The sequence below is a fragment of the Panthera leo genome, chromosome D3 (genome assembly GCF_018350215.1).
Source record: "Panthera leo isolate Ple1 chromosome D3, P.leo_Ple1_pat1.1, whole genome shotgun sequence".
Lineage (NCBI taxonomy): Eukaryota > Metazoa > Chordata > Mammalia > Carnivora > Felidae > Panthera > Panthera leo.
This window is the reverse complement of record NC_056690.1, coordinates 70202971-70274100: the sequence shown is the minus strand read 5'-3', so window position 1 is coordinate 70274100 and position 71130 is coordinate 70202971. Positions and strand designations below refer to the sequence as shown.

Here is a 71130-nt window from a genome sequence, read left to right as displayed (position 1 = left end):
TTACTTCCCTTCATAGTTGATGTCCCCCCAGTCCCTCCCCACCCCCCACCCTGGACTGGCTAGGAACAAAACAGCAGGAAAGGAAGAGGTGTGAGGTTCCCTTAACAGTGCTCGTTGTGTCTTTCACTTTCCTTTCTCTTCTCCCTACATCCAGCAGAAGGGAGCTGAGAGCCAAGGGTGAGGAGACAGGTGTGGGGCGTAGTTGCAGGAAGGTCAAGGATGCTCTGGGCAGGTGAGTGCACGGTGGGGGCAAGGTGCTCCCAGTGGAAATCTAGAGTGACCGCTCTGTGGGGCTGCTTTGTCCTGGGGTGGTTTGCTGAAAACTTTCCCTTCTCAGTTGTGAAGGAGATCAGAATGTGCCTCCCACAAAATATACCACTTGGGCATAAAGATTATTTTGAGCTGGAGGCAATTTGAGAATCAAAAGATGCAGAAAGAAACCTTCTTGGAGCTTCCCTTATCTGGCTAAAAGCAATAAAATCTGGGAAAGAAGTCTGCGATAAATTCCTTCTTCAGGCCAGGCCTACTCCCAGAGGAGAACTGAATATAATCTACCCAAATCCTTCCTTCAGGGTGTTTTAAGGCCCTGAAGGAACGGAAGTTCACTCATAATTGTAAAGAAAAATACAATCACAAACTTTATCTCTTGAGTGTCCTCCTAAAAACCCATTTAGTTTTTCCTAAACCCCATAAAAGCCTTTTCTTCCCCACTCTTTCTCCTACTAAGTTAGGTGCATAATCTTCTAACTTCAATGATTTAATGTACCAGCTACTTCTTTTGTTGGTTCCCAGGTGTATACGAATAAACCTTTTGTTCCCATCAATCTGTCTTTCATCAGTTTAATTCACTGACCCCAGATACAGAACCTAAGTGGGGAGAGGAAGTTTTTCCTCCCCAATAGTTGCACATCAGATGTGGAGAATATCCAGCAGCTTGGATACTGGTCCCTGATGTCAGATGTTTGGTCTGCAGTGGGAGTCCTTTCCTGGGCCCCCACCTTGTAGAGGCAACCAACTCACTTTCTATGGACTCCTGCAGACGATTTTGACTTAGAAAAACACAATTTTTCTCTGCTTGTTATCTCAGCACACCCCCCCCCCCATGAATATATTTAGCCTTCATCTTAAGAGGTTTACAGAGGTCAATTTTATACATATATGTGTGTATATATTTACATATATATATACACACACATATATATATGTATATGTATATACATATATATATACACATTTTTTTTAACTTTCTGCTTTATAATCTTTACACACGACAACCCACACTCATACACATTATTTTTCACAGCATCCCTGAACTGGAAGGGCAGCTATTAAAATTTGAGGTCTCCTACAAGCAAGAGTTTGTCATCAAATTCCAGTCTGATTGTTTTTAGTTCATCACTTGCTTCGTTCCCATTAAACGCCTGTTGTGCTACAAGTCACATAAGCACAGTTAAAAAAAAAAAAACTTTCCAGGGGAGGTGATGAGCTGGCCCACCGTAGTGGAGTGGGTGGTGGCCCTGGGGATGGTAAGACGCTGGAGCAGTGGGCATTCTCTGGAAATCTGTCCTCTGTTGCCATTGCTCTGGCCTTTGGTTCAAGAACGATACCATTCCATTGCAAATCGGGGCCAGAACTGTTTCATGAGATTACTCCGGGACTATTTACCTAACAAATTCCCTTAAATGGAAATCCCTTTAGCACACCTGACTTCTCAAACATCCCTGGGGTAGTCCTCTTTGGTCCTTTATCTTTTTGGTGACCTGTTACTACAGGCAGTGGAAGCTCTGGCACTCTTGGGCAATGTGGCCACATCGGGGCACCAGCCAGGATTTTCAGGTAGGGCTGAGACCCATTTGACAGAAGATAGGGCTGAATCCACACTTGAGGATAGAGAATTCTGAGCGTGATTCTGATCTGTCGGCTCAGCCTGCTCAGAAATCCACCCTCCTAGAAGAGCCCATTCCTGGGATTCCAGGCCATGAATACTGATGGCCTGTCATCCTGCTGGTTTGTGCAAACAAAAGGTCTCCCCTAGGCGGGACTGAAACCAGCGTGAGAATAAGTGATAGGGAGACGCGAAGTGATGGATTTTGGCCAGCGGCCCCCAGAGAGGGCTGTGAAACGAGAAAGGAAAACAGAAATTACACAAAGCAACCTGGAGGTTTTCCTGGCGAGCAGCCAGAAGTGTTAGCAGTGAGAGTTCTCCACTAGGAAGGGCTCTGGGCATGGAGGCCAGAATGGGGCTCTGCCTTTCAGGAGCAGGCAGGGAGGAGGCAGGAGCGTTGGGCAGAACAGCTGGTGGGCTGCGGGATAACTGCCGTCACAGCCAGGCTGGGGTTCATAAAACTTTAATAGCTGCTTCGCAGAGCCTAATCCCATTACCCTAGCAGGCTTTCCCCCCGCCCTCTTTTAAGTCAATAGACTTTCTGCAAGAAAGAAGCCAAGGAGGGACCTGTTTCTCCATTGCCCTAGAGAGGGGGGTCTGCGCCTGCTCAGAGGCTCCGGGGTGGGCCCTGCAGGCAGTGGCTCCGCCTCAGGGCACCAAGCCCCGCCCCTTCCCTCCGCCTGAGGGGCGGGGCCTCGAAGCAGAAAGAGGCAGAAAAGTAGAGTGGCTGTAGTTACAACATTTTTGAGTGCCTCTGGCGGGCACAGGAAGGGACTGTGATCCGGCTTCACTCTACCTTTCCTGCAGCCACCACTGCCCCAGCAGCTGCCGCTTGGACATTTGGCCCCAATGGCCTCCACGGTAAACATGGTCGTTCAGAGCCTGAGCTGAAGGGGGAGGACATGGAAGGTGTCATGGGTGGCGAAGATGGCTTCTTTGGTGCTTACGTAGGTGCCTCTTGGTGACCACAGGAACTATTGGAGAAGCAGTTGATGAAGGCTAGAAGTCCTGCATTATCAGGCTAGAGAAGAGACCGAGGAATGGCTACAAGGCCAGCCCAGCTCTCTGGCTACAGGGCCTGGGAAGTGTGGTGATATAATTTTGAGATAGAGAAATCAACTCAGGCTTTACTACCAAGGAAAGATCCACTGCAGGCCTTCAGATTAGTAACCAGGCCAACCCAGGGAGGCAGTATCTTAACTGTGAAGGCTCCTAGTGCAGAAAAGTGCAGGTCAAGCTCTGGAGGCCCACAGTTCCTGGGGTTTCCAATCTGAATGCATCTCCTTCCCCATTTTCACCCACCCATATTCTCTGCCTCCTGTGAGGTTCTACTGGCTCTCCCTCTCCAACCAGAGATTTTAGATTCTCTGTCCAGAAAAATAAAAACTTTCCCCTATGGGCTCTTCCCCACCTCTCCCTACAGAAATCCCCCCTTTTCCCTCAGGCCAGTTCAACCTTCTTCCCTTAGTGGTCAAGGATTCTTCCACCTGGTTTTCATCTCTCTTTGAAGAGAGGTTCTCACAGGGGAGGTAAAACGTTACCTCTACCCATTTAGGTTTCCAGCTGGGACTCTAAAGAAAAGACACCTATTAATAAGAGAGAAGAGTTTATTAACATGTACAGCGCACATCATGCGGGAGAAACCTAAATTAAAGAGTAGTTCAAAGTTGTGGCATAGAACTCCTAGCATCTTCAACGAAGAACAATACATCTATAAAGAAATGACAGAACAAAAGAAAGGGATTTCAGGCTTCCAAGGGCAGTGGATTGTGGGAAAGGTAAACATATAGGAGAGAACTAATGGAGTACAATTTGTTTGCAGATTCCTCTGGTGTCTTCTCTGGGCTGATAAGAGTCTGTCTGCAGTAAAAGGAAAGTGTATACCCTTAGGCAAAGAGGAGGAAAAGTAGAGAGAACTTTCCTATATTTGCTGCTGCTTCTTTGCCTTCCATTCAAAGTGGCATATTTTGGGGTGGCGTAATTCTGCTACCCTACATTCTATTGTATTGCATACTTAAACTTTTACTGGCCATCTCAGCCAGACTGGTCTGACCTCTGACCCTTTTTTCAGGCTTTGCTCTCTGTCTAGGTAAGCTGGTGAAGGATCTCTTGCTAGGGCAATGTGTTGTTTTTTTCAGGTAATGTGGTTGCAGGTGATAATGAAATGCAGTAATGGGAGCGATGTCGGTGCTCTGGGACAGACTTGAGTAGGAGTGTGGGAGGAGACGTCTCTTCTGTGGAGCTTTGTTCACTCCACTTGGGGGGCACCTGCCTCTCTCATGAGAGGTCTAGCCCTGGCTGCCTTTTTATCTGACCCAGTCCCCTTAGGTTTTAAGGGGTGAAGTTTGGGTCCTACAGTCCTCCATTTATGCAGACCTTTGTAATTATGAGTTATCATGAGCGCGTTCCATCCCTTTCGCCTTAATTCTGCAAGCCGGAAGCTGAGCCCCCTCAAAGTGAAGAGGCTTGCCCTTCATTAAATCAGTGGCCATTCTTGGCATAGCATCTTCCACTTTTAGATTCAGACTGGAATTTCTTCTGCAAGCACAAGGCAGACTCGTCTCATTGTCAAGTCTAATAAATAAATCACAGCTCGAGCCACGGGACCCAAATGTAAAATGCGATGTCTGGCACCACTGGAGATAAAATAAATTACCTGTAATCTGGTAATCAGGTCATCTTGATTCTCCACTCTGTTCTGGTGACTTCAGTGATTGATTTTGCTAAACTCAGATGAAGCAGAAGGACATTCAGGTTCAGGGCTTCGAGTTGAAACCAAAGTGGTTGAGCCAACAGATGAGATGATAAAACCCTTTGCAAAAGGAGACAAAGAGAAGAGCCATGATTCTTGGCTTCCCAAGGGCTTATGTGGAGTACTTCCTGAGGCTTAATTCTGTTTCTCAACTTCAGATTTTGAGAGACATTATTGTATCTGTGTAGCTAACACTACTTTTTTGTTTAGGGAAGTTTAAGTGGCTTTGCAAACAATCTTTGATTTTATTTGAAAGTGAACTGCCCCACAAAGATTGCATGGGGCCTGGAGTTCTAGTGTGAGGGCCATGCCTTTAGTTTGAGAAGATGGAGATCTGACTGAAGTGAAATATTATTATAAAAGGATTAAGACCATAATCAGCCCATGGCATTCTAGCCCATGGTGTGCTGTCCTATAGAATGTGGAGGAAAAACAGAAGTAGAATGCAGGGCACCTGTGGAACTGAAACACTTTATGTTAGACACATTCAAAAAGTTTGTTTATTTTGAGAGAGAGAGGGAGAGAGCACTCAAGCAACTGGGGAGCTGGTAGACAGAGAGGGAAGAGAGAGAGAATCCCAAGCAGGCTCTGCACTGTCATCTCAGAGCCTGATGCAGGGCTTGAACTCATGAACCATGAGATCAAGAGTCAGACGCTTAACTGACTGAGCCACCCAGGTGTCCTCTTTTTACATTTAAAAAGTAAAAAGAGGGGTGCCTGGGTGGCTCAGTTGGTTAAGCACCCAACTCTTGGTTTCAGCTCAGGTCATGATCTTGCAGTTCGTGGATCCGAGCCCTGTGTTGGGCTCTACTCTGACAATGCAGAGTCTGCTTGGAATTCTCTCTCTCTCCCTCTCTCTGCTCCTCCCCTGCTCATGCTCTCTCCCTAAATAAATAAATAAACTTAAATTTTTTTTAATTAAAAAGAGACAGGTAAAGTCAGTTCTAATATATTTTATTTAATACAAGATATCAAAAATATTATAATTTTAATATGCAGTCAGTATAAAAATATAAGTAGGATATTTTCCATTCCTTTTTTGGGGTCCTAAGTCTCTGAAATCTGGTGTGTATTTGACACTTACAGCACATATCAATTCCAACCAGTCACATCTCAAGTGTTTAGTAGCCACATGTGGTCAGAGGCTACCGGACTGGACAGGGCAGATTGGGAATGTCCACTAATCAGAACTTCAAAAGGGTAGGGCAGGTGCATTTGGATGGGAAGAGAAGCAGGTAGGAAAGGCCTCGGTGAAATAGTGGCTGAGAAAGGGATGCCTCTTTTTTTGTATATACTTTTTTTTAATGTTTACTTATTTTTGAGAGACAGAGCGAGTGGGGGAGGGGCAGAGAGAGAGGGAGACAGAATCTGAAGCAGACTCCAGGCTCTGAGCCATCAGCACAGAACCCAGTGTAGGGCTCCAACTCATGAACCGCGAGATCATGACCTGAGCCGAAGTCAGACACTCAGATGCCCATAAGCCATGTTTATTCTAAAGAAGGAGCAGCTTAGGGCAGGAGTACAGAATGAAGAGGGTGTTGTTCTGTGGGCTGGATCTGCAACACATCCTCGTGTTCTCTTCTTTCACCAGAGCTGCTCCTGCCCTGCACTTTGAAGGAGAAACACAGCTAGAAATCATGAGGAAATGGGGGTTGCAGGTGGGAGTTTCTCTGGGTGGATGTCTATCATCCCCAGTAAATGCGAAAGGTGGGAGATAGGAGAGGATATTGAAAGCCAGGGAGGAAGACTTGAAAAGCGGGGAATGTGGCTAAGTATCTAGCAAACATCCTAAAAAATAGGCTGCAGAGCTGGGATGGCTGGAGGACTGTAGGTTAAGGACACAATAAATAATGCAAGAGGATTTCCCCACATGGAGGGAGGGGTTGAGAGCCAACATACAGCTGTATGAGAGTCTACCAAAGAGCTCAGACACTCACTGTGGTTCGGAACTTTTGCTCAAATGCTCTCGGAAAAGCCAGGTTCTTAGCAAGAAAAGGCACAAGGCTATGCAGAAATATGCCCCTGGGGTCAGCCAGTGTGTTCACAAGTGTGTAAAAAGGTTTACCAACTGTAGGTGTTAGAGAACAGGACAGTCACACTTCACCAAGAGGCTACCGAGCTGTAGGAGCCCAGACTGCAATAGTTACAGGAACGAAGCAAAACACCATAGTGGAGGAATCAGGGACCTTCAAATAATCCTGATATTCATTGGGATGCCTTCTGCTGCAAGTAAAAATCTTGTAGCTGAAGACTAACTGGCTTATTCGTTAAGGATATTTATGTTTTCTTAACAAAAAGTCTGAATGTAGGCAGTTCTAGGACGGGTTCTGCAGCTTAATGACATGGTCATGGACTTAGGCTCTTTTGATCCCTCTTTGTCACGTCCGCTCTCTTAGACGTTTCATCCTTTGGCTTGCTGCCTCATGAGCTCAAGATGGCTGCTACAGTTCCAGCATGGCATACAAATTCAAAAGCAGGAAGCAGAGGGTAAAAGGTGTTCTCAACATGCCCTTTTAATCTAAGTGTTGAGAAGCTTCCCAGGAAACACCCCTTTATCTGTCATTGACCAGAACTGGGTCACATGTCTGTGGATCATTTCTAGGAAGGTTGGGAAAGTAAGGTTTGCAATCTCTAGGGAGGGAGATACACAAGGGAAAGGGTATTGGAAACAGTTTTTGGGTAGCTAACTATAGTGACACCTCAGGTCCTAAGACATCATGTTGTAGCAGGAAGAGCAGATTATGAGCCAGGAGCCACCAGCTTGCTATGTGACCTTGTCCATGTCACTTAGTCTGTCTGAACCTACAACCTTATCTCCAGGGTGAGGAACTGGATTCATTAGATGGTCTTTTTCTGCTATAACACTCCTGATTTTATTAAAACTCATTGAGAGTGTTGAGCTGTCCAGGGGTAATGCAATTAATTTAATGAGATCCATTTGGTAAAAAACAGCTGTGGCTCTTCTCCTTCCTATGGTCAGGGGACGTTTGTTGGCTGGATAAACTCTCCTGCTTGCAGATTTTGATGGAAGTTTAATTACACCAACATCTTGGTGTCCTTCTCTGAATGTCTGTTCCCAGTAAGAATGTCAGACCCTGTATGTGTGCTAAACCAAAGAGACTTCTCCCGGTCTTGACTGACCTTTGCCCTGCCCAGGTTGGGTCAGCCCTAGGCAGAGCTGCGAAGGAGATGAGGTAGCCCCTCTGAGGCCCCTGCACATCTTACCCTCCCCCCTGGCATTCATTACTCTCTTGAGTTTGGGTTCACCCAACTCGTCTAGATGTGAGCTTTGTCTACATCCTTCACATCACAAAACTACTCAGCTCCCTCCCGTTTCTCTAAGCTTTGCTTCAAGAGAGCCACTATAATGCTATGCCAGAGTATGAATGGATGCTGAGGGAATAAGTCTCCCCTACACACAGGTCAGGTATGGTGTTTAGTTTATGGCTCCCTTAGGCACGGCTGGGGCAGAGGAAAGTAGGTGAGTCTAAACCCTTCTCAGTTGTAAGGAACAGGGTCCACTCAGAGAAGATGCACACAGAGGGGCATTATTCTACCATCATGGGCAAGCCAATGGGAACCAGGGGCAGCAGGTGCAGTCAGGTTCTCACAAGGGATTGGGACGGGAGAAACCTGAGCAGCACCAGGGCAGTTCTGTCTCCTGCTTTATTCTTCTCCTTCTGTGGTTAAGAACACATGATTAAACTGGTCATCCCACAGTTCCAAAGTTGGCTTGTCCTCAGTTCAAGCAACATCGAAGACTGACAGGCATCTCTGGATCTTAAATCTAAATTCCCAGGAGGAAGAGTATGATTGGCTCAGCAGGAGTCAGGTGTGCTCCCTGGTCCGGCTACTATGGCGCCATAGAGGGGGTCAGGGAAGAAGGTCATCACAGCACAAACCTGCATGCAGGAAACTTCCCCTCCAAGTGGGGCCGTACTCCTCAGAGAAGGGAGGATGTGCACCGGGCGAATACTCCAAGGGCTGGTGTTTTGTTGTTAGCTTTTGTTCTTAATGAGCAAGTGGATTTTCCACATTGTTTGACGTAGAGTAGTGAAAACCCCAGAGAACACGTGACCTTGAAAGTGTTGTTCAGTGGATCCACCATTACTATGGGTATCATCTTGTTTGTTTCAGTTATCTATCAAACGCTTATATGTAGCATTTTCTACATGCCAAACACTGTAATGGTCTAAGTGGTTTACATATTTTAACTTACCTAGTCCTCATAAGGATTCTATGAGTTAGCTATTATTATTATTATCCCCATTTTACAGATGAGGAAACTGAGGCATAGAACAGTTAAGTGACTTGCCTCAAGTCACACAGCTAGTACGTGGGAGAGCTGGAATCCCAGCCCAAGTACCTGGCTCTGTTATCCCTGCTCTGAACTCTTATGTTACGCTGGCCTTGGCTACATTATGTAATTTCTCTGTGCCTCAGTTTCCTCATCGGTAAAATGGGTTTAAGGACATGTTTCCTCAGTTGTTGTGAGGACTAAAATGAGGTGGCACATGTAAAGCCCCAACCCCCTATATCAGTGTTCTCCAGAGACACAAAATCACTAAGATGTGTGTATACATTTACACAGAGAGATTTATCTTCAGGAAGTGACTCACGAAGTTATGGAGGCTGACAAACCTGAAATCTGCAGGGTGGGTCTGCAGGCTAGAGTCTCAGAGAAGGGCCAAGGTCATCTGCTGGCAGAATTCTTTCCAGCTCAGGGGAGGTCTGTCTTTTGTTCTATTCAGGCCTTCAACTCACTGGATGAGACCCATCTATATTATGAAGGCAATCTGCTTTACTCGAAGCCCATTGATTTAAATGCCGATCTCATCTGAAAACACTCTCACAGAAACATCTAGGATAGTGTTGGACCAAACATCTGGGCACCTTGGTTTAATCAGCTTGGAACCTGAAAGAAAACATCACATCCTCCAGTCATACCTGGGAGGAGCCCACATGTGAGGACTCTGATCTTTTCCTTCCTTCTCACGTCTGGAGCCCTCTGAAAACCATCTCCGAGGCTGGGGGTGGCTCAGCCTGCCTGCTGACGTCCTCAGTTCCCAGTTTTGCCTCTTGCTTCGTGGGGCCCTTCCTCAGGCAGCTGCACCACCAGAGAGACCTCCCTCAGCCGCAGAACTCTGGAGCCCTCGGCTCTGTGCTCCAGTACAGCTCACGGGAGCTGGTAATGACTTCCTAAAGCAGTCCATCACGCGTGTGGCACAATTACCCCGGTGGTAATAACCACGCTGACAGAAAGAATGGTTAGCTAGCTTGCAAACCCGGCAGCAGGCTTGGCTTTTGTAAGTAGACCACGATTTAACAAGAAAAGGCATCTCAGGTGTTAGATTGCCCAACACCTGCCTCAGCATGCCTGTTATTATTATTATTAGATTTTAATAACGCTGCATATTCTTAAGGTCTCCATTAGACCTAGCCGTGTTGCTTCAGCTTTGCTGTAACGTTCACGTAAAACAAACTCTGACACAACTTCAGAACTGCAGGAGCCACAAATACATTCAATGTCACAAATATATTCACCGTGTAGTAGAGGGGTAACTTCTTGGGTCCTTGTTTCTCAAACCTTGCACATTCCAAAGAAAGGGCTGTCTTCAGAAGGACTGGCCCTTGACCGGCTCCTGAGAGTGACTCCTGAGCCCTTGGAGTCTCCTGTGTAAGAAGAGTGTTTCTGTACAGCTGAGGCCCGGGGCACATTGTGTTGTTCGACCTGGGGTGGGGTGCTGGACCCTTAGTAGCTCACGTTGGTCACACGGTCCTACCCAAGTGAGCTGATCCTCAATAGAAATCCTGGGTGACAAGGCTCTGGTGGGACTCGCTGGTTGACAATATGTCACATGTGTTGTCACACATGGTTGCTGGGAGAATTAGCCTGTCCCCATGCAACTTCATTGGGAGGGAGCCCCTCAAATCTTGCAAACTCCACTCTTGTGGAGTTTGGCCACACACCTTCTCTCTTGGCTGATTTGATCTGTATCTTTTCTTTTCTTTTCTTTTTTTCTTTAAAAAGAATTTTTTTTTTTACATTTATTTATTTTTGAGAGACAGAGAGAGCACAAGTGGGGAGGGGCAGAGAGAGGAGGAGACAGAATCCAAAGCAGGCTCCAGGCGCTGAGCTGTCAGCACAGAGCCCGATGCGGGGCTTGAACTCACACACTGTGAAATCATGACCAGAGCCGAAGTTGGACGCTTAACCGACTGAGCCCCCCAGGTGCCCCTTGATCCGTATCTTTTCACTGTAATAAACGATAACTGTGAGTGTGACAGCTTTTCTGAGTCCTGTGAGTCCTTCTAGTGGATTATCGATCTGGAGGTTGGTCTTGGGGACCCTCCAATCCAGTTGTTTGAGGACTCTGTGGTGGGGAGCAGTGGTGAAGTATGGGGAATGTTGACAGCAGGAAATTAATAATGAAAGGGCTGGAAGTGGGCCACGGGGGGCTCGTTAGGTGGGCAACTAAGAAGGTCTCTTATTTCCACCTCAGACGTTTTACATACATGCCCCATTCATCCACCCAAACCACAAAAATCAGCGGGGTAGGTCTTCCTCCTATCTCTTAACCCCCATGGTGCCTAGCACACTGTCCTGCAATGCAGATGGCACCCTGGCCAGATCCCCTGCAACAGATGACGTGAGTGTACCCATTGTCCAGCTGCTGTGCGTTTTGGCGGCTAAGTGGCCACAGCCGCTCCTAGGAGAACTGCCTTTGGCTGAATGGGCTCTGCTCCTCCCCCCACCCCAATGGCCACCAGTGACTAGCTGACATGGGGGCACAAAGGTTGTCCACTTTTTCTCAAGGTGGGGTTAACTCCATGGTGCAATTCATGCTCCAGAGAGCTCTGTGGGGCTGGGTGAAAGTTGATCTCTACCTAGACCAGGTGTTTGCTGAGCATTCTTCCTCAGCCTTGATCTGCTTCCCATACTCCCCCTATTCCTAGGGCATCACCCCCCCCCCCCCCCACCAATCACTTGCTGAAGAATCCCTGTCTCAGGGGTTGATTTGAGGGAACCAAGTCAATTCAGTGATGGCCCAATCATCATGGCTGTTTGAACCCCCACAATCATACTTTGATAAAATGCCAACGGCACTAACCAACTCATCGTGGCTCACAATGTCCTTGTTTCTGTAAAGGAATTTCTCAGTCATTTAAAGCTCTATCTTAGGGGCGCCTGGGTGGCTTAGTCAGTTAGACGTCCAACTTCGGCTCACATCATGATCTCACAGTTCATGAGTTCGAGCCCTGTGTTGGGCTCTGTGCTGATAGCTCAGAGCCTGGAGCCTGCTTTGGATTCTGTCTCTTTCTCTGCCCCTCCCTTGCTTGCTCGATCTCTTTCTCTCTCTCAAAATAAACATTAAAAAATTTTTTTTAAAGCTCTTAGTTTTGGGCCCATGAATTAAAGTGGAGAAGATGTAAACCTTTTATGGTCCACTTGTTTGCAGCTCTGGGCGACAGAAGGGGAAACAATTGTTGAAAAGGAGGTTTGTGGGGCACCTGGGTGGCTCAGTCGGTTAAGTGTCCGACCTCGGCTCAGGTCATGATCTCATAGTTTGTGAGTTTGAACCCCACACCAGGCTCTGCACTGACAGTTTGGAACCTGCCTGGGATTCTCTCTCTCCCTCTTTCTATCTACCCCTCCCCCACTCGTTTTCTCTCTCTCTCTCTCTCTCCAAAAAAAAAAAAAAAAAAGGGTTGCTTTTAGCCACAAGCCTGTCATTCATACTCTTCCTCCTTCCCCCAGTGGTGGCCTATGCCTTTACTGACTCCCTTCCCTGCCCCCTCATTCCCCCAACGTTCTGTCAGCGTCTCCTGAGATCACTCCTCCCACCCTCCAATTCCTTGCACTTGACTTTTTTTTGTCTCAGGATTTGCTTCTGAAGGAAATGAAGCCAGTGCCGCATCCCCCTTTCCTTACTATACGGATCAGACCCCAAGCTAAGCAGCAGCTATCTGCAGGGGCAGAACATCATGTCCAACGTCAGTGTGCGGAGAACTGGAGAACCGTCTGGTGTGGAAAACTCAGTGTCAGAAGTGCTGTGCACACCATTGTAGGAGACAGGGTCAGACAATATGCAAATGAATGTTGACCAGTTGACCCTTGAGCACAGGTCTTAGAGGCACCGACCCCCCAACACAGTTGAAAATCTGCATATGACTATTGACTCCCCCAAAAGTTAACTACTGTCCAGAAGCCTCACCCATACCATAAAGTCGATGAACACATATTCTGTATTTTGTATGTATTATATACTGTATTCTTATAATAAAGTAAGCTAGAGAAAAGAAAATGTTATTAAGAAAACCATAAGAAAGAAACAATAGATATATAGTCCTGCACTGTAAAAAATCCATATATAAGCAGACCTGTGCAGCTGAAACCCGGGTTGTTCAAGGATAAACTGCAGTTGTCTGTTTTCCTCTTAGTTTTTCTTTCCTTTGGTGCTGTTTACTGTTGGGGCTTCTCAAACCCTACTTCCCACATTCTACCAGCACCTCAAATTGGGACTCAAGGCTCATGTACAATTTCAACCAGGACTCTGGCCCGGCCCCGTGTGCTCTCTTCACTCCCATCCACCCTGCAAGGAGATGGTTAGTGTCCACTGACGTTTTGGAGAGAATCCCATGACAGCCTCAATAGGGTTGCTCCTCTTGACTCAAATGCAGTTCAACAGTAGAAAGTTCTTTTGATGCAAGGGCCTTTCAGGGAAGTCAAAAATCAACAGAAATAAACAAATTCTAAAAATGCTCCCTGTTGTCAGGGTGCTTTGGTGGCTCAGTCGGTTGAGCATCTGACTTGGCTCAGGTCATGATTTCGTGGTTCCTGGGTTCGAGCCCCGCATTGGGCTCTGTGCTGACAGCTCAGAGCCAGGAGCCTGCTTCGGATTCTGTGTCTCCAGCTCTCTCTTGCCCCTCTCCCATTCGTGCTCTGTCTCCTCTCTCTCTCTGTCAAAAATAAATAAACATTAAAAAAAAAAAAAACCCTCTCTATTGTCTATTTTATAGTTGTTGAATAACAAATGAGGTCAGGGCTAATGTCTGACACGGGTATGATAAAGGGGTGAAATTCAGTTGGGGGATTCTCAGGCATCTACGAAATGTGGCTCGGGCAGGTATTTTTGGGTGTCGACTCCCCCAAATCTCATGATGTTGGCACCTTTGTGACTGGACAAAAGGCTCAGCCTTGGTCGGGAGATTGCAGCTGACTCTGAGATATGGTTTGAAATCTACAGTATGGACACCAGGCCTGAGCCAGGTGATTCTGGAATCACTTCCTTGACTACCAATCTGTATAGATTCTCTGCTCCCCTCCGCTCTGACTGCAACCCCTCAAAACCTTGGCCTCGGGGATGCAGGAAGAAGCCACCCGGGCTCCGGTGAATCAACCCACTGCCCAAGACAAGATGAGATGATATATAAATGAATGAGAGAATCCATAAATGAATACAGGAATCTGTGTTCCAATAAAACTTTATTTGGCCCGTCCTGATCAAGTTTAATAGATATTTTTAAAACATGAGTAGTTATAACAATTCCTCTATAATAACAATTATTATGAACTCCTGGTCAAGGTCAGCAGCTTGTTCCTTTACCAAAAAAAGTAAAGCCACTCTCTGAGGACAAATGGCACATGAGAAGTGGTGTATATTTCCTTTTCTTTCAAAAAAAAAAAAAAAACAGAAAGAAACCCAAACACTTCATATTTACATTTTTTCCATTTAAAAATTGGTCAGTGTGATTAATTCTGTTTTTAAATATAAGCTTCTAACGTGTTGCAGGTTTCAATGTACAACTCCTAGTTAGCTGATAGATTTAAGGTGCTGTTGAGGTGAGGGTGAGCACAGACCAAGGCCAATGCGGGGGAGTCTTCCAGACTGGCTAGACTTCCTGTGGGTAACTTTGGGGGGCGGGTTCCTGGGGGGGAGGCAGAATACCAGTGGTGGGAATGGCAGAGCATTCCAGGGAATGGACTAGGCTTCCTCAGAGGGCTCGCTGTGCCTGCACACCATCACCCCAGGCCCTGCGTGGGAGTACGCCTCCGGGTGGGCATCGTCCAAACTCATCCTGGCCTACGCTAGGAGCGGCCTGGTTGCTTTGAAGCCCTTCCTGTGTCTCGGGGTCTCTATGCTGGTGCCTGACTCCCGAGGACCTCCGCTGTTGGCACGTTGCCTTTCACGTCCTTTCTGGATTCCTTGTCCCCAAGGCCACTTGCTTTCCCTGCATTTCTTTAGGGCCTGCTCTTTGCCAAGGCTAAACGGATGATCAAAATCAAGGGCAGTATTAATGAAACATGATAGGTCCCAGGTGAAATCTTCTCTCCTAACACATTCGCTCGATGGCAGGCACCTCATCGCCTTGTTTCCTCCAAATGAGCAATTCATGCCAAGAACATGAGTTTCCAGGGTAGGCTGGGAGAGGAGTTCTGTATATGTCTGCCGGTGGGTTCGGGGTATGTGGGTGGATATGTGGCTGGAGGGATTCGTGGAACTTTCGTCTTCAAACTCACCTGTGAATGACAGCCTCTGGGACCTGGGGCTGTGACCTTGCATCCGTGCGTGTGTCAGGAAAGTGCATAGGGAGTTCTGGAGGAGGTATGAGCACAGGTATGGAAGATGAGTTCTCGTACCTACAGACCCCAAACTGGTCTGATCTGAAACAAGGTTTTCAGATCACGCAGGGGTGAGGCAAATACAGGGGCGTGGCAGATGGGAATATTTAAGTCCTCGAGGAACCAGAAAATATATGGTTGGTGACTAGGGTAAAACTGGCTCAGTTTCCAATTTTGGAATATAAGAAACATTGCTCTGAATGAACGATCGACTAGGTCAGATGGTAATGGGCAGGGAAGAAACATCTTGGACTAAGTTTTCTGATTGGAAAGCCAGAGGGAACCCCAGCCGAGGAAGACAGTGGCCTAGGCTTCAAGGCTTGAAGACTGGGCTTCAAGGCTTGCCCTGACACAGACTAGGCCCTAATCATAACCACATCACTGGGTGTCTCTGGGCCTCACTGTCCTTCGTCTGTTAGGCCAGATCATTTCAACACTATACCAGCAACATTTCTCGGAACCCAGCCAGGTGGTAGGGCTTGTCGACTGCCCTTTAAGACAACTTTCTTCCCCACACACCGCCACTTATAAAACGAAGGGCCCCCTCTTTGCTGGGAAAGTGATCAACCCCCAAACTAGGCTCCTGTTCAAACCTGCTCCCAGAGGTTAAAGGCTAGTTATTAAGGCAGTTTAAGAAATGGACATTCTTCTCCCTCCTCGGATCCTTCCTGTGTTCTGCTAACCCCAAGGCAGCAGAGAGGGTTGGAAGGGGCAGTAGAGGTGCCAGGGAGGCACCCCTTCCTGCCAAGCCCGGCTTCCCCGGGGGGGCCTCCTCTAGGGGGCCTGGAGCTCCTTTCCCCCTCACCACCTTTCTTTGGAGAAGGCCTCTGTCTGCACAAGATCGCCAGGGTGCTCAGAGATGCACCCACCATTGAGGTCACCCAGTTTATTGTCTGGCAGGTCCTCCGGGTTGGTGCAGAGCTTCAGGGCGCGGGAGATGAACACGTCCAGGTCGAACTGGGGGCTCCCGCCCCCGTCGATGGGCGCGGGGTGGCCCGGTGGAGAGGCAGACAGGCGGCGCTCGGGGCTGTCGGGGGGTGGGCTGGCGCGCTCGGGGCCGACCTGCGTGCTCTTGACCCACTGCGCGATCTCCAGGAAGAGGCTGGCCGGCTCGTCTTCGCGTGGCCCGGCGTCTGCGGCCACCGCGGCACTGGGGGGCGCCCCGGCCGCCTGCTTCCAGTGCGACAGGTCCAGAATGAGCTTGGGCTCCGAGTAGTGGTGCGGCTTGTTGTCGCGCCACAGCAGCTTATCCAGGTAGGACGGCGAGCCCACTTTGTAGTCGCAGGAGCGGCCGCAGTCGGCCTCGAAGGCGCGCTCCATGGACGAGTGCGAGCGCTCCAGAAAGCGCTCGGAGCTGCTCTGCGAGTCCTTGCGCGGATCCACCTGCACGTCCTCAGCCAGCGGCGCGGAGCCTGCGCGCGGGTCGCGCTGTACCTCGCTGGCGTCCTGACACCTGTCCGGCCTCCACTCCAGGTCCGATGACAGGCTCACAGGGTACCTGCAAAGGTTCAGACGGACAGAATGGTGATTGTCCAACCTCGGGTGAGTTGGCTTCCTGGAGGGAGCCAGCCCCCTCATCCCGGTCTGCCACCCACAGGCGGCCTTTCCATTTCTTCCCTGTCCCTCGAATCTTGTGACCCCCACCTCCCGAGGTAGGAGAGTGATGGGACAAGGTAATGGTGAGCCTCCCGGGCTCAGGTGGAGGGGCTGATTGTTTGGCTTAACCCTTGTATTCTTCGGTATACATTCAATACCCTACAGGTATTTCTGGAGCACCTTACCACCTGCCAGGCACTGGCATTGCCAGACACAGCAGTGAACAAAACAAGAAATTCCCCGTCCTCATGGAATCTATTTGCAAGTGCATCCACCTGTGCGGTGCTCCTCACATGCTCACAGATGCACACAGGTGCACACAGATCACCTGGGGACCTTATTAAATTGCAGCTCTTGATTCGGTAGCTCTGAGGCCGGGCCTGAGAGTCTGTGGTTCTAACAAGCTCCCAGGTGATGCTGATGCTGCTGGTCCAGGGACCACACTTTGAGTAGCAGGGCCCTCATGAGTGCTTCTCAGCCCTGGCTCAGATTAGAATCACCCCACACCCCCATTTCCGACTCAGTAAGTCTAGCGGGGGGCGGGGGGGGGGGGCGCATCAGCATGGTTTTAACATGTCTCCAGGTGATTCTGAGGTACAGCCAGGACTAAGAACTCTCGCCCCAGTGGATCTGGTTGGATGCCCCACAGCACCCTGCATCCGTGCAGTGCAGATGGGATCTGTGGAAAGATCATAGACACCCTCAGGAGAGGCCAAAGGTCTTGGAATTCTGCCTTCTGTCAGCTGCCCTGCAGCCACGGACAGCGAGCAAAGTCAGCTGGCCGAGAGCAAACGAAGGGCAGTGTGCAGGCCGGGCCCTCTCCTTCCCCTGCCAGGTACTCCATGCAGAACAATGTGGAGGGAGAGAGCGCAGAGGAGGCAGCGGCCAGCTGCTCACGGTACAGGATACCTAGTGCTCAAACCCAACGCACCAAGGATGGGCAGATTTGGCCGCGAAGGGGCAGACGCATGGCAGCAGTCCACACGATGTGGTTTGCGAGGCACAGGAAGGCTCCGGTACTGCCCGCCCGCCCTCCCAGCAACACCATTAGGGCAGGAGTCACTCCCAGAGGTGAACACAACACTGCCTCCTCGCACAAGGGGCCTGGAAATTGCAGAGATTTCTAGGAGGAAGAGCTTGTGAAGACCCTTATCCTTGGCTGCTACATGCCAGGGGCCAAACCTTGGTTCTCTGAAGCCTTCACGGCGGCTCTGTGGAGTTGGTATCATCACCCTGCCTTACAGATGAGGACGCTGGTGTTTAAAGGTTAAGCCATCTGCACAAAGCAGGAGGGCCTGCAGGAAGGAGTCTGCCATTGATTGGCGCCTCTCCTTCAGGCGGGTATTAGGGGCAAGTTAGGAGCAGAAGCGTGTCAGGTCTAGAAACAGTCCAAGTTGCTGGGCAGTGGCCAGAGAAACCCTGCAGCACAGCCATGAGAAGCATGGGATGCGTCCCTCTGGGCCCTCACAGGCTGTGGAGTGGAGGGGGAGGGGCTGAGGGACCACAGTCAGGGCGGGACTAGCATGGGGGGTAGCGGTCGGAAGAGTCTTCATTAATCTCTATTTGCTGGCAACTCTTGATAACAACAATCCACGACAACAAACCAACAAACCTGTCCCAAAATAGCAACATTGCCCTGGCCCTCCCTCGGTGCCTCCTTAACCTGAAACCGATCATCTGTCAAATGACTGAAAAGGAGAACTAGCTCATCTGTCACTTATGTAACTAGCTGTCACATTCCCACAGCAGCGGGGCTCCCACTTAGGGCCCCTCGGAGTCCTAGCTGCTAAGCAAGCCCTCGACTTCTATTTCTAAACCGAGCAGCTCTCGGCTCTCCCTCCCAGGATTACCAGATGGTGAGGCCCAAATGTTTAGCTGTCTGAGCCCACGTCAGAACAGGAAGGGACCTAACAAACCATAACATGCCTGCACAGAGATTGTTAAAAATGTGTGTGTTCTACCCTCCTCTGAATCACTCACTGGTAGTGACTTCCGGGCACACGACGTTGGGGAGGATTCTGAGGGCGAGCCCAATTTGGCAGGAAGGAGTCCTGTGATGGCTCAGCAGTGTTGACCCAGAGGCAGACCAAGGAGGCCCCACACGAGGTAGCTATTAGCTGTGTGGCAAGACGCTCAACTCTAACCTCTCTGGGCTGTCACTTCATCATATGTCAGTGGGCACTAATAATAATGGCATGTCCCTTCGTGGCATTTGTCAGGAGGTGCAAATGATGTGAGCCACGCGAAAGTGTTGTGTAGTAGTAAGTTTTCCATGGTCGCCCTGCCGTGCACTGGTGCAGCCTACTTTGCTAGGGCAGATTCCCATTCCGCTAGAAGTGAGCTCCAGTGATGGGTGCTCCTTAAATGCTTGCAGAACACTGTATGGAACCCTGTGTCCAGTATACCCAGGGTGGGGGGGAAGGGGTGGAGGCTGTATTGCACCAAGGAAGGTCCCCGACCCACACATGCTCATCTACTGGGAACACCTGGGGACAGGAGAGAAGGCAGGAGGCTAAGTTGGAGAAAGCACCCATGGGCTCTAGAGCTTGGGAGACAGAGGGAAAGGTCATGGCGCATCACGGGGGCCAAACAGAAATGGGAGTATGAGAGCGTAGATTCTAGACTTCAGGGCTGGAGGCCTCTGGAACTGCACCTGTCCCAGTTGGAGAGCTGGCTCTGGTTGGCGGCCATCAGCAGGATGTCGTCGATCTCATCTTCGATGCGGAAGGGGTGCTGTGAGGTGGGCTCGTCCTCGGGGCACGAGTATGGGCTCATGTAGGGATGCTGCAGCCCCATCTCTGCTGTTAGGCGATCCATGGGGTTAAAGGTCAGGATCTTCTCTAGAAAGTCAATGGCTGTGGGGAGCAAAACAGGACACGAAGGTCACTCATTGCCCTGCCCGCAGAGAATGTGACTCTTCTCTGACATTTGTTTTTGTACGTTCCCTTTTGTAAAAAGGTTTTTAGCCATTTTCTTTCTTGTGATCCTCACCACGATCCAGTGACAAATTCAGAGCAGAGACTGATTTTTGACTTCACAAATGAATCAACAGAGGCCCAGAGGGGTAAAGTGACTTCCTAAAGTCACTGCTGGTTAGAGAAGGCCTGGGGCGAGAACTCTGCCTTAGGGTGGATTTCTCCAGAGACAGGGGTGGGGATGTAGGTAGTTCAGTGGTAGTGATCCCGGAAGCCCTGGTAGGGGAGTGGGAAAGAAGCCCCGACAAGGTGTGCCCTTGAGCAGGTTCCTCCTGTGGTCACCTGGGGCTGGGTTCTGCTGTGGGAGGGATCCTCTAGGAGACAGCATGGGACACATTTCAGAGGTGGCTCCACTTGCGGTGTCGGGGGGACCTGCGGTATCTCTACGCCCACTCCCATGTGGTGGGGGTTGCATGCTGCTGGGGTGGACAGAGGAGCCTATGGCTCCCAGGTGCCAGCAGTGACAAGCCTCCACTGAGAAAGGTCACTGAGAAAGTGTGGCAGGTGGGACAGGACCAGGGCTCCTGAGTCCAGTCCTTCTACGACATATTGCCCCTGGAGGTTTGACAAACAAGGGCAGGCAGGCTTGATATTAAAAATATTTAGCCACCAGGCTGCAGCCCTTCTGGGGACTAGGGACTAGATCAAGGGGAGATCCTAGGCAGCTGGAACCTGGATAGGCAGGGACACTCAGAAGCCTTGGGGAGTGGCTCGTTGCCAACCAGCATGAAAGTACATCGAGATACCGGCAGCCAATGGGGGAGGGGGGGGTGGTGTGGGTGTGCACGGGCCAAGCATCAGCTCTGCACACAGGTACTGGTGTCCTTTCTCCCAAGGGGGGTGGGGCCAGCCATGTGCCCTGTGGGCTCTGCTCTGGGTTATCTCAGGGCAAGGTCTACCTCTCTGGAGGTTTGCATTACCTCTGGGTGCTGGAGGCCCCACTTAAATCATGACTTGGCTAATCGTGTTACCGCCCTCGCGGTAAGGGAGAAATGCAGCTGAGCTCAAGGACCTCAGCCAGCACCACGACCCTGCCCCTCACTCCAGCCCTGGGTCTCTTTGCAGGAAGATTCACCAATGATTCAGGAAATTGACGGATTCAGAAGGTCACTGGCTTCCCAGGAGGACACGGCACTTCTCTGTAACCCTAGACAGAAAGATCAGTAATGCAACAGTAACCCTGATCACCGCCAAGTGCTCTGGGGTTCAGGGGGTGCTTCTGGGTCGGGGCTGCCAGACCTGAGAGAGCATCACAGATTGCCAGGGCTGGGAAGAATCGGGCACCGCAGCGCACAGCCCCGCTCTGGTACTGCCTGGCTCCAGGCGGGGCAAGTCTCTCCCTCTTGGGGCCGCCTCCCTCTCTGGGCCCGACCTATTACTCTGGACCTTCTGACAAGGAGAGGAGAGAGTTGAAGCTCTAACCAGGGGCAGGCATCGTCACCATCGTCACTATTACTGATAAGCACCCAGCAAACCCTGAAGCTGGAAAGGGCCACTCCACGGACTCTACTAAGAATCAGTCTCCTCTTTCCTCTCCCTGATAGTCGTCTTCTAGCACGTGCCCACACACTTCTGGAAGCCCAAATATTAGAGCCTCCTTATATCTAACCCAAAGCTGCCCCCCTTTAACCTCCGCCCCTAAGCCTAGCTCTGCCCTCTGTGGTTCCCACGTGTTGGCATGTTCTCTCTTCCCCATGATTGGTTCCCTCACAATTCAAGGCAGCAGCAGCCGGGTCCTGTGCAAGCCCCCCTCCCTCCACCTGGCACACGCTGGCCCACATCTCCCAGCATCCCCTGCAGTTTGATGTGGTTGTGTGATGGGGGCCTTTGGGGGGGGTGGAAGTGATGTGTATACCCCACTTTCAGGCCACATGCATAAAGATCTCTTGCAAGAGCCTCTGCTCTCTCTTCCCCTGGCTTCGACCAAAAGTGGGTGTCCAGGGGGACCTTGAAAGCTGTGTGTTAAAGATGGCGACACCTTTCTGACAGCCTGGGTCCTGGGCAGAGCCCCAGGCTCCCCCACTCTGTCCGGACTTGAGATGAGCCATGCATACACTGCTAGCAGGATCACTTGGGAGGTTCCAGGTTTATCTGCCACAGTGTTAGTTTTGCCTCAGCGTAGAAACCCTACCCACCCACCCCCCTCCAACTCCTCTCCTCTGGACTCAATCTCCCCACATGTTTTGAAGGCATTTCTAATATGAGACTTCTGTACAATTTTATCACATTCCTGTGGCCCAGTAGACTCCAAACTGGACTTCCCAGAGCCCCAGGCGTTCTAGAAGGATTCTCAGGGGCAGCTCTGGAGACTGAGAGGCAGGTCAGCAGGACCCTGAGTTCCCCAATTCTGCTTCAGCCAGAGCTCTCCTTTTACTTGTTTTGATATTAGATTTCTTCACATTTGTCACTTATGATATATTTTTTTATTTAAAAAAATTTTTTTAATGTTTATTTTTTAGAGAGAGACAAAGTGAGCAGGGAAGGTACAGAGAGAGAGGAAGACACAGAATCTGAAGCAGGCTCCAGGCTCGGAGCTGTCAGCACAGAGCCTGATGCGGGGCTGATGTGGGGCTCGAACTCACAAACCATGAAATCGTGACCTGAGCTGAAGTCAGATGCTTAACTGCCTGAGCCACCCAGGCACCTCTATGACATAATTACTTCTTATAGTAATTGGAGCTCAAAACTGATGCCCTGATACAGTCTCAGGGACTGTCTCCCTTGTCCCGCGCCTGTGGCTAGATGGCTGTGTCAGATGCTGAGGGACAGAGTCACCTAGACTGTCCTTTGAGCCTCTGGGGGCTACAGCCAGAGAGATACCCCTGCTTCTTCCCAGGCCTGCGGGGCCTCAAATGTACAGGAGAGGGAGTGACTGGGGGTCACCAAGTGCTCTTCGGGGCAGGGGGGCCTGACGCCCTTTCTCTCACTGGTATTTCGTATCAGTGACATCTCCTCCTAAAGCCAGAGATCAGTTGGAGACCTCTTCACGGCCAGAGGCAGGCGAGAGAATTTTGTTTGGAGTTGAGTTTTGGCACGTTGGGAGGGTGGGGCCAGCCTAGCTTTAGTGAACACCTGTTTGGCTACGGGATCGAGTCCAAACTCCTAAACGTCTCAGTCCTTCTCACCTCTCCAGCTTTACTTCCTACCGCCGGGTCTGTGACTCGTCCAGCCGATGTGAGCTCTTACCACGTCCCCTGGTTCAGCTTCTCTGTCCCTCTCGGTGCGTGGTGGCTCCCTTCCTCTCCCCAAATACCCGGGGCTCCCGCCGGCCCCTTCGGATGTGTTCCTTAGTCTTTGTTCTCATCCCTGGCAGGTGTTCCTGGTCTTCCCAGCGAGACCACCTCTTGTGTCTCTGAACTTCCATCCCTAGCACTCTGGTGGCTTAATAAACGTCAGTGGATGCTGCTGATGACAGTGACAGTGAGGAGCTTTATCCCTCCAGGACCAGCTCTGATTTTGCCAGGACAAAGCCCACCACTCTGAGAGCCAAGTCCCCGAGGGGCTGCTATGTGTGTGGACATGGGGGACACGTCCCTGATCCAGAATTCCCGAGAGGTAAACGCACCTCTTGTCTTGTGGTGGGATTTCTACAGGGGCCTAGGACTCAAAGTAAATATACATGGGCTGAGTCTTAGTTTGTGGTGAATCAAATGATCCCTCTTCTCCTTTAATGAAGGGAAAACTGAGGCAGCTTATGATTGAATGGGGATCATGGCCAAGGACATTTCTGAAAGACATTGTTAGTGCTTTCCTGATGGTCTAATTTGTAATAAGGACACAAAGTGGCACAGAATAAATATCCATTTTATAGCCTCCACTGCAGCAAGGTAGGGCTGTGGGACTAAGTTCTGGCCAATGAAACAAGAGTGACGGTGAGGTGTACAAATTCTGGCCCATGACCTTAAGGGCAAGGGGACCCGTCCTCCTTCCCTACTTTCCTCCAGGTGGTAAGAGGGCAGAATAATAAGATAGAAGGCGCTTAGGCCCCTGGGTGACTTTGTATAGCAGGCTCAGCATGTTGGGCCTGGACTGTTTGCTTTTAGATTATTAAATAAGAGAGAAATAAACTTCGTAACTTCCTTTTACTTTTCTTTTCTTTAAATATTTAATTTTAAGTAATCTCTATACCCATGTGGGGCTCGAACTCACAACCGGGAGATCAAGAGTTACACACTCCACTGACTGAGCCAGCCAGATACCCCTTAACTTCGTTTTTCTTAAAAAAGAAATGAATCTCATTTAAATCATTAAGAATTTGGGTCTCTCTTACAATTGGCTGAACCTGTATCCTACCTAATAGAAGGGTCTCCTAAGGAAGCCTCTGGCAGGTATGAGGCCTGGTGATGATGTTAACATTTAAGTTGATGAGTAACTATCCTATGCCCAGGGCTTTACAAATTCCATTTTACTTACTCATCATGATGACCCTATGTGACGCATATCATTATACCCATTCTATAGTTAAGGAAACTGAGATGCAGAGAAGTTAAGAAACTTGCTCAAGGCCAAACAGCTACTCACTGATGGAATTGGGAATTGAGTCTGGGTCTGGGTCTCAAGCTCATAAAACTCACATTCTCTAAGAATGAAATCCTGCCATTTGCAACAATGTGGATGGAACTGGAGGGTATCATGCTAAGTGAAATAAGTCAGACAAAGACAGATATCCTATGTTTTCACTCATACGTGGAACTTGAGAAACTTAACAGAAGACCATGGGGGAAGAGAAGGGGAAAACATAGTTTCAAACAGAGAGGGAGGCAAATCATAAGAGATTCTTAAATACACAGAACACACTCAGGGTTGATGAGTGAGGGGAGGGGTGTGGGGGAGAGAGGAAATGGGTGGTGGGCACCTAAGGAGGGCACTTGCTGGGATGAGCACTGGGTGTATGTAAGCGATGAATCATGGGAATCTACACCCGAAGCCAAGAGCACACTGTATACACTGTATGTTAGTTAACTGGACAATAAATTATATTAAAATATAAAAATGAAGAAAAAAAATCTCACATTCTCTGCACCACATCATCAAGGGGGAAAAGGTAAAGGGAGAGGAAGCAGGGCAGGAAGGAAGGCAAGTGAAAAAGATGAGAAGGAAAAGGAAGCAAAAACAGGGGTAGACTATGGGAGGCCACTAACGACTGCCTTGAGGGGGGCCTGATGGCTGCACTCCAGGGGCCAGTGACGCTCAGCCTGGAAGTAGCTAGGGCAGATTCCTGCTGCAGTGGAGTGGCCTTGGCTCCTACGTCTAAGGACTTCGCTCCGTCCTTTTGGAAGGAGACCGCCCCCCCAGCCCCGCAGGGTGAAGCCAGAGCACGGCCTCCAGGGTGCTGGCCTGGCTGTCCCGCGGAGGTACCTTCGCTGTTCACTTCCGGCAGCAGCTTGCGCAGCGGCCGCTTCACCTCCCAGGTGCTGCTGACGAAGGAAGGCATCACCTTGAGCAGCTCGTCTTTGTCCTCCTCCCGGATCACGGGGATGGTCTCCAGGATGAGCTGCATCTGCTCCAGCTCGTGGGCCCCTGGGGAGCCAAATACCAGATGGTTACGAGGGAGCTGCTCAAGTGGCTGGGGTGAGAGAAGCCCCCAGGTGGTTCTAGGAGGCCTGGGAGGGGCAGCACAGGACAGTGGGAGCAGCGCTGGGCCGGGGGCCGGGGCACCTGGGTTCTGGTCTTCCCTCTGCCACTAACTTGCTGTGTGACTGTGGGCAGGTTGCTTGCCATCTCTGGGGCTTGGCTTTGTCAAATGTCTCTGCTTCTGGAATGGACCAGTCTGATATAGACTGATCAGCCAGAGCTAACAGCTGGGTCCAAGACTTCCCAAGTCCCCTTTCCAGATGCCTCTCTGCATGTTCTTTAACAGGCTGGGAAAGGAAATGATTTTAAAACCAGGACTGAGCCTCACCTTTTGGTTTCCAATTAGGAGGATCCCAATGAGGAGGGGGAAATTCAGAAATAACAAATTGGCTTTGGAATGCGTCTTGGGAACTAAGTGGTACTGCTCACTCCTTTAGGCAGTGGGAGGAGGACGGGTTATGCCAGGTCTGCGGAACAGGAGTGGAGTCAGGCATTTATTCGCTCCTTCATTCATTCACTCAATAATGACTTACTGAGCACCTTCTTCCTGGCAGGCATCAGGCAGGAAGCTCGTCCTTAAGGAGCTTCAGACTTATGAGTCTCAGAACTCACAACTCCTGCCGCCCAGACACTGATGCTGTGTCAGCGCTGTGGCACTGCTGGTGAGGCTCAGGTCTCTCTCTTCCTTGTCCCCCTGGACCTCCAGACTCTTCTTATTTCCACTGCTCCTATTTTCCCTTCTGCTTGAGTACCCCTTCCACTTACCTCTATGGGTTAAATCCTTAACCAAGACTCTCCAAATTCAAGAAGTCCCCAGACTCATCTAGCTGCTCAGAGGGCCCTCCCTTTACCACCAATTCCTACAGGACTCCCATCTGCCGGAAGCTGGTGGCCTATGGTGGGGCCCCTCTATGTCCCCCAACGACGCCCTGTGTAGCACTAAGCACGTGTGGATGCTGTGGTGCTGCCTCAGCGAGTGCCTATAGCTCAGGTTCTGTTCTGAAGCGGCCCCTTTGGCTGCCCCCACGGAGGACAGCTCAGGGACTCTGGGAGCCCCCTGAGGGGTCCCTGTCCAAATGAACACTCCAGACCGACTGCTCACAGTCGCAGGGAGAGAGGAGGAAGAGGCTGAAAATGTAGGATAGATGTTTTCAGGAGTCAATCTCAAGGTGTCTGAGTATAAGTAGTCACTTGATTTTGAAAGTTCTGTGCCCAGTAGACTATTTTTAGCCTCTCCAGTATTTTGCCTGAAATGATAATAAGGTGCCTCCAAGTAGTTCCATAAGGCTGTGCAGGTAATTTCCTTTTTTTAATTTTTAAAGTTTATTTATTTATTTGGAGAGAGAGAGCAATGGAGGGGCAGAGCGAGAGGGAGAGAGAGAGAATTGTAAGCAGGTTCCGCGCTGTCAGCACAGAGTCGGAGGCGGGGGCTCGATCTCAGGATCAATGAGATCATGACCTGAGCTGAATTCAAGAAGAGTTGGACGCTTAAGCGACTGAGCCACCCAGATGACCCCATACAGGTCATTTTAAAGAGAAAGACCAGGATGTTTTGTGATTGGCATGCTGTGTTGTTTTTTTTTTTTTCTTCTTCTTCTTTTGCACTCAGTTTGCCCTTTTTACAGAACGCCACTAGAGGAGAAGTCAGATGACATGGCTAGTGACTTACCGGCAAAGAGCATTCTCCCCGTGAGCATCTCGGCCAGGATGCAGCCGGCGGCCCACATGTCGATGGCTTTGGTGTAGTTGTTCGGGGAGAGGAGCAGGCGTGGTGAGCGGTACCACTTAGTTACCAACCCTTCCGACAGATAACCCTGGAAGACAAATAAAACCCAGTTCTGATGATCAGCCATGTGTAGATACCCTCTCTCCCAAGCACCTCCTTCGAGGATCTCTCCCCATCCGAAGGCAGCACCCCTTTCTGGATCCCTTCACTGTTGAACCTTACCTGAGGCCCAGGGGTTCTCTTCTGTGGACAGGGAGGCAACATACCAATATTTCAAAAAGAATACTTTCCCACCCCAACTTGATGTAACCATGCAGAACAAATCTGCCCTCATCTAGTAAGAAGATGGATAAATAGGAACCATAGTCAAGTTCATTACCACCATCAATGGAGTAATGATGAGAACCTGGAATTTCATTTATCCAGTGACTGAATAGCCCCACATTTGAAATCAAGCCAGTTACTTTGGTGCTGATGAGTAGAATTAATGTGGCTACAATGTCAGAGACACCGAGCCCCTGCTGAAAATGGATAAGGCCAGCTTCGTAATGGGTGCAGGTGAACAGCATATGGAAACAGCCCTAAATGGCAGAGTGGACACAGCTTTGGTTGGCTCAGAGGATTCTGGGAGTTCTACAGTGTGTCTTTTTGGCAGACAGATGTACTAGCTGACTTCAGCCACTGCTCAGGGATTTGTGCTCTGGGATTGAATCCTTCCCTACAAGATATGGTGATGACATAAGTGTTTTAGCACAGAATGGAAAATATAGCCAGCCAATTTGGAAATTGTTTTCTACATAATGCAGAACGTTTACCCCACAATGTAACCTGTGAGGTGTCCATTTGGATTACCTGGAACAGTCTCTTTAAATTGAGAAGGTAGACCCATTTTGGGGTCAAGGTGAGACAATTCAGACTGAGGGGATACCATGGGAGACTTTAGGGATGGTCTTGTTATCTGCTGATGGAACCCCCCATTTAGCATTTGAATTGTCCTTTTTACTGACTGAAGAAGTATCACAGACCCAGGCTAAAGCAGATGAAAACTTAAGAAGCCCAAATACCCAGGAGCTTTTGATCAACATCTAGACTCTCTTTATGTGTTAAGCAAAGATTTATTAAATGTTTGAAACCTTCTGAGAGCCTGCAATTATGACAGCAGTTTTCTCTCCTCTGTGGCACATACTTCCTCAGAGTAGGGCCTCAAACTGGTGGAGGGAAGCAGGGAGAGAGGAAATGACACAGAGCTTCCCCGATCTCAATGCTCCGACCCAAATGGACTCCTTACTATCCCCTCAGGTCCCCTTCTGGTCACCTGCCTTTCCCCCAGCCCCCTAGCGACCACTGCTTTCTGTCCTCTAGTTTTGCTTTGTACAGAATGTCCTATAAATGGAGTCATAGCTGCTTTTTGAGGTTAAATTCCTTCCATTAGCATAATGCAGCCAGACTCATACATGTTGTTGTATGTGCAGTTGGTTGTTAGGAGTTTAAGTTTGATTCTAAAAATTACAGACACTTGGGATGCCTGGCTGGCTCAGTCAGTAGAGCATGCAACTCTTGATCTCAGGGCTGTGAGTTCAACCCCCATGTTGGGTGTAGAGATTACTTAAAAAGAAAAAAAATCTTAGGGCACCTTGGTGGCTCAGTCGGTTAAGTGTCCGACTCTTGGTTTTGGCTCAGGTCATGATCTCATGGTTCATGAGTTCAAGCCCCACACTGGGCTCTGCACTGACAGTATGGAGCCTGCTTGGGATTCTCCCACCCCCACCCTGCCCACCCCCATCTCAAAACAAATAAAAATTAAAAAAAATACATAAAATAAAATCTTTAAAAAAATTACAGACACAAGCCAAACTGTAGAAGTTCACTTCTGGGTGGGCGGTTCGTAAATAAAGAATGGTCTGATTTATTTTCTAGTCAGAGGCTGAGACTGCCAGAGACTAAAGCGGAGTCACCCAGAGGGGAGGTGATATAAGGGGAGTTTTCTCTGATATGTAAATGAACAGTCTTTTAGGGAATGGAATTTCCTGTAATTAACTTCTGGCTCTCTGCAGCATCTAGGACTGCAGTGGGCACACAGAGGGGTGGGGGAGCGGGGGCTCCCTTCCAGAAATACATGCCTTGAAAGTAAAACAATGATGTTTGCCTGGGCAACGCTGCCCCTGGGCCAGAAATAAGGGCCAGGCCATGATAGCAGCTAAGAAAGTTCACTCACAGTTCTTCCTTACTTTTGAATGAAAATCTAGAACCTGATGCTTTTTCCTTAACCACTAGCTGCCGCTTCCCTCTGGTTACTTGCCTCTCAAGCCCTTTTGAAAATATAGAGAAGACATACTGATGTGTTTCAGAAGCCATAGGGCAGAGGAGAATTTGGGGATCAGCAGGAGGCTCCCTTCCTGGTTGGTGGGGCAGACCTGGGGACATGGTGGCAGGGGTCCTGCCCTCAGCTGGGATGAGCCCGCGGTGTCTGAGCAAGAGTGGCTCTGGGACCCACAGCATACTGGTGATCTGAATTCAAGAAAGTTTCAGTGGAGTGATTGGGCAAAAGTCAGAATCCTCTAGAATGAAAAGAAAATATCTTTAAAGAATATCCAGGAGTGGAGACTCAGTTTTATCAGAAGGGCTCACAAATCAGTAAGTACATCGGCTCAGCTGGTATCCTTAAATGGCTTTCCTGCCAGAGCCTGCGGGTGGGGATAGTTGTAGAGGAGCCTGTCCTCAATCATCAGACCTGGTCTCACACGGTGCACTGTCGAGCGAGTCGGAAGGCGTCACGGCTCCGAGGAGACAGGAAACCAACACTCCTACACTTCTCCGCGGCCACCTCTCAGCACGTGAGAGGCAAGACTGGAGTTGCCCTTTCCCGAGGGTCCCTCTCCTCCTGCCACCCCATCCATTGGTGTTCCGGTGGGAAGCTGATTCTGGAGGTGCTGCTGGGGGACGGTTGGACAGGGTTTCCCGTCGAGACCCCGTCAGGGGGCCTTCGGGCCTTCTTCATCTATTGCTCTGACCAGTCCATTTTGCTTCTTTGTAGCGTCAGGTACAGCCAAGGGGAGGCTTTGATTTTGCAAAAGCATCGTAGGTGTTTGGGAAATAATCTAGCAGCAGCCGGCCTCTGAGGAGGGTAATTAGGGACCCCCGACAGATCCAACGGGAAGGTATAATTAATGCTCTGAGCATCTTCTTTGCAGAGAGAGCAGGGGGCACTGTGCTCAGTCCCAGCCGCCTGCCAGGGAATGGGGAACAGACTTGCTCACCCTCACCCCAGAAGGGTGGGCCCCAGCCCGCTGCTCCAGCGAGCGAGCACAGGGTGGGCTCCCGGTCTGGGCCACTTGTTTCTATGCCTCCACCCGCTCTGAGCCTGATCTCTTGTGTCTGGGAGACAGAAGGAAGGTTGGGGGAGAAGCATGTTCCAATAAGCCTTCCATTTCACCCTTCTGGCCCCTCATGAGGAGAGGGCGAATTTAAATGGGGACACAGTCCCTGAAGAATGAAAGCCCAGGCCACAGTAGCTGAGTGTGTGGTGTGGGGAGGACAAGGTGGGAAGGTTGGTTTCTCCCCTCATACTGAATGGCTGCTTAGGGCCACCCCTGCGTCCAGGCCAGGCTGGGGGGCGGGGGTTCCGACAGCCTCACCTCCTCTACCAGAAGTCTCTGCCAGGTGTTGTCCCTGTGTGTGGAAACAAAGGTGATGATTAAAACCTTCCCTGCCTTCAAAGAGCATATAATGCGGTCAAAAAGATGAAATACTGACTATGATTGTCGGAAGGATAAGGAAATGATCTCGGTCAACATTTACGTGGGACTTGCTCTGTGCCGAGCGCTGTGTTAGCATTTTACGTGCATTCATTCTGTAGTCTTCCCATCAGCCTCTCGATGTAGGCTCTTCACAGAGTAGTAACACAACCCGCCCAAGGTCATATGACCAGGAAGTGGCCCAGGATGTCTGGCTCCAGAGTCATGCTCTAACCTGTACGTTGCTGGACCTCCACCACACTGCACATCAGAGTCCTGGTAAGCAGCGAGAAAGAGGCATACTTAGAATGCACAGGGGCATGTCTGTTTAGCAGTGGGTCAGGGAAGGCTCCACGCCAATGAGGTTCGAGCTGGTCTTAAAGGATGGGGACATCTTAGGTAGTTTTGTGGTGACAATGGGCACCAGTGTGAGTAAAGATGGGGGGGGGTGGAAGACCTGGAATGTGTTCAGGGGACAGAGAGAAATCTGGGCATGTGGACAAATGGGATGAGGGAAGAGGCAGAGGAGAATGACCTTTGTTCTGAAAGTTAGTGGTTGCCAAGGACCCCCAACAATGGGAACCAGGGGAAGTGCTTGTGAGATGTACAGATCGCTCAAAGTTACTGGCTTGGAGTCATGGATGTCCATCTTGAATGAACTCCCCAGGGAACCCGTGCGCCACCCCCTCCCAGTTTGAGAACACCAGGAAGAACAAAGGAGGGCTGCGGAATTGTGGAAGGAGTGGTCGGGAGCAGGACAGGAGCTTCACTTTATGCTGGGAGAGGTTGCTCTGCTTTTCCCGTTGGCCCTGGGCAGGCCTTCCTCCTACGGTATGGCTCTTGCTGATTCTTAGTGCCGGGGAGGGTGTTCATGGAGCACAGCAGTTACAGGCTCTGCAGTCCTTGTTGCTCGCAGCCTGAAGAAACCTGCAAGCCCTGGCCGACAGCAAGACGCTACTCTCTGGATAGCAGGGGATCATGGGGCTCAGGAAGGCCTTGGGAAGGCCCCTGGGCACCACGCTTCCTTGCAGCACACAAATACACCCCTGTCTGATCTAGAAGAAACTAGGTCAAGGGAAAAAGAAATCAGGCTATGGAGTAGAATTTTTAGCCTCAGGGGTCAATGGGGGTGTTGCATGGATGCTGTGATTCTTGTGGACGTGCTAGTTCCCAGAAGACCTTCTGGTGAGCGTGCCGTGGAAATTGAAAGAATACACACAAGGAATGGGAAAGTCACACACGGAAGGGGGGGTGTGGCATGAGAGCTGCCTTTAGGCATTTGCAAGTCTATCATATGGATGAGGAGTGAAGCTCGTTCGCTGAGACTCTGGAGACACACGTGAGCCAAAGCATGAGACAGAAATCTATGTAATACGATAATAATAGCTAACATTTACCGAACTCCTCAAACTGCTCTGCTTCATATGGATCAACTCACTTCATCCTCATAACACCCCCATGAGGTAGGGACTCTCATTATATCCATTTTTACAGAGAGGAATCTGAGGCACAGAGAGGGGAAGCACTCTATCTGTGGTCACACAGGCTGTAAGAGACAAGCTGGGTTCCACCCCAGGCTGTGCAGATGTAGCACCCCCCATCTGAATATGCAGCTCTGCTGCCTTTCACGTGAGGAAACCCTCTAAAGCTAAGTGGGGGACTGGGCTCCTAACAGGCTGAGGTGTCCGGGCACAGCACGGACAAGCTTGTGGAGAGACGTGCCAACACCACCCTCCTGGTGGACATCTAGAGCACAGCTTCCAAGACTGTGGCGTGCACTCGAATACTCAGGGATCCGGGCTGATTGAAAGCAGATTCCGTTTCATCAGGGGGACAAGGTGATGCCGATGCTGCAGCACTGACCTTGGACCAGCAAAGCCATCGCTGACCTTTAATATCACGCCTTGCCCTAAGGAATTATGATCTGCCTTGCTCGCAGGCCAGGCAGATTTCTCATTCAGAGCAGCAGGCTGACCTATAATAGGGGTTAATTCTTTGTGTTACAGACACCCATCAAAAGATCATTTAGAAAAACAACACTCTCCCAGAGGCCCCTCTAAGCACAGAGGTACGGTCCCCCGCTCTCCAGTCTTTTCCCCCTGAAGGTATAATTCTTACTTGTGCCAATATCCGTATCAGGCGTGCTAGAAGCCTTTTTAAAAAGAAAGAACACCACAGCCAAATAGCCGTTCTTATTGTTGACTCCACACTCATTCTATTAAACTCATTTCCATGAAAATGTGCAGCAGGGAACCTCTCAAGCCGAGGAAAGGAACACACAATCTTAAAAGCCAAGTGCACAGCACAATCCTTAGTAAGTCATCGGGTACATTCTGTTTATGCAGCTGAAATGCACACGGGGAAAGGAATAATATGGTTAAATCAGCTGCACGGAGTTTTCATTACCTTCAAGATGCCCTAAATGCTCATATGTCCCCTTTTTTCAGGGCTGCCCCTTCCCCATTCCATGCTCTATGGGATCCTGTCCAATGAAATTCACAGTCTCTGCCTAGGTTTCCATGGAAATCAACCAAAGCCCAGTTAAGTTCCTATAGGTCTGCAGACTCCATGTGGTTTCCTGTCTTTATATTTTAAAAAATTGTGATAGAATCGCTTTTTTAAAAAAGAATTTATTCTCAGGGTGCCTGGGTGGCTCAGTCGGTTAAGCGTCCAGCTCTTGGTTTTGGCTCAGGTCACCATCTCATGGTTTGGGAGATGGAGCCTGGCGTCGGGCTCCTCGCTGGCAGGTGCGGAGCCTGCTTGGGATCCTCTCTCTCTGCCCCTCCCCCACTCACTCTGTCTCTCAGAAGAAATAAACTTAAAAAAGAATTTTTTTAAATACTTTATTTTCAACCGTGGCAAAATACACTCAACATAAAATTCACCATCGTCAGCAGTTTTAAGTGTACAATTCAGCGACACCAAGTACGTTCACACTGTTGTGAATCCAACCATCCATCTCACACAAGTGAGTCTGTACCCATGCAAGACGATCCCAGACTGTGTGCCCCCGGCCCCTGGCAACCACCCGCCTACTTCGTCTCTGTCAATCTGACTGTACTGTCTTTTTGTCACTGGCTTATTTCTCTCAGCATAATCTACTTCCCCTTACCTTTAGGCAGCAGGAAAGTGGGAGCAACGGGGTGGGCTGCCTTTTAAAAAGCACTTTCTTGAAATGCAGTTGCCTTCTAATTCAACTACAGCTTACATCACAGGTAAAAGCTCTGGCCATGACCCTCATGGGGTCCAAACCGTGAAGTCTGAATTCTACCACAGTTCAAAGACATGACAAAATGATTTGTTTGTCTGGAGATGTACCGGGATCGCCGGCTGTCCTCCCGCCATCGTCACCAGGGATGCGCCGCTGAGCTGGTTAGAGAGGTCGATGGAGGGAAGGCTTGTTAAGCTGCTTCAGCCTCAGTTTCCCCATCTGCTTGAGTTCCTGGTCTCCAAGTTTCCCTCTGCGGGGCGCTAGAGTCCTAGGATGCTGCACCACAACACAGCAAACTTTAAATGAGGGGCCCTGGGGTGCCTGGGTGGCTTGGTCGGTTGAGCGTCCGACTTCAGCTCAGGTCATGATCTCACGGTCCGTGGGTTCGAGCCCTGCGTGTGCTCTGTGCTGACAGCTCAGAGCCTGGAGCCTGTTTCAGATTCTGTGTCTCCCTCTCTCTCTGCCCCTCCCCTGTTCATGCTCTGTCTCTCTCTGTCTCAAAAATAAATAAACGTTAAAAAAAATTTAAAAAAAATAAATAAATAAATGGGGGGCCCTGCTGGGCCAAAGTGGCTCATTTTTAATGGGCTGGTCTGTGAGCAAAGACTCCTTTTAGGAAGATGCATTAACTGCCAGGCCATAATTAGACATTTGTCTCGCTGACTTTCACAGGGCAATCTGGCAGCACCCTGGGGCAGCTGCTCTCAAAACTGCTACCCATCAGAAGCACCTGGGGAACTTCAGAGAATCCCGATTCTCAGGCCACCTGCCATAAGCAATGACGTCAGAATCTCTGCGGGTAGGCCCCGAGCATTAGTACTTTTTAAAACTCCCCAGGTGATTTCGGTTTATAGCCACACTTGAGACCCAGTGTCCCATAGATCTTGGTCCACCTGCTTTGAAGGGTAAACAGTGTTTTCAAGGTTCCCCAATTAGTGTAGCTTCTATTTTTAGCTCCTCTCAGGATGAGATGAATCCTTGAATAGCCACAGAGGTCTTCTCCAGGCAGCTGACCCCAAGGAAGTAAAAATTTACTGGAAAGCAACCTATAATAACAACGGCTGCCATTTATTGAAAACGTACGATATGCTAGGCACTACGCCAAGTGCTACTCTATTATTGGCCCATTTCATTATTAAAATGACCCTGTGAGAAAAGTATAGAGCGGTGAATAACTTGGCCAAGGCCAGATGAGCTAAAAGTTGGCAGTGCTGAGATTCAATCCCAGCAGTGAACAAAACGAAGTCCCTATAATCACGGAGCATCTTTGTTAGCAGGACAGATAGATGAACAAATGAATGTATAATATGTCCGGTGAAGATAGTACCAGGAATGAAAATAAAGCAGGGTAAGGAGATAGAGTAAAAATAAAGCAGGGTAAGGAGATAGATTAGGTGGGTGGTCTGGGAAAGCCTCTGTGATAAGGGGACATTAGTGACTCTCGTAGCCATAGGGGGAACATCAAAGATGTTGATCTGTGAGTCCCAAGTCTTCCTTTCTGTCCCCCACCTCCATCCCCAAATGAGAGCAGCACTTTCAACTTTCTCCCCTCACCTAGCAAACCCTCCTTGGAGATCTCTCAACAACATCCAGATAAAAGTAACTGAGAACATCTTTACGCGGGGTAGAACTAAGGTCTGTGGAACACCCCTTATGCACAAGGGATTTTTCTTTTTTTTCTTTTTGCCAGCATGAGCTCAGCTAATGTAAAAATAAATATATTTTTTTTCATTTTCTATATGGGGAAATTATTGCAGCCCCTACATCCTCTGCCTGGCTTGATAGGCCCACAGTGGAATCTCAGGAATCGACCGCCAGTCAATAAATTATTTGGAGGTTGGCTGGCCATGTGAATATCACAGGGCAAGGGTAACAGCCATGTTCAACTCCAGCCCTCTGAAATCTTGGGGCTCCCTCAGGTGTGAGCCGCGGCTGTGAATCTCCATCTGACATTATCTTGAGGCTGCATTGTGGTAGCTGGGCCCTTTGTGCTGCTAATCTTGCTGGGGGTCAACCCGGAGGTCAGACTCAGCACCTTAGTGCATCGTTCCCCCCTCCACTCTCAAAAAGAAAGAGAAGGCTAACCCCAGGGCACTGTGGAGTAAGATGTACAATAATAATGAACATTTGCCAGGGGCTGACCACGTGGCAGGTACCCTCCTGAGCTCTCTGTGTTCTTTCATGATTGTCATGATAGTCTCACAGGGTGGGCACTATCACTGTCCCCGCTCTTTGGCAGGGAGTTGAGGCAGGGAAGTCAACGACCCAGTACCAACATCACCCAGTCCCACAGCAGACAGTTCTGTTCCTATTTCTGGCCTTCCCCTCACAGCTGCTCATATACCATCCCTTCCCAGAGGATAAGAATTCTCCCCCGTTCAGTTTACAGAGCATGCTCAGAAGAATAAATGGAACTTTCTTGGGCTTTCCTTTCTCAGAAGGCTCTGAGGTATAAATCACGACCTTTGTTAAAGCTAACGAAGATGGAGGGGTGCCTGGGTGGCTCATCTGGTTAGGCATCTGACTTAGGTTCAGGTCATAATCTCCGGGTTGGTGAGTTCGAGGCCCTGCATGGGACTCTATACTGACTGCACAGAGTCTGCTTGGGATTCTCTCTTTCTCCCTCTCTCTGCCCCTCCCCGACTTGCGCTTTCTCTCCCTTTCAAAATAAATACACATAAAAAAAAGATAACTAAGATGGAATCGAGACTAAGAAAAGTGAGATGGTCTTGCTTTTTTCTATGGAAGCAGGGTCCGGTGGAATTTAGAAGGGCGTGGCAGATTTTAGAACCCTGGGTGGGGTGGGGCTGGATTATACAGATGGCTGTGGGTGGGACTGGCACTGGGCCCAGGCAGCTTACCTGAAGGGGTTAGAAATCCCTATCTCAGGGGCCTTTGAAGGGCAGGAGCCTGGGGAAGTTGGCACTGGTCAGTGCTAAGCTCCTGCTGTGGGCAAGCTCCGGACAGGGTCCAGCCTGTATGTAGGAAAGGAAGTAGCTGCCTGTAGAACGTGGGAGAATGAGCCAGAAAAACTCTGCTACTTCTGAACTTGGCTACCTCTCTGTCCTGAGGCCGGAAAGTCTCCACTACAGAGTCACTGTTTTTAGTTCAGTGTTTCCCAAAATGGGTCAACAACCCCAAAATGCTGGCAGGAGGAGATAACACTGTGTGAACGAACACCCTTGGGGCAGGTGGGCAATAACGAAGAAGTTTATTTACAGTCTCAGGATCTCCTAGGTGGGGATTCAGGATATACCACCTGTCATACCTCTTTGTCCACATAACCATTGTTTTCTAGGTGTATCCTGGGGACCAATCTTTCTCCAGATGCCTTGGGAAAGACTGGGCCAGGTCCTTGTTTACACGTTTACTACCTGGGAGAGGAAACATATTGACCTATTAGCCATTGTCTTCTATTATATTAGCAAGGTCTAATGTCATCATGGCTCCTGTGGAATGAAAACTCACACTTCGAGCCTCACTTATCTCTGGGCCCCTGAGGGCAGGGACCGCTTACACCTGCTGTGCCCCAGGTCCGCAGGCAGAAGAGGCTGAAGGCACAGGTGACTACATGTTACAAAAGCCCTCAGAAATGCTGGCTACTCAGAGTTCACCGAGACTCTGGCCTCAAGGGTGGGCAGTGCAGGCCCGTGGGGGCAGGGCAGGCCTGTTGGATGGGTGCCGTTGCCCCCTTCCCCCAACCACTGGGGAAGCACAGGCTGCAGGGGATGGAGGAGGCCTGTGGGTGGGCTGGCCGAAAGGCCCTGAAACCAGCTCCAGCCCCCCTTCAATGTTGCTCCTGTCAGGGTCAGAACCCAGCTCTGGGCTCAGTAACCCTGTCTGCCCCTGCCCTCAAGAAGGGTCTTCTCTCCTTGGCCGCTGGGCTGCCTGGATCACATTATTAATCAAGGATCACATCTTGTCTCTGCAGAAACACTTCTCTTCCAAAAAAAACCCTGCAGGTCCCCAGCACACATCTCATTTCTGAAATGTCTCACTCGCTGAGGGACTGCCCGAGTCACCTGCTCTGGGGAATTCCGGTCCCATTTCAGAAGCTTTGTTGACAGGCATTTCTTAAATTTTTCTGGTGGGTCTGGCTGTGTGTGAGGGACTCTGAGTTGGGGGGCTGTCCTCAGGGAGCTTACAAGCCAATTCTGCACAGGCAGTTTGCTGGTTTGATTGCAAAGACCATCATTAAGTCAGGGACACTCAGTGCTGGGTGAGGGAAGGGTGGGGCAGTCACTGTGTGAAGAGGTTTTGGAGGCCTCTTAAAAATATGAAATTATGGGGGTGCCTGGGTGGCTTGGTCGGTTGAGCGTCCGACTTCGGCTCAGGTCATGATCTCACGGTCCGTGGGTTCAAGCCCCGCGTCGGGCTCTGTGCTGACAGCTCAGAGCCTGGAGCCTGTTTCAGATTCTGTATCTCCCTCTCTCTCTGCCCTTCCCCTGTTCATGCTCTGTCTCTCTCTGTCTCAAAAATAAACATTAAAAAAAAATATATGGAGGGGCGCCTGGGTGGCGCAGTCGGTTAAGCGTCCGACTTCAGTCAGGTCACGATCTCACGGTCCGTGAGTTCGAGCCCCGCGTCAGGCTCTGGGCTGATGGCTCGGAGCCTGGAGCCTGTTTCCGATTCTGTGTCTCCCTCTCTCTCTGCCCCTCCCCCGTTCATGCTCTGTCTCTCTCTGTCCCAAAAATAAATAAAAAACGTTGAAAAAAAAAAAATTAAAAAAAAAAATAATAAATAAAAATAAAAAAATAAAAAAAAATATATGGAAATTATGAACACAAAATCAGGTGTGAAATTGAATATTTATTTTTGAATCAGAAAACTGCAGATTAAAAATTAGAAAAAGCTGGCAAATACTATGAACATCACATAATTCACAAAAATAACATTTTTACCAATTAGCTGCTTGCCAAACTGCAGGTAGCGAACACGTGAATGTACTGCATAATCTCTGATCATCTCTTCTATGATAATTTTGTTTAAAAACTTTTTAAGGTTTATTTTGTTTTTGAGAGAGAGAGAGAGTGACAGAATGCAAGCAGGGGAGGGGCAGAAAGAGGAGGGAAACAGAGAATCCCAAGCAGGCTCCAGACTCTGAGCTGTCAGCACAGAGCCCGACGTGGGGCCCAAACCCATGAACCGTGAGATCATGATCTAGGCCGACGTTGGACACTTAACTGACTGTGCCACCCAGGCACCCCTCTGTGACAATTTTGTAATATACTTTTGTTACAGCCAGAAGTTAAAGCTAGTTCAGTCTTTGAAAGATCACTGAAAATCTAACTCAGTCTTTCCTCTATTACGGCGGACACTTTAGAAAGATTGGTATTTTATAATTTTCTCTCCGTGCCAAAACTAGTCATTTGGTCAGGTCACGTAAGTTTTTAGGACTATTGTCAAATTTGGGGCAAACCGTACCCACTGGGCACTCATCTGTACATAGGCTGTAAGATTTGGGGGCTTTTCTAGTTTTCTCATGTGGTGACTAAACTTCTATGTTTTGAATTGATGGCACTCATTAACCAGGCTGTCATTAACCAAGCGGGGCTGGGGGGTAGCCACAGGGGGTCCCTGCTCCCTTTGTGTGAGGACACTCCATGACTTGATTCAGTGGCCACAGAAGGACTCCTGCAAGCTACTCCTCCACCAACAACTGAATTGTATATAAAAGGAACTGCACACCATGTAACTAGATCCCGCTAAACCCAAGCTAAACGTTCCCCTAGCCCAACCTCCTCTCAGAGGTCCCCAGTGCCGGGCCATTCCAGCGCCACCCGACAGGAGGGCAAGTGTGGTGGGGGGGGGGGGGGCACGTCAGAATGGAAAGAGACAAGTTCTTAGCTAACTGCTGTCAAAATATCTCAGTTTGCAAATATTACAGAAATATATGACCACGTGAACACATCGTGAGAGGTCCTGAGTTTGGCTTCGTGAACACTGCGGTGTATCTGGCCCCGAGCAGGAATAAGGGCCAAAGAAGAGGAGCGGCGGAGGCAGACAGGGAGGCATGTTGTCAGGATTTTCAAGATAGGGAAGCAGGTACATACTCTAGGAACCTTCCTTAGAGTAAACTATGGCAGGACCTGTCTTCTCATAGGCGGAGGCAGATTGTCTCGTCACCCCAGAGAGCTTGTGAAGAGGGGAAGATTACCGTGGAAGCCAGGGTGGTTCTGAAGGATGTTTCTTTCCCTGCTTACAAGACAAGCTGGTATGATCCCTGGCCACCAGCAAAGGTCTCTGATCTCCCCTTGCCACCTGGCTGCCTTAAATTCCTTTACCAAGAGCCAAAACCCTTGGTTTCACTTTTAGAGGAACAGCAAAAAGCAAATTCCTTGGCTCCCCCAAAAGAGTATGCAGTGGCTGATGACTGAAGTGAGGGCAGTCCTTTGGGGAAATGCCCTTAACCTGTGAAGTGTGTTCCAACTCCAGGTCAGAACTGAATTGGAAATAGGGTCAATGCAGATGTAATTAGTTAAGAGGAAGTCATCAGGATGGACCTCAACCCAGTATGACTGGTGTCCTTATTGAAAGGGGAGATTTGGACACAGACACCCACGTGAGGAGGAAGCCCTAAGGCGAAGGCAGAGATGGAGTGAAGCTTCTACAAGCCAAGACATGCCAAAGACTGCCAGCAAAGCGCCAGAAGCGAGGGGACAGGCACGGAATAGATTCTCCCTCTCAGCACTTAGAGGAACCAACCCAGAGAACACCTTGGTCTCAGCCTGGTAGCGTCCAGACCTGGGAGATAATAGGTTTCTGTTCTTCAAGCCGCTCGGTTTGTGGTGCTTTGTGGACAGGAGCTCTAGCAAACGATTACCAAGCCCAGACCCCGTGATGGGTTTCATTTCGTTTTCTTCCCACAATGACGATTTCCATCTGTGTTTTTAAGCAGCAAAAATCAAACTTCTCCCAAGTCCTTTCTGGCGTCCCTTTTCTGCTGGTGACCTGACTCTCAGGTGCCCCCGTGCTGGGGGTCCAGAGTGCCCTGAAGCACTTTCCTTAGCAGGAGCACCTGGCTCTGGTGTCCCTGCAGCCTGTGCTCCCCTGCCAGACAGAGATGCCTCACATGCCGTGTTGGGAACAGGAGGTTCAAGTCCTGGGCCAGCAGCTGACTTGCTGGTGACTTAGAGTAACTCTCTCAACCTCACTGAACCTCAGCTTCCTCATCTGCACACAATGGAGAGAACACCTCCTAAGGGTGCTGCCAGGATTAAACAGAAAATGTGTGATGCACTCCGCTTGAATACTGTCACTCTGCCCTTCCTTTCTCAGGCTCTGTTTGGTTTTTTTTTAAGTTTATTTGTATTTATTTTGAGAAAGATACAGAAAGCAAGCAGGGGAGGGGCAGAGAGAGAAGGAGACAGAATCCCAAGCAGGCTCTATCCACACTGTCAGCACAGAGCCAGATACGGGGCTTGAACTCACGAACCACGTGATCATGACCTGAGTGGAGACCAAGAATTGGACACTTAACCGACTGAGCCACCCAGGCGCCCCCAGGCTCTGTTTTGATGGAGGCTTCAATGGTTTCCTTGTGTTTGTGATGCCCAAACTCCTCAGCGTGAGTTCTGAGGTTCTCACCCATCTGCCCTCTTCCCTTCCCAGCCTTCCAGCCTTCCACTCCCTGCTCCCCTGGAGTGACGCGCTGCCATCCGTGAGATGTCCCCCACGGTTCCCTTGCAGTTGCCCTCACCTGGAATGCTTCCTCTCTCACTCCCCACCCAGGTCCTGCCAACCCTCAAGGCTACCTTCACACCCACGCCCTCAAGACATGCTCTTTCCAAATGAGCTCTAATTTAGAGGGAAGATGGGACTAGAAGAGGGGGACGGGAAGGAACGTTTTCACCAAAAGACCCCTGTGTCACTCATGTCACACTGGGTATTTCCTGCCACCTTGTCTGCTGTGCTGAGATTTTAGTCTGTGCTCTGGCTTTCTGGTTTGATCATCCGTGGCAGGACAGTAAACAGTGCTGTTTACCAAGCGCGTTCAATTCACACTGGTTTCTGAGAGCGACCAGCTGAAGGAGAAGCGTGATTGCCCCCTTACTATACCCAGCACACACGTTTCACTGTCAGAGTCTGGTGATGGGGACAGGGACGGGACGTTAATGACTGCCATCTGGATGCCGCTCTCCTGTCTCTCTCCGAGAGGGTGGTGTGGGTGCAGGGTGAAGGAGGCGGCAGAGCCAGAGGCTGGCAATAAGGCCGTATCTTCCTGGGTACATTAGTGCCACCTATGTGGTGTCACCAAAGCCCTCTCTATGCAGATAACTCTTCCAGGAAGTCTTCTGCCGGGCCTGCTAGTCCCAGGTTCAGAATAAATTACATGGGGTAACATTCCGGGTGTGCAGGGGGGGCCGCTGTTAAGACGCAGAAGGACACCTGTCATTCATTCGCCGAGTATTAAGTGTTCACAGATGGGGAGATATAGGCGGCCACGAGCCCACTCTAAAGTGTTTACAGCGGGGCTGCTGGATGGCGAGGACACCATGGGAACAGGGACTGTGGAAGGCACCAAGAGCCCCAGGTGGCCTGAGCACTTTGCGTGTGTGGGAAGTGGCTGTGGAGAAAGGAGGCGGAGAAATGCCCACCTAAGGTCAGAGGCTGGGCCCACCAGGGGCAGCTCCCAGAGAAACCGAGTCCCGCAAGACGGGGACATGCTTGGCGGAAGAGATTCGGGCTGGCTGTTTGCCAGAGAGCAGGAGGTTTACCCCATATGCATACAGTCCCACGACTTTCTTTTGATTGTAATCATTTTGGATAGAAATGTTCCCAGAATATTAAGGGCACAGTTTTCAATAGCTTCAAAGCTCTCGTTCTCTCTCATTCTTTTTTTGTTTTCTTCCAAGCAGCAGGACCTCTTTGATTCTTCCCCATCCGACGTCTCTTGCTCTTACTGGGCACTTCCTATTGAGTCAGAGGTGGGAAGTCACAGACGTGATCGTGGGCCTGCCCTGCACCCCTGTGGCAGCCCCTGGGCAGAACCCCAGGGCCCCGAGGAACACCGTTTGAAAATGTCTGGGTCGGAAAGAGCACCGGACATACCACTCACTAGTCACATAAGCCTCGGCAATCTTAGCCACCCTCAGTCTTAGTTTCCTCATCTGTAAAATGGGAGACAGCAATACAGTCCCACCTATTCCACGGGATTCCCATGGGAATCATCCGGTAACCAAATAATCAAACCTGTGGGAAGTCACTGGACCCTGGAAAGAAAGGGCTTTACCAATCCAAGTTTCTATCATCATTCACATCATACACACAGCTGGCTTCTTAAAATAGACTGTGATTTAACACCCTTCTGCAGGGTCAAGATTTTGAACAGCAGGATCCCGAGTCCTCACACACGGCAGCTCGCGGATATCAAAGGAAGGCAGAAACCCCTCTCCAGAGCCTGATGGCTGTGATTTTTTTGGTTAATGCTGATGTCTGCCTTTTTCTCCTGTCTCCTTCCTTGTCAGACTCTCAGCTGTCACTTCTCTCTGCAGTCCCTAGTTTGTTGCCCCTAATCCATTGGGGATTTGACAACCAGATAATGAAGTTTGTTGGAATCGTGTGCAAAAGTGAGGGTACGCTGGCTCAGGTGAAATGTAGACCCTTTGTGTATGGGCTGGGAGCCATCTGTTTAGCAGTTTAGAATCTACCCTCCATTTTGCCTGTGGCTCAGATGAATGGGGCTGCAAGACAGGACTCCTGTCCTTACTCACGAGTCCAAAATTTATATTGCACTTGGGAGCTGTCAGCCAGCCCCACGCGGTGCTCTCCCCCACGGGACACCAGAGGAGATCACCGGCTGGAAGCTGAGTTGATAGAAACAGGTGTCCTTGCCCGAGTTGTCCCATCCCATCTAGCTGGCTCTGGTCCTTTTTTTCCTTTCCTCACACACGCCCTGGCTCTGTTCCGTCAAGTCATAAGAAGAGCTCCGTCTAGGGGCGCCTGGGTGGCTCAGTCAGTTAAGCTTCCGACTTCAGCTCAGGTCACGATCTCACGGTCCGTGAGTTCGAGCCCCGCGTCAGGCTCTGGGCTGATGGCTCAGAGCCTGGAGCCTGCTTCCGATTCTGTGTCTCCCTCTGTCTCTGCCCCTCCCCCGTTCATGCTCTGTCTCTCTCTGTCCCAAAGATAAATAAACGTTAAAAAAAAAAAAAAAAAAAAAAAAAAGAAGAGCTCCGTCTACTGAGGGTTCCTCCCTGCCAAGCACTGTGCTAAGCACTTCGCATTCTTTATTTAATTCAGTCCTTAGAACAAACCTATGAAATAGGTTCTGTTACTTTCTTCTTACAGGTAAGAACATTGAGCTTAGAGGATAAATAACTTGTTCAAGGTCACACATTTTTTAAGGAACAGGACCAGGGCTTATATCCTGATGGCTACACTCCAGGGTAGCATGTACCATGTAGTGCTTGGAGAACAATGAAGTATTTCCTCTCGAGAGTGGAGAGGAGGCCAACTGGGACTGGATGAGGCCCTGCAGCGAGGCTCTGGGTGAGAATACCAAAGACCTTGGCTATAGGCAGACAACAGTCAGGTGGTATGATTTCTAGAGCAGCAGGAAGGTTGCTTGAAAAATACTGCCTCCACCTGCTGGCTGATGCCTGAACATCTCTTTCCTTGGGATTCAACTTTCCCTTTTTACAGTGAAGAGTAAAACTTAAAATAGAAGTATCACCAGGCTGCACATGACTGTGTGCTAAAATTCACACTACAGTGTAAATGACTGACTGCGGCTTTGTTTTCAAGATCTACACAGGATTTTGAGAGAAGGAACGAGGGGATGAGGGAGACCAGGGGAGGAGATGGGGGGCAGGCAACTGTGGATGGAAGCTCTAATGAGGGGGAGGGGATACAGAGAGGGGAGACCGGAAGATTACAAGATAGCCTCAACCAACTCTGCAGTTTTGTCTAAAATCAGCCCAGGTTCTAGACCCTCTCACTCTCTTAAACCACTGGGGCTGTTTTCTTCACAAAAGTGGACTGGGCCAGAGCCTACTACTGAACATCCTTTCAAGTAAAACCCGAGGATGATAGAAACCTATTTTGCAAAGCAATTCTCTAGGCGAGATGTCTTTTTTTTTTCTTTTCTTTTAACGTTTATTTATCTTTGAGACAGAGAGAGACAGAGCATGAATGGGGGAGGGTCAGAGAGAGGGAGACACAGAATCTGAAACAGGCTCCAGGCTCTGAGCTGTCAGCACAGAGCCCGATGCGGGGCTTGAACTCACAGACCACGAGATCATGACCTGAGCCGAAGTCGGCTGCTTAACCAACTGAGCCACCCAGGCACCCCCCCTTTTTTTTTTTTAATACTCTGACTTGAGGACGATTGGCTTTAGAAAACTATCTACTTGGATGCCACATAGGCACTTAAATGACAATGTGTGTAGAAAGTCCCATATATACATAGACTTAGACTAGGCTATTGCACATATTATGCCCCAGTATTTGTTAAGTTCAATGGTACAGACCTTCATAATTGTTTTTGTCCATCACAAAGCAAAAATCTGTCAAATTTCAGCTGACCAGGAATCCTTTCATTATAAAGAGAGTTAAGTCAAACTCTTGTTCCTTCTCTACCTCTCTGGTGCCCCGTCCTTCTCAGACATGCCCTGCCTTCTTGGCTGATTCATTTCTGGTGCTCTCATTCAGCTGTCTTACATGACAGATTAAGATTTTATTTTTTAATTGCCAAGTGGTACAGCTTTGTTTCTTCCAACAGTTTAGTCATTTAAGAAGTAAACTTTAAAGTGAAAATCATTCCTGATTCTCAAGATACCGCCAACCCTGTTCCCTACAAATAATTACAATTTAGTGCAGTTCCTGTTTTTCCTTCCCTCCCTCCCTGAACACACACGTTAACTTTCTTTCCAAAAATAAAACAATTTTATCCCATCATACTTTACCTTAACTGCTTTCTTCACTTCATTGATTACAGAAAACTTCTCATTAGGACAAAATGAGCTTTTTAAATGGCTGCACTGTGCAGGATCTCTTACTTGTTTATAGTCTCTGTTTAAAGCTCTTTAAATTTCTGTTCCAAATGTCTTGCTCTCTGTGTGAGTTTGGGTCCTCTGAAATATGTCAGGCTATGTTAACTCACTTTGTCAAGCTGTTGATAGTAGCAAGATGTTCCTCTGGAAGGAGATTTAGTGTAATTTGCATGTAAACTCACACCTGGATTTAAAAACATAGGGGTGGCAGTGGTTTAGAAAGGCAAAAGCATACATAAACAGGAGTACAGCTACCATTTTCCTGTTTTCTTTCTTTTAATTTTTTTTTATTTATGAGAGAGAGTGAGCATGGGAGGGGCAGAGAGAGAGGGAGAGAGGGAGAGCGGGAGAGAGAGAATCCCAAGCAGGCTCCCTGCTGTCGGTGCAGAGCCCGACTCGGGGCTCCATCCCACAAACAATGAGATCATGACCTGAGCTGAAATCAAGTTGGACCCATAACCGACTGAACCACCCAGGCACCCCTATCATTTTCCTTTTCTACCATCTATAAAGAAAAGGCTGTGGAGAGAGGCAAGGTCAGAGCGGCTGGGTGAGGAGGTCACTCTGATGATTTAAAACAGCCGAGGCAGGTGAAGCAATGTGCCAGCAGGCAGAAGAACCAGCCTGGGGCAGGTGAGCCTTCTGGGGCTCTCAGGCCCGGCACTCCCTCCCTTCCGGGTTGTCCCCCTCCGAGTGTTGTGGAGACCAGGGGGCAGGGTGGCAGGTGGATTTGTCAGGGACCTCAGATCCATCCTGTCTGGCCTCGATGGTCTCACTGCTGAGAATCTGCAACCTCAGCCCAAGCTCTGCTCCCCTTTCTTCCCATCAGCCAGAGTGGAGCCGAAGGACAAGCACCCCTTTTTTGGATGGCCCTGGGCACCCACACAGGTCAATAAACTGAGCTAGATTTCAGGAGTCTCATTGCAAGCAGCAGACATATTCCAGAAAACTCGGGCAAATTCTGAATGGAGGGAAATCTCCTTCTGCTTGAAATGCACAAACTTAAAGGGAACTTGCAGCAAATTCCTTTGCAGAATGAGTGGTGGCTTTGGCAACAAACACGCCCTTCATTTAGCTACCCATCAAGCACAAAGTCGGACAGCTTTGGTTCGCTTCAATCAGGAGTTACAAATTAAGAAAATCCATTGTTCAAAATGAAGCAGAATGTTGCAAAAACATAGCATGGACGGTTTCAATGCTATTTAGCCGGCGGTTTGGGGTTCTGGCTGAATGGGGGTTAAGCAGAAAAGACTTTTTGTTTCAACCCCTGTTGCTGGAAATATCTCTAAAATGTCCCCATTCAATTTCCTGCCTTGGTACATAGCACCCAGGGAACAGAATTCAATTTTTGATAACTGAATGACTTCATTAGCTTTCTGGTCTTCCTGCATTTTAGTACATTATGGAGCAAGGCTGCAGAGAGAAGTGTAGAAAATGCAGCATCTCGTCTGCAGAATGTTCAGACCAGGAACCAATGTGAAGTGAAAAACCAAAGAGCAAGGGAATTGCCGCAAGATTGTTTTTGTTATATTGTCATTTGTTTGCTTCTCAGAGTCAAATCCAGACCCTAGTATCACCTCAGGCAATCACTTTTTGGGAGGCCCCTGGGGGAGCGAGATGAGCTGTTCTCTAATTCAGGACACCCTGTGGATGCAGCAGACACACATCACAGACACAACAGAACCCTCCCCCCAAGGGGAAGCTGGATGCCCCAAGTGTCATTCCTTGGGACCACTCGAAGGAGAGGACAGTCTTTAAACCAGGCTGCTTCTCCCAAACACAGTCTGAGGATGACCTACACAGAACTGGCCCCGTTGGGATTCCCGAGGGTGCAGGGCGAAGCCCAGAAGTACGGGGATGAACACTGCTTTAATCCCACCCAGTTCTGCACCTACAACCCTGGGGTCCTGTCTCGAGGTGGACAGCAGAAGAAGGCGCAGAGATGGGAGCCCTGGAGTGGCTCAGTAAGTACCCGACGGCCGGTTTTAGGTGGCCACGGTGCCTCCTCACACATGCATGGCGCAGGCCTATCTCTGTCCCTGTCTCTGTCCCATGGCCATCTGTGGGGGGTGTAGGTCCCTACGCTCTTTCACGTGACAGTGAGGAAGCAGCGCCTCACGAGGTGGGTGCCTTCCTCACTCAAGGCACAGGAAGAAGGGCTGGGACCCAGGCCTCTGACACCAGCCTGCTGGTCTCACTGCTGGTCTTTGAAACTGCCTTAACTTCTAATTCTGATTCAGTGCCCTCAGGAGAGAGAAAAAGCCAGTAACCACTGTTTTCATTTCCAGATGGGGGAAACCGAGGCACAGAGCAGTGATATTTGCTCCTGATCACTTGGTGACTTGGGAGTGGAATGGAGGCTAGAAATCACATCGTCTGAACCTCAGGCCAGGGTTTTGTTCTCAAACGAGGAGCTTCTTTAGTCTGTGATTGCTACTGGACTGTGAAATGCCCCCCGTGAATGCCCTGAGCAAGGAGGCCCAGAAACAGGCAGGCAGGAGGAGGAGGAGACAGGAGAAGGAGCGAGAGGAATGGCAGGCGAGCAAAACTGGGGCCTGTATGTCCTCCTGAGTGCCAAGTCTGCAGAATGTGATGCCCGCAGGTCACCTCACACACCCCTTGCTCCTGGCCCTTTGGTTCGATGTTTCCAGGTCTTCCTTGAACCTCCTTGCTAATCCCTGCAACAGCCCCCATTTCTTTCCAACTCCATCCCAGTGCCTTCCTGCCAATGGCTTCTCAAGAGCATGCGTCGGGGGGGGGGGGGGGGGCGGGTGGTTCAGCCAGGCCTGCTGCCATCTGCAGCCCTGTACGGCTGCTCTGAGGACAGCGGGAGCTGCTCCAGCCCACGCCCGTGTGATGCTGAGGTTCTCTCCTCTTCCCCATCCACCCAAAGGAATGAAAGGAGTAAAGGGCTTCTTAGCTGCAATAACAGAAGCCACTCAATAGAGTTAAAGCAAAAAAGATGGGCTCCTCCAAAAGTACTGGATGCAGATGAGGGGTGAGGAGAGAGTCAAGCCCCCTAAGGACTGGAAACACCGACCAGAGAGCTCTCCAGTGATCAGACAGGCTCGCTCTCTCTCCACCCCTGACTCTCCATCTTTACTTGGCATCCTCTGTCTGCAAATGTAGACCCCCCTGGCTCAGCAGTTCTGTGTGCCCCCATCTTCTCCGCTCAGATAAGAGGAACCACCACGCCGGACCCACTTCCTTTTGGACAGCGTGGGAACATGGATGGTGAGTCTGTTGCTGAAGGGGGTCCAGAAAGAGAGGAGCAAATCCAACCATTGTTCTGTGGCCGAGCCCCAACCCCACGCAGCCCTGCATCCAGCCGCGTCAGGTTTCCAGCTCTTCTCAGAGAGGAACTCTCCATCTGGGGCTGAAGGAATTGTGTGGGCAAACTCTGGGACTGTTAAAAATACCTAGTCTGTATGAGCTTCCCACTTACATATAAACTCCATGAAGGCAGGTCTTGAGTTTCAGTCTTGTATCCTCAGAATCTAGATCATAGCTGGCATTCAACTATTTGATTGAGTATTTCTACTTTAAAACAGCTTTATTGAGGTATAAGTGACACACAACCACACGTATTGAAAGTGTACAATTTTGGTATGTTTTGACATACGTATGCAACTGTGAAACCACCAATCAAAAAGCAATGAACACAGGCGTCACCCCTCAAAGTTTCCCTGCCTTTTTGTAATTTCTCCCCATCCCTAGGCAACCACTAATCTATTTCCTATCCTAATGTAGATTCCTTTACATTTTTTAGAATTCTGTATATATGGAATCTTATAATATTTCACCATTCATTTATTCATTTTGGTCTGGCTTCTTTCACTCAGCAAAATTATTCTGAGACCCATCCATATTGTTGCAAATGGTTCATCCCCTGCTATTGCTAAATAGTAATTGCATTGTGTGGATATACCACAGTTTGTTTATCTGAGTGTTGATAGACATTTGGGTAGCTCCCAGTTCTTCGTCTACGAAAAAGAAAGCTGCTACGAACATTTGTACACAAGTTTTTTCATGGACATATACTTTCATTTCTTTTGGGTAAATATATAGAAGTGAAACGTCTGGATCATGTGGTAGATGTAAATTTAACTTTTAAAGAAACTGCCAAATCATTTTTCAAAATGGCTGTAACATTGATTTTCAAATATTAAGCCACACTTGCGTTCCTGAGATAGAACACGTTTGGTCAGTCTGTGTTTTTCTTTTTACATATTGTTAAGTTCAATGTGCTAAAATTTCATCTAGACATTTTGCATGTATCTTAATAAGAGATATTAATCCGGTGTTTTCTTATAATTTTCGAGGAGGCGGGGGAGATCAGGCTTTGCTATCACCATAATACTTAGAATGAGGTGGGAAATATTCCCTTCTCTCCAATTTTTTGAAAGAATTTGTAAAATCGGTATTATTTCTTCCCTAAATATTTGGTAGAATTCCCCCGTGAAGCTATTTTGGCCTGAAGTTTTCTTTGTGGAAACGTTTTTTAACTACAAATTCATTTTTTTAAATAGAGATAGGGATATTCAGATTATCTGCTTCTTAAAAATTTTTCTGAGGGGCGCCTGGGTGGCTCAGTCGGTTGAGCATCCGACTTCGGCTCAGGTCATGATCTCACGGCTCGTGAGTTCGAGCCCCGCGTTGGGCTCTGTGCTGAGAGCTCAGAGCCTGGAGCCTCTTTTGGATTCTGTGTCTCCCTCTCTCTCTGCCCCTAACCCACTCACATTCTGTCTCTGTCTCTCTCAAAAATAAATAAACATTAAAAATAAATTAAAAGAAAACTTTTTGAGCTATAATTCATATACCTTAAAATCCACCATTAAAAATGTACCATCCAGTGGTTTTTAGTGGGTTGGCAAGGTTGTGCACCCATCATTACTAACTAGTTCCAGAAAACTTTCATCATCTCAACATAAAACCTCATTCCTGATGGAAGTCACACTCTATTTTTCCCCAACTCCCAGCCCCTGACACCACTAATTTACTTTCTGTCTTTGTGAATTTGTCTAATTTGTATAGCTCACAGGAATGGAATCATACAATAGGTGGCCTTTTGTGACTGGCTACTTTCACCTAGCATAATGGCTTCTAGATTCATCCATGTGGTGGCACAGTGCATATCAGCACTTCATTGTGTTTCATGACCCAAAGAGCCAAAACCATCTTAAAAAAGAACAATGTCTTGCACTGTTGGTGGGAATGCAAACTGGTGCAGCCACTCTGGAAAACAGTGTGGAGGTTCCTCAGAAAATTAAAAATAGACCTACCCTATGACCCAGCAATAGCACTGCTAGGAATTTACCCAAGGGATACAGGAGTGCTGATGCATAGGGGCACTTGTACCCCAATGTTTATAGCAGCACTCTCAACAATAGCCAAATTGTGGAAAGAGCCTAAATGTCCATCAACTGATGAATGGATAAAGAAATTGTGGTTTATATACACAATGGAGTACTACGTGGCAATGAGAAAGAATGAAATATGGCCCTTTGCAGCAACGTGGATGGAACTGGAGAGTGTGATGCTAAGTGAAATAAGCCATACAGAGAAAGACAGATACCATATGTTTTCACTCTTATGTGGATCCTGAGAAACTTAACAGAAACCCATGGGGGAGGGGAAGGAAAAAAAAAAAAAAAAAGAGGTTAGAGTGGGAGAGAGCCAAAGCATAAGAGACTGTTAAAAACTGAGAACAAACTGAGGGTTGATGGGGGGTGGGAGGGAGGGGAGGGTGGGTGATGGGTTTTGAGGAGGGCACCTTTTGGGATGAGCACTGGGTGTTGTATGGAAACCAATTTGACAATAAATTTCATATATTGAAAAAAAAATAAAAATAAAAAATGAAAAGAGGCAGAATAAATTAAAAAAAAAAAAAAAGAAAAGAACAATGTTGGAAGACCCACCTCCTGATTCCAAAACTTGCTACAAAACTTCAGTAATCATGGGGCGCCTGGGTGGCTCAGTCAGTTAAGCATCTGACTTCAGCTAAGGTCATGATCTTGCGGTTTGTGAGTTCGAGCCCCGCATTGGGCTCTGTGCTGACAGCCTGGAGCCTGAAGCCTGCTTTGGATTCTGTCTCCTTCTCTCTCTGCCCCTCCCCCACTTGTGCTCTGTCTCTGTCTCTGTCTCTCAAAAATAAATAAATGTAAAAAAAGAAATTAAAAAAAAAACTTCAATAATCAGGATAGTGTTGTCCTGACATAAGGAGAAACATGAATGAAGCTGGACCTCTCTCTCACACCATCTATAGCAATGAATTCAAAATGGATCAAACACCCAAATGTAAGAGCTAAAACTATAAACTTTCACAACTCATAGGTGCACATCTTCATGAGCATGGATTAGACCCCAACTGTGAAAACAACAAAATAAAACATAAACTGGATATCATCAAAATTAAAAAAAAAAATTGTGCTTCAAAGGATACCACCAAAAAAGCAAAAGATAACTCACAGAACAACAGAAATTTTTTTTGCAAGTTATTTATATGATAAGGGACTTATAAATCTAGAATATATAAAGAACTTTTACAGTTCTATAATAAAAAACCCAAATAACCCAAATAAAAATGGGTAAAGGATCTGAACGGTTTCCCAAAGAAGATCTACAAATGGCTAATAAGCACACGAAAAGATGCTCAGCATCATTAGCCACCAGGGAAATGGAAATCAAACCACAATGATGCACCATTTCATACCCACTAGGATGGCGGGGATAAAAACAAACAAACAGAACAGAAAATGAGAAGCGTTACTGAGGATCTGGAGAAACTGAATGCTCATTGCTGGTAAGAATGTGAAATGGTGCCACCAGTTTGGAAAACATTCTGGTAGTTCCTCACACAGTACCATATGACTTAGTAATTCCACTCCTACGACTATATCCAAGAGAGATGGAAAGGCACGGAGGGATGGAAACAAAAGCTTGTACGTGATCGTTCACAGCAGCGTTATTCATGATAGCTGAAAAGTAGAAACAATCCAAATGTCCATCAGCCGAGGAACAGATAAACACAATGTGTGTATCCACACGAAGGGATGCCATTTGGCAATAAAAAGAAATGAAGCAGTGATACCTGCTGTCACATGAATGAAGCTTGAAAACATACTAAAAAGATGCCAGCCACAAAGGACCACCTATCACATGATTCTATTTATATGAAATGCCCAGAATAGGCAAGTCCATAAAGAAAAAAAAGGTAGATTTCTTGGTTGCCCAGGATTGGGGAAGGGAGGGATAGAGGCTCTAGGGGGTGATGACTCAGGGGCTGGGGTTTTTGGGGGGGTAATGAAGACATTTTAAAATTGATTCTGGTGATAGATGTACAACTCCATGAATATACTAAAAGCCAGTGAAATGTACATTAAAAATTTTTTTTTAATGTTTATCATTTATCTTTTGAGAGAAAGACAGTGCGTGAGCAGGAGAGGGGCAGAGAGAGAGGAAGATACAGAATCCGAAGCAGGCTGCAGGCTCTGAGCTGTCAGCACAGAGCCTGACGCGGGGCCCAAATCCACGAATGGCGAGATCGTGACCTGAGCTGAAGTCGGATGCTTAACCAACTGAGCCACCCAGGTGCCCTGTGAAATGTACATTTTAAACGGGTGAACTGTGTGGTATGTTGATTACGTCCTGATTAAGTTGTTTTGAAAAAAAGAGTTTAAAGGCCAATATAAACCACTGTTCCGCTGAAAGGGTGCCCCAGCTGGTAGCCTTTTCCCAAGCAGATGCATGCTGGGGCAATGAGGCAGGCCTGGGGGCCCAGTTAGTTTCCAGTGGGGAGAGATGGAAGGAGAGGGTGGTGCAGGCATGTGGCCAGGACAGCAGGTGGACATGGGAAGAGGGGAGCCTGTGGGGAGCCCATGGGGAGAAGGAAGGGCCCAGGACACAGGGATGGCAATTTCCTGTCCAGGCCCCACCTTTGCTCACGGCAGGCCCCAGGGAACGTCATAAAACTGCTCTGTTCTCCAACTGTCTTCGTGGAGAAAGCAGAGGCAGGTGTTCCCCACTGCATGACTCTTCTGTCTTCTCATCACAGAAAGCACCCAGAAGTCCTTGAGTTCTGGAGCCGAGTCCAGGTGTATCAGCTGCTACCCGGGTCCCTGGGGGCAGCTCTGGTCCAGGCTCTGCTTCTTATTAGCAGTGGGTCTTTGATGAGCCCCAGCGGTCCCCTAGTCCTCATCTGTCAAGTGAGGAGAATAATTAACTTGACCTGCCTCCCTCAGGGGTTGGTATGAGGATCCAGAATTATCACTGCTGGGAAAGAGCTCCTAGGGTGCATTACTGTGAATTCCGGGAAAAATTTCAGGGTGAATACGATGATATTGATCTCACAGCTACAGGAGCCATGGGCTGTTCATGCTCTCTCGTTAGCATTTGCAAACTGGTTGGGGTCAGGGTTGAGGGCAGCTGGTGACCACAGAGCAACGCTAAACAAAAGGCCTATAGAGAACCACTAGGGAAATAGGAAACGGGAAAAATTCATCCCCAAGAAGATGAGTCCTGCCTTGCACAGCTGCTTCATTGAGCTCACTGCCAGGAGGACACGTGGCTTCTGCAGATGGTGGTGGCTCTGCATAGAAGCTAGCGCAATACAATGTTCATGACCATACCCTGGAGTCTCCCACACCCTGGAAACCTGCTGTCCGGGTCATCCGGGGACACAGGAGAGGCCAGCATGGTGCAGCACGCAGAACAAGGAATGGTCCCTCCTCTCCTGCTGCCTCAGACAATGAGGGGATCTTGGCAGGTGTGCGATGGACAGTAGAGGCAAACAGGACATGATGAAAGAGGAGAAGAAGCAAGAATAAGCGTTGGGGCAGCGGTGGGACAGAAGAAGCTCGTCTCTTCCCAAAACAGCTGTGCTAGGATGGGCCTCTGCTCTGCCTGCCTGGATGTGGAGTTGCTGGCAGACATCTAAGTGAGCGGGGGGAAGGGTGGAGGGGTAGGCATGACAGGTGCTCATTCCCGGGATCCATTCTGAAGGGCCATCACTGACGTCTATTCTGATCGGTTGGTCCCCAAGCTTACCAGTCGTTAAATATTTTGAATATTTTGAATAGTGTATAACCTCGGTACTAGAATCAGTCTTCGGTTAAGTTGCCAAAGTGCCAACATTTCGTGGTCTGGTCTCCCAGGTTAAACACCCTCCTCCAAGTGCAATGCTTCCTAATCAATCCATTCTGACAATTCATTCAACTGACTTGTTCCCACTTTTCTTCACTCCTTCAACTTGTATCTTAGATGAGAGACTAAAGCATGGTCAACTGCCTCAATAAAGTTTACCACTGGGACACCCGGTGGCTCAGTTGGTTAAACGTCCGACTCCTGATTTGGCTCAGGTCATGATCTTGTGGTTTTGTGAGTTCGAGCCCTGAATCGGGCTCTGCACATCGACTGCTCCGAGCCTGCTTGGGATTCTCCCTCTCTCTGCCCCTCCTCCGCTTGTGCTCTGTCTCTCTCAAAGTAAGTAAATAAACTTAAAAAAAAATTTTACTGTTAGTGGTAGAATTTCAGGTATCTGAGAACACAGGAACTCCCTCATGATTAATAATCATAGTAAAAAAGAACTAATATTTACTGAGTGCTTCCCAGATGCCTGACAGAGTGCTAAGCATTTCACACATAGCCCTGTGGGGCAGGGGACAGAGCCAGTCCGAGGTGGGTTGAGTAACTTGCTCTGGGTCACGTGGTACCAGCAAGGAAGGTCATCCTGCTTCTTTGGGGCCCGGCACTCCCAGAGGCGCCTGTCCCATGGTCCACACGGAGGAAGGGCTGGCATCTGGGTGAGGAGGTAAGACACATGTGACACACTGGACACCGGAGAACGGAACCCACAGAGGGTCAGCGGGCACATCCTCCTGGGTCAGATGCCCATGTGCCTGACCCTTCTCTCTCAGGGATGGAATAATTTCTACTCTTCGTGTAATAAACATGTTCTTGGTAAATGGACTCTGGCAACAAGTTTCCCCAACCTCCCACCTAAACAGTTAACGGTGCTAAAACCATGCACATTCATGTTGTGTGTTTTTGGGGAACTAAAGAAAAATATACAGAAGGAGAAAAAAATCCCCTCCTTTTTACTTGTCTTGTCTAACCATTGTTAACGTTTTGGAGTTTTTACTTCTAGCCTATTTTTGTATGTCATTCTTTTCTCTGTGTTTCAAACCGTTATGGTCACCATCTATACAATTCTGTGTCTTGCTTTTTAAACCTAATCATTATTACATAAACATTTTCTATGCTATTGTAAACTTCAAAAACACCATTGAAAATAGTTGTATCATGTTCTAGTTAGTGGATAAGCCATAGTTTACTTAACCATGCCCTAACCTCCAACGTGGTTTTAAGTTTAGATGTTCACGTATGAGTTTCTCTCTAAGTGAATTGGTGGTGTTTGCCCACATCTGATTTTTGTGCATTTAAGAATTAAAGTGTCACAGCTGGTCACGGAGCTTGCATTAGGCTTTTTTACTTTAGGAGGAGTTTAAAATTGTACTGAGGTGAAAGGAGAGGCTTCTGGGATGCCGGTGTGGCTCAGTCGGTTAAGCATCCAACTTTGGCTCAGGTCATGATCTCACGGTTCGTGAGTTCGAGCCTCGCGTCGGGCTCTGTGCTGACGGCTCAGAGCCTGGAGCCTGCTTCGGATTCTGTGTCTCCCTCTCTCTTTGCCCCTCCCCTGCTCATGCTCTCTCTCTCTGTGTCTCAAAAATAAATAAACTTTAAAAAAAAAGAAAAAAGAAAAAAAGAAATGAGAGGTTTCTGTAGACAATGTCCCTGAATCTTAACAAGGGACTTAGCTAAATCTCTTAGGACATCGTTGTGGACAATGAAGAAACAGATCAGATAACTATGCAATTATGTGAATTCACAACTGGTTGGACAGCTATATCCAAAGAATGCTGGCTTAGGGTCAGCGTCACCCTGGAGGGAGGAGGTGGCTAGTAGCCAGGAGTCTAAGTGTCTCACCTAATCTCTTTAACACATTTTAAAATCACTGCTATGGGTGAAGTCCTAGAAGACTTCTGGGTTTATAAATTTACAAATTTATAAATTTAATTTAAAATTTATAAATTTAATTTAAAACTAAATTAAAACTTATTTAATTTTTTAAATTAAACGTATTTAATTTAAAACTAAATTTAAAACTAAATTAAATTTATAAATTTATAAATTATGAAGTTGTAGGGGATAAACTGATGTGATAAAACAAAGATCCAAAAAGATCTCATCAGGTTGGAATATCTGCCTAAAGCCAACAAGATGAAATCTATCAGGGACAAGGGTAAAGTCTTATATTTGGGTGACAAAAATCAACTATATATAAATGTAAAGTAGAGAATACCGAGCTTAACTGACTTCAGTTGGCTACAAGCTCAGTATGAGACAATAGTTGACACAGCTGCCTCCAAAAAACCCCACCGGCAGCACGGACAGTAAGTCATTTATGGAGCAGAGATGTCACACTCTCAGGGACTCGGCTGGCTAAATCACAAAGTATCTGTTCTGAAAGACACATTTTAAGAAAGTGTATGACAAGTAGAAGGAGGTCAATGAAAAGATAAGGTAGTGTGAGCTCTGGCAACATTATCATCTAAACAGCCACAAGGCAGTGTAGCCCAGTGGGTACAGCATGGCTTCTGAAGCCAGGGGCTGGGCTTTGACACCCAACTCTGTCATTTACTAGCTGGTGACCTTGGACAAGTTACTCTCTGTGCTTCGATGTCTTCATCTATAAAATGGGGACAACAGCAGCACCTATCATCATCATCATATTATTACTATTATTATTATTAGGCTGTTACAAGGACTAAATAGGATAACACCTGTCGAGCACTTAGAACAGTTGCCTGGATATGATGATATGAAAACAAAGGGCTTCTAGGCTGCAGAGATTTAAAGGGGCAGGATGGACGACCTTTTCAAATATTTGAAAGCTGCACTGAGGAAGAGAAATCATGCTTCATTCTGAGAGGCTCTTGAAGGCCATACTCGATTCAGCGGAAAGGGAGGGACTTGGCTTCTTCATTAGTCAATGAGCATTTAATGTGCACGTATTTGGGGTCAGATACTATGCTAGGCGCTAGGAATACAGAGATGAATGAGATACATATTCTTTCCTAAGGGCCCAGATGGGGAAGAGCCATGTGACTAGAGAATCACAACAGGATGGGAATAACTGCTTTAGGCCTCTGGAGGGAGGTGTGATTAACTGTCCCCTGGGGAGCTGGGCAAAGCTTTGACGACGTGGGGCTGTTGAGCTGAGTCTGCAGGGATAGTAGGAGTTCGTGTGGGAGCAGAGGGAACAGTGTGTGGGACCAGAGCTGTCACCGAGTATGGGATTATCCAGTGAATGGTGATAAGTCGGTGATGTTACAGCACAAAGTGGGTGGGGTGGCAGGAGCTAGAGATAAGGCTCAAAGAAGTGTAATACTGATGGAGAAGGTCCGCCAAGAAAGATGGGATAATCCTAGCAGTCCTCCCCCTGAGCCTATTCTATACTGCTGTCTTCTCAACAGGCAACCAACAAAGGCTGATTTAAGAAATGACACTTAAGGGCACTTGGGCGGCACAGTCAGTTGTGTCCGACTTTGGCTCAGGTCATAATCTCACAGTTTGTGGGTTTGAGCCCCGCATCTGTGCTGACAGCTCAGAGCCTGGAGCCTGCTTCGGATTCTGTGTCTCCCTCTCTCTCTGCCCATCTCCCCTCACTCATACTCTGTCTCTCTGTCTCTCAAAAATAAATAAGCATTAAACAAATTTTTTTAATTAAAAAAAATTAACATTTAAAAAATTTAAAAAAACCACACTACACTTAGGAGAAAATCAAAAAGGATTTGACTCAATTTTCCAATCATTCTTCTGCAGTATAAAGACAGGAATAAGACAGTATCATGTCCAAGACATTTACACTCTGGGAGTACCCAAGTGGAGGGACAAGAGCAAGGCCTGGGGCAGCTGGGACCCTCCCCACCAGGCTGAAGATACCGTGTGAAAGGGAGTCCCTTACTGGCACATCCACTCAGGTATAAAGGGAAGGAGGAGCGCATTATTCAACACTTAGCCCCCAGGCTTTCTGCTTGATTCCATTGAATAACGTTCATTGAGCTAAGGATGTAGAGATAAGTAAGTCATCAACAGCTCCTTCAAGGTGTGCTTATGATCTTGCATTAAAGGATAATCAGTCACACAGAGCATTACATCATTAAATGTGAGGGCTGTCTGCTTCTGGCCACGAAGGCGTGACTGGTGCTGGATTTGCCCTCCTATCATAAGCAATGATAAAACCGGAAACACATAAATAGTAGATGTTTTCAGGCACTGGACAATGGGCTGAGCAGGATCCCTGAAAGAAGGGAAGAGACACATAAGGTGAACTTCATAGCTGCCCTGGCCCTCTGTCTGAGTAGATTTCCTAACCACAGCACAAGGAGGGAGGGTGAAGTGGATGTGGTGGTCCTTGTGACCTGGGGAGGGAGAAACTGGAGTCTGGGGCTGCTGAAGCATCTAGAGCTGGCAGGGAACTGGAGAGGAAGGAGCTTCAATAGGGTGGGAGCCCCAGAAGGTTGTTGTTGGTGGTGGTGGGGGTGGTCCTGCATGGACCTCCGGCTGATGGCTGTGCTGCACCTACCCAGGGCGAGACTCTGGCATGGGCTAGCAGAGAGCAGCTACTGTGGGACCTAGAACAAACCAAGGACAGTAGAGGTTATAGAGACACTGGATCCATAGGAGTTCTAGTCTAGCCAGAGGGGAACACCAGGCATTGCAGTGAGACAACAGAAAGGCCAGGTCCCGGGAATAAGGACCGTGCTCTAGAGTAAGGGTTATTCTATTCCTGCCCTATCAAACTCTCAAAGCCTAAAACCAAGCCTTAACAAAACTAAGGAGAAGCATCAGTAAATTAACTGCCTGCCAGAACAAAACCAAAAATCAGTGTTGAACTCATTAAAGGAAGACAATATAATTCAGGATCCCTTTCAGAGTACCAATTGCACTATCCATGAATAAGCAAAAATTACCAGAAATGGGGTGAAGAATGAAAATGTGACCCAAATTCAGGAGAAAAAAGGAGTCAATACAAAACAACCCTGAAATGTCCCAGGTTTGGAATTAGCAAAGACTTTAAAGCAGCTATTATAAATATTTCATGGATTTAAAGGAAAATATGATCTCAATGGATGAAGATGGGGAATCCCAGCACATAAATGGAAACTATAAAAAAAGGAGCCAAATGGAAATTCTAGAATGGAAAAGCACGTTATCTAAAATGAAAAATTTACCAAATGAGCTTCATTACAAATTAGAGATGGTAGAAGAAAGGGTCAGTGAAGTTAAAGACAGAACCAGAGAAATTATGCATTCTTTAAAAAAGGACAGAAAAGGGGTGCCTGGGTGGCTCAGTCGGTTAAACACCTGACCCTTGACTTTGGCTCAGGTCATGATCTCACAGCTGAGTTTGAGCCCTGTGTTGGGCTCTGTGCTGACAGCTCAGAGCCTGGAGCCTGCTTCGGATTCTGCGTCTCTGTCTCTCTCTGCCCCTGCCCACGCCTCAAAAATAAATAAACATAAAAAAAACCAAAAAACCAAAAAACAAAAAACAAAAAACAAAAATGAGAGCAAAATTGTGGCACCCGGGTGGCTCAGTCGGTTGAGCATCCAAGCCTGGATTTCAGCTCAGGTCATGATCCCACGGTTTGTGGGATCGTACCCTGCATGGGGCTCTGCACTAACAGTGCGGAGCCTGCTTGGGATTCTCTCTCTCTTCCCGTCTCTCTCTCTGCCCCTCCCCCGCTCAGGCTCACTCTCTCTTTCTCAAAATAAATAAATAATTTTTTTTAAAATGAAAGCAAAATAAAGACTCTTTCTAGATAAAGAATTTGTCACCAGCAAACCTGTGCTACATGAAATACTAGCCCCTCTCCAGCATCACTGGCAGGAAGCAGACTTCAGCTGTGACGTGAGCACCAAGTGAGGCAGTAGGCTGCTGTGGAAAATAAGGAGTCAGCTACTGATCCCTTTACACTTTTTTTTTTAAGTTTATTCATTTATTTTGAGAGAGAGAGGCAGAGTGCAAGCAGAGGAAGGGTAGAGAGAGAGGGAGAGGAAGAGAATCCCAAGCAGGCTCCAACCACGCTGTAAGCACAAAGCCAGATGCGGGGCTCGAACCCACAGACCACGAGATCATGACCTGAGCTGAAATCGAGTCAGATGCTTAACCAACTGAGCTACCCAGGCTCCCCTGTTCCTTTGCACGTTTAATCAATAGCTCAGCCCAGTGAGAGGCAGACCTAAAGGCACATGAGACAGAGTGAGCTCTGAGATGGCAGTGAGCATGGCCGGTATGCACCCGTGCGGCTAGGCCAGCGGTAGAACAATGAAATACCTGTAAGCTGGTTGGGAGACAGGCACTGCTCCAGGCCCCTGATTTCCTCACTCATCACTTTGGCCTCACTCCCAGATACTCCTAGATCTCGCTATGATCTGGCAATAAAGGGTCAATTCCTGGCAAGCAGGGCACCTCTGGGACCCTTGGGCCTCTGGCCGGCTTCCTTTCCAATTAGTGGTGCCTGGGCCATGCCAGTTGTTAAAGATTTTTAATACCACCCCTGGAGCTAAGTGGGGTTGCTTCCCAGGAAAGGAGGCCTGGGTATGAGGCTCTGGGAGTGGGCAGAGAGGACCCCAGGAGGCCCAGGGACAGAGTGAAGACCAGCAAGTAGGGGTGGGGGGCTCAGTGGGCAGGGGAAGGGAGGCACTGAAAGCCAACCAAATTAGCTTTCCAAGTTGGCCTGAGTGTTCAGGGACACTTGACTCTCTAGTACAACCTCTGTTCTAATCCCCAAGGTCATGTTTTTCCCTTTTAAAAAGGGATATTTCATAGCCTTTTAAATAAATCTTTTCAGCTCCACTGATTTGGAATAACATGCTTAGCAGCTTAAGAACTTCTAGCTGGGCCTTCAGCAAGTTGTCCTCCGACAAGCCCATTTTCTCATGAAACGCTGGCCTCCCAGTATGGCCGGGCCTCTCCGGGGCCGGCACTGTGGACCCTAGGCCTATTGTGGGGTCCCGGGCAAGCCCTTCCTCACTTCCTACCCGCAGGACCCACGCCTCACTCCCTACAGCTGCAATGGGGACATCATCCAAAATCTAAGCCCAGAGAACAAGTGGACACTCTCCTGATCAGCAGCAAAGACCCTATTTTAGGCTCAGAAATGAGCATTCCTCCTCTGAGTTTCAGTTTCAAGGGAATCATGCTTTAGGGGGGCTTTCTGTGTGTTCTGCCCAGGCAGACGGGAAGGTTATATTGGCCTAGATAGACAAGAAGCCATCAAAGGAAGGCAGTGGCCAGGAGGTGGGGTTGATCAGCATGATTAAACCAGCATAAACACAGCCGACAGAAGCTTGGTGCAAAGCCTTTGCAAGCTGGCCGTGTGTGTTTGACATCACGCACCCTTCTGCCTCCTTTGGGACCTTGAACCACAAGCCTAAACAAACTACTGAGCCTTCAATCTGCTGAGCCTTCAATCACTCAGTCTCACTGAACTGTGAAACCAATATCTGTTGTTGAATAACATCGAGGGAAGTAGCTTACACCAGAATGAAAAGGGCATGTTTTCTAAAATCATTGCCCATATCACCTAACTATTGTGAAAATCACACCTAAATAGAACCGACACTCCTTTTGGTGTTGATCCGTGGTTCGTGTAGCTTTCTACCAAATGTGAGGGACGCTGGGCAGGTGGGCAGTTTCCAGGGTACTGTGATGGAGGCCGTAAAAGTCATCCTGCCTAAAACAATCTTCAAAATTCCCTGTCACAGTGCCTGATATCCTCACCATTAACAACCCCATTTACTTAAAGTATCTGCTTCAAATACAACCCCATCATCTAGGAGTTCTTAGCCTTCTTCCTAAGGGCTAAAGTTTGAGAATATGGCTGCAGGAACCAGCAAACTCATCAGGACCATCAGCTTTCTGTCCACAGCCAAGCCATTCCGTGTCTTCAGATCAGTGGTTCTTGAGAGTTAAACCGGCACCAGAATCACCCGAAGCCTTGTTCAAATGCAGCTTTCTGGGCCCCACCCCGAGTTTCTGATTCGGTAGCTCTGAGATGGAACCAGAGACTTTGTATCATTGATAAGCCCCTAGGTGAGGTCGATGCTCCGGTCCGGCACCTGCTTTGAGAATCCGTTGCTGTGCTATCAGTTTGTAAGGCATCTCTATGAGATATGTAGGCAAAGTGTGAACACGTTCTGATAGGGAATGGGGTATTAGGACAGAGGGCTCTGACACAGAAAGGGGTCGGGGCCCAAAGGCAGGCCAGCCTAACAGAAAACTCAAGACTTTCCCAAGTGATCTGCCAAAACACAGGAGCCACTGGCTCTCAAAATTCTGACGAGCCTCTTACTCTTGCTTTCTTTCCTGGGTACTTTCTGCCTACTGCCCCCCGAAAGTCAAGTCTGCTGGCTGTACCCCGGCAACCCCAGCAAGGGGTGGCTCCTTTCCCTAGCCACGGGTGGCCCCTCCAGGACAAACCTGTGTTCACACAGCTCATCTGGCTGTCCGCATGCTGCAGGCTCCCGGGGGCTCCAGACACTTCTTGGAATTTACACAGGATTCAGTGAAGTCTTAAACAACATTTGTTTTCCTCTTTGGAGATCATCTACTTCCTAATAGGATAAATTCAAAGTTAAACATGCTCTGACCCTTCAGCAGCCTCTTCTCGATACGAACAACAAGGAACTACTCAGCAGGCTGGCTGAGGAGGTGGGCAGAAAGGGATTCACAACAGGAGCAGAGGCTGGGAAGCCACCTTTCAGGTAGGGTCTCATGACTCCCCCTTTGGTCAGGTCAGGAGATGGTTCCATATTTCCGTGCAGGGGAAACCAAGACCCGAATGTCTGTGTGGTGTTATCATGGCATCTGCTGGGCATATAGTTCTGTTAGTGATTTAGCTCTTCGTACATATGAAAGCACTCTGATATCTTCCACTTTCATTTGACTCTAAGAAGAATCCTATGAAACAAGCAGAATGGGAATGACCCTATTTGACAGAGAAGACAACAGAGAAGAGGCACAGAAAAGCCAGCGGGCGTGGAGTTGAAGTGTGTGCATTGGCCACTCATTGTGAGGTCTTGAGGGGGTCTCCTCCCCTTCCGAGGCCTCGGCTTTGTCAACTGTGAAATGAAGGGGACGGACGAGGTGACGGCAAGGTCTTCGTACAGATCTCATACTCAGGAATGAGCTGCACAGTGAAAGATTTGCCTGACGTCACACACATCAGTGAGGTGAGTAACAGTGACACAGGAGACACGTGCTCCCTGTGCCATTGAGAAAGCCATTAGAGCACCCCCACTGTCACCTGCTGTCATCTCCGTGACAGTGTGGACTAACTGGGAACTCCAGCTGTCCTCTGGACCCGGCAAAGACTGAGACCCCCTAAGGGAGGAGGGGTAGGGGAGACCCAGCATGCTCCCTGACTGTGCCTTAAGCCCCAATGCTGCCAGCTGATCACTGGAGAGGAGAAGGCCATCTGGGTTGGTACCTCCTTTACCAGACAAACTCAGCGGACACTTACCCCGTGGCAGGGCCTGCGCTAGATGAGGGGGTGTGGAAGTGAAGGAGACTCACTGTCCACCCAGGAAGAAGTCACAGTGAGGAGAGTGAGACCACGTGCTGCGTACTGCTGGGTGGGTCATGCTTAGCCAAGGGGCCCGAGTCCAGCTGCCAGTCAGATCACAAAGCCTGCCCCTGGCCCCGGGCTGAATCAGCCTGCAAAAAGGATGCCCTTGTATAACCCACACAAAGGCACTGGCTGTGGCCCAAATGAGCACAATCTTCTTCAAGGTGAGTGCAGAATGCATACTACTTCAGGAGGGGTCCAGAGACACACGTCTGACCCCAACCAATCCTCTGGCTGGAAGAAGTACGTGTTCTCTTTCTGAGAGTCAAACACTCTAACCACATGGAATCAATGAACCCAACTAGCTTCCTATCTGGAACGTGCTGGTAAATGCCTATTCTCCCATCTGTTTGAGACAGTCAACAAGATCAACAGGGCCATGTCTCAGGAGCAGCCACCGGACTCCCTGGGGAAAACAAGATGAACACAACGCGCCCTCAAGAACCGAGGGGCTCTCAGCCAAGGGGAGCACAGAAGAGGCAAACACAATGACCCACAAGACAGAGCAGAGAATGCTAGATGCTAGAAGGTCCAGGTAATGGGATGGGGGAGAACTGACATGGGAGTTCACAAGAAGGAAAGATGAATTCCCACCGAGGACCAGCAAGCCTTCATGAAGGAGATGGTGTGTGGAGAGGCCATGCATTGAGATGCGAGAAGGCCCACGTTCTAGAGCCCCTCCGGTCAGTCAGCCAAATAATCTCAAGACAGCCGTTGCTCTCCATTTTAAAATGGACCCTTTGCCCTAAGTGCCTCACAGCACTTTGGGGATTCAATGAGAACTGATTTAAGTGCATATTAGGTAAATAAAAGCACCAAATATAAAGCTTTTGTCATCACCCGAAGAAGAATAAGGAGGAGACTAAAAGCCGGCAGTGTATGAGGGAGAAGGGGTGTGGGGGACACCGGCCAAACGCAGGGCTCACAACTGGCTCCAATGATTTTTTTTTAACCACCCACAGCTAATTTTATTCAAGAGACTCTAAGGAGAATAAGTCAGAACATCTAAATTTCTTCGGCATCAGGAAAATGAAAAGTCCTAGCCAGAGCGGTGTCTGCCCATCCCTGGGGGACAGGAGCACAGTCACTTAGAGCTGGTGGCTGGTGAACGTGGGCCTGGGCCCGGTGTGCTCAGCAAACACTCAATGCACAAATGGATGGGCTCCTTACTGTTTTCCAAGGGACTTTACATCCATGCTGTATTTTGATCTGTAACCACAAGCCAGTGGGGCAGAAGGCATATATTATCATCCCATCAACAACGGGGGAACCAGGGCTCCCAGAGGAAAAGGGACTGTCCGTGTCCCTAGACAGCAGGTGTCAGAGGGGAGCCTGGACCCCTGCCTCCCTGCTTCCTCACACCCCGCACCTAACAAGTGTTACTACAGTAGATCTTCACCCCCACAAATCACCTTCCCTGACGTTAGCAAAGGTCTTCTGAGTGCTGTTCAGAGCATGTTCCCTGGAATACATCACGTAATCAGACCCTTTCATCTAGGAAGGTCCTAGCTTTGCTCCCAAAGGTACTGGTTTATTCCAATTCTGAAAGTGATTTTGCGCATCCCAGAAACAAGTGTCATGGATTCTATGGGCCTCTTACCAAATAAGAATTGATTTAGGTTAAAACCTTCAGTTTGATTGTTTGGAGTCATTGCTTCTTAGAAGCAAGTGAAGGTTACAAACAGCAAAGGGCATGAGGAAGGGCTTTGTTTCATTTTGTTTTTAACCGTGGATATTCTTGCCTACAAAGTCAGCTATCAGTTTTGACAGATGGCCTGGCCACCGGAAGAGGGACAGGGGGCAAGTTCGTGGTTAAGGTGACGGTGAGGAACTAGAGCCAGCTGGGCTGATTCGGGGTCTGAAATCTGGGCTGGAGCCCAAGTTCCAGAGGGTGAGGGTGGGACAGGGAACCCTGCCCTTCCCCCTCCCCTGGACACCCTCTCACCGCACCTGCAGGACAGGTCAGTGCCTTTCTGGGAGTCTGTGACCTTCTGGCTGCCAGCAAATAAGGTGGCAAGGGAAAGCAGAGGAATGAGGCCTCAGGGAGAAAGCTGAAGCACGTTCCAGGTCAGAGCTACCCTCCCCTTTCGTGACCCACCTCAGCCCCTTGGCTGATAACAGTTTATGGCACACCTACATCCTAGAGAGTGTTTTCATTCTAATAAAAATTCATGGTTCAAGGCTTCTGGCAGAAGGCTGGTAATCACACCCACCCCACAGCTCTGTTGAGGGATGTCTTGTGACATGTATTCAGCAGTTCCCCTAAAGGCAGGAACCAGGGGTAGGGGGAATACAACTTCAAAGGACTCCCAGCTCCTGAAGGAAGCAGTGGATTAGTTAAGAAGAGCGGCCCGGGGCCTTGAGAATGAGTGTCGATATCTCCATCAGTGTGGCTGGGTCAGCTATGTCTCTGTGGCTGGTGGAGACGTGGGGTCTCAGGACCGTCTAGACACCTGTAGCTTCAGTATGGCCCCGAGGGGCCAGGGCATCATGGGACCTAGGAGAGCTGAGCCATTAGCTAGACAGTGTATACTGAAGATTCGTTTATCGGGTAAACTGTTCGTGCCCTCTGTCCACGGAGAGAGAGAATGGGACACAGAGCGCAAAGAGGAAGCAAGCTGAACTGGAGCATGAGGCTGCTATGGTGAGGGGCCTCAGTGGGAGTCCTGAGCAGACAGGAGGGAGAGGTGTATTAGGTGGATGGCAGGGATAAGAGGATGCTAGAAGCAAATTCACCAACCACACAGTTTTGAAGCCATAGAGTTTAGAGCTGGAAGAAATCTGAGAGATCATCTAGTCCAACCCTATCTTGTGCAGCTAGGAATTCTTGGTCACGGCCATGGGGCAGAGCCAAGACTGAGAACCAGGCCACCAGCCCCAGCCCCTGCTTGGCCAGCAACTGCTGCTCAGGCCAGTGATCTTTCTGGCACCCTCCAGCCCCTCCCAGGTACGGACTCTAGTCCCCTGATTCCAGCGGAGCTAGGAATACCCTTCTGAACAGCTGTGAGCACTCTGGAGGATTCTGTGGACCACCCATTTCTGCCATTCCAGCCAGACATACCTTGTGTGAATAATGCTGGTCAACGATCCTCGCCAACCCGAAATCCCCGATCTTGAGCACGAGGTCCTCCGTGCTAATGAAGATGTTGGCGGGCTTCAGGTCCCTGTGCAGCACGTTGGCGGAGTGGATGTACTTGAGCCCTCGGAGCAGCTGGTACATGAACAGCTTCGCGTGTTCCTCTGTCAGCGTGCCCTGCTCCAACAGGCGTGCCAGGTCGGTCTCCATGTACTCCTGGACAATGTAGGCCACGCTGAACTTGAACAGCTCGCCCTGCAGGTCAGTGCCCTTGGGCCCCAGCACCTCGTACACCTTCACGATGTTGTCATGGTCCAGGCGCCGGATGATCTTGATCTCCCGGAGCGCATGCTTCATGCTGCGGGAGTCACTCAGGGTGATCTTCTTCACAGCCACCTTCCGGCAGGCCCTGCTGTCCACAGCTGACAGCACCAGCCCATTGACACCAAAACCCAGGGGTTGGAAGTCAACGAAGCGCCCACCAAGATCATACCCGTAGACACTGGCGATGCAGTCGCCCTTCTCGGCCATTGTTGGCTCAGTGGTCAGGGTCTGCCCGTGTGGTGAAGGGGCGGTCAAAATCGGCCAAGTCCCGGGTAGCGGCTTCCCCAGCACACCTCATTCTGTCAAGTCCCAAAGCCGAGGGATGCCTCTCCTCGCGCTGATGTCGCTGCCACCGGCTCCCTGGAGACAAGAGTGGCATATGTCCATGCTTGCTGAGCTATGGAAGGAGAAGGCTCAGAGGGTTTTCTTAACTTGCACTGGGAGGGCTGTCTGCCAACTCGTCTGTACCCTGAACTCTCCTCGAAGCTTAGAATGGCTCATGCTTTTTTAAAACGTAGCATCTTGGAAAGAAAAACCAGTCTCATCATCTATGTGGATGTAAAGTTTTCTACCATAATGGACCTCGAGGTAAAAAATGCAGAAACGCTCCCCTTTAAATCTTTTGTCGAAAGAGGTTCCTTCTGGCTGAAACGTAGAGCTGTTAGTGAGCTGTGTTCCTTTACGATGGTCCAAAGCTCCGTTTTGTCACAGCCTCCGGCAGCTTGGTAACTATTGTGTCCTGAGCAGTATGAAGGGATCCCGGCAATGGATTCTGGAGGCTTCTAGGGGTTCCTTTTACGTCCGCCAGCTCCCTTTTCTACCAGCTCCTCCTAGGTTTCATAGCCCAAATCAGGCTGGTGAGCACTGGTGAAGAAAGCCGGAGGAACCCAACCACCTTTCTTGAGCTCTACACCAAGTTACACCTCAAGTCCCAAATCCGAGGGGCACTCAGCTGCCACGCCAGGATCCTCCAGAGGCTTCCGAGGGGGCAGCATCCTCTGTCACCCCCTCATCCACGCCACCGTGAACAAGACTCTGTTCGGCTGGACTCAGAGAGGCTGCAGGAATGCGGCATCTTTCAGACCATGTCTCCTTTCCTGTCAAAGAAATAGCGTTGGGTAAATTTCCACACTCCAGCTTCCAACACCTTCCCACTTGTGTGTCCTTTGTTAACCAGCCCAAGTGTTATTTGATCTGTCCAGCCAGCTGAAACACTGCTTGCTCAGGGGATTCCAGGCTTTGCACTGCCCGGCCAGCCCAGCCCTCCTGCTGTGGGCAGCGCTCCCCTGGAAGAGAGAGAAGATGGATTGATTTGATAGGATCATCAAATGGTGCACCTTTTGTGTAAATGCCTGCTCCCCAAAGGTTAACACACACCAATTGTGGGTGGGAATGATCCACTCTGACTTTGGAGAAATTAATTTGCTATGCTCTCCAAACACATACATCAGCACTTGCTGGGAGTGTTGATCATAAAAAGTAACTAACTGGAGACAAAAAATAAAGGATCGATAATTTTTTTTTTTTTTTTTTTTGTACTTGGACCCCTTTTCTTCCTTCTTTTGCAAATGTCTTTGAATATTTTGAGGGAATTTGCCACGTGCTGATGTTTAGTTACATGTGTATCTCTTGCTTTCCACAGAGGTGGCAAAAGCACACATACCAAGTAACAAGGAAATTTTATTGCCACCCTAAAAAAGGGATTCTCTGCCCAGCAAGGCAGGGCACAGACTTCTTAGCATGACACCAGGACTGGCATGGTGAACTGTATTCTCTTTGATGGTGGGGACCTAGCTCTTCAAAGCAATGGCTCAAATCCTATCATGACTGCCCCCTGGTGGCTGCTGACTCAAATTACAGGCATAGAGCCTACATGGGGAGAAAAAAACTGCAAGACAATGTAAATTCAGACCTCTGGAGTAAAGGCAATGTTATGGCTTCTGAGGGACTGGCAGCTTTTATAAGTTTATTAAGTCCATGGACAGTCAGAGAACAGACACTGTACCCTGCACAAAGGAGTGAATCTAGTTCTTACCATACTATAGGGCCCCCTGTAGAGATGCTTTCATATCTGAACTTTGCACAACTCTGCAAATGCTAAACGAAACAAAACAACAGTAAACTCAATGTCTGAAATTAAGGGGGACAATAAGGGGACACAGATGACCTGAAATAGTAAACCATCAGATCCCCTCTAAAGACTTCTAATGAAAGAGATTTGCCAAGGGCCTGGAACACAGTGATTGCTCAAGAGAGGTCAGCTATTGATGACTTTGTTAAAAATTTCCTTGCATTTGAATAAGAGGCACCTAGTATTCTACCGTTTTGACAAAATCTTCAGCAATCCTACTCTGGATGTTTTTATTGGTCCCAGCAGCAAAATAACCACAGTCTTACAGAATTTCAGACTGGGAAGTGATCATAGCAAACAAGTCCAGTGGTCCTTAACTGGGGATGGTACTGCCCTCCTTGGTTCATCTGACCAGGAGTCATTACTGGCCTTTAATGCTCAGGGCCAGAACCCTAACCACCTTGCCAAGCAGCTCCATCAGTGAATAACTGACACCCACCCCCAGGTGCCAGCACCTCCACTGAGAGATAATGATTCTGGCCCAAGTCCTCACTTTGCAGATGAGGGCACCGAGGCTCAGAGAACACCAGCTCAATGTTTCTGGCGTAGACAGGGGCAAAACACATTTGATGAACTGAGAAATGAATACCATTCACTCTGAGCATCCCTCGCCGATTAGAGACAGTGCTGGGACCAGCCTCTGTGGCCCATGCTAGCGAAGTCCGCCGGGATACCTAATTCAGGGGAACAAAAGAACCACCCTAGCGCTCCAGTCCATCCTCCTCTGGCTCTTGCTGCCCATCACGTAACAAACTAAACCGGAGCTTCTTTCACTGTCTACCCACATGCCTGTCCAGTTCCCAAGGGCACAGCAAGCAGGCAATTATATATTTTGCTTTA

General features: G+C 48.7%; 1 protein-coding gene across 2 annotated transcripts; it reads right to left on the bottom strand.

Moving 5' to 3' along the window:
* Positions 1 to 16062: 16062 nt before the first annotated feature.
* MAPK4 (mitogen-activated protein kinase 4) lies at positions 16063 to 68366 on the bottom strand. 2 transcript variants are annotated; one of them, XM_042910366.1, is made up of 5 exons: positions 67821 to 68366; positions 27076 to 27220; positions 25191 to 25352; positions 19490 to 19712; positions 16063 to 16759 (listed from the first exon to the last, which is right to left on the bottom strand). In XM_042910366.1, the coding sequence occupies exons 1-5, from the start codon at positions 68364 to 68366 to the stop codon at positions 16063 to 16065; spliced, it is 1773 nt and encodes a 590-aa protein (XP_042766300.1). The 2 variants fall into 2 exon arrangements, with proteins under 2 accessions (XP_042766300.1, XP_042766301.1); XM_042910367.1 differs by having other exon boundaries at positions 19511 to 19712.
* Positions 68367 to 71130: the final 2764 nt, after the last annotated feature.

Coding starts and splice junctions, on each gene's coding strand:
- MAPK4 (XM_042910366.1), bottom strand. CDS start 68,366: ATGGCCGAGAAGGGCGACTGCATCGCCAGTGTCTACGGGTATGATCTT. Junction 25,353..27,075: donor GGGGAGAATGCTCTTTGCCG/GTAAGTCACTAG, acceptor TTGGCTCCCCAG/GGGCCCACGAGCTGGAGCAG. Junction 16,760..19,489: donor TGCAGTTCCAGAGGCCTCCA/GCCCTGAAGTCT, acceptor GAACCTTTGCAG/GTACCCTGTGAGCCTGTCAT.